This window comes from Acanthopagrus latus, chromosome 16 (assembly GCF_904848185.1).
Source record: "Acanthopagrus latus isolate v.2019 chromosome 16, fAcaLat1.1, whole genome shotgun sequence".
In the NCBI taxonomy this organism is placed as follows: domain Eukaryota; kingdom Metazoa; phylum Chordata; class Actinopteri; order Spariformes; family Sparidae; genus Acanthopagrus; species Acanthopagrus latus.
This window is the reverse complement of record NC_051054.1, coordinates 18,628,881-18,700,969: the sequence shown is the minus strand read 5'-3', so window position 1 is coordinate 18,700,969 and position 72,089 is coordinate 18,628,881. Positions and strand designations below refer to the sequence as shown.

The following is a 72,089-nucleotide window of genomic DNA, read 5'->3' as shown; positions in this document are numbered from 1 at the left end:
CTCAAACCAACGAGTGTGACTCCCTGTCTGAAGCTGATCGATTCCTTCGCAACAGGAACATCTTTGAAATCACAAGTATTCAGTTTGATGTTTCAGAACAGCTGCATGCTTCACTGGATGACACAGTGACTCTGATTGGGACTGTTTTCAGCAGTAGGCGAAGACGCTGCTCTGATTCTTGTGTCAGCAGGATGGTTAAGTGTCATCATTAATGTTAAATCATTAATACATATGCAGTAGTATCAGTAGTATCAGTTGTATTATGTGTATTCGTATCAGTAGCACTGTGTGCAGAAGTTACAGTGGTAAAACTCGTGTTGTGTGAGTGTTACCACTCTGGAAGCATCTCTGTCCATCTGGCTCCAGTTTGAATCCGTCAGCGCAGCCACACTGAACTCCAGCTCCACCCGGCAGGTCTCTGCAGTACTGCATACAGCCACCATTTCTATAGCGACACTCCAAAACCACTGCACACAATACACACAACATTACTACAACAGAACCCGACTGCTGTAACCATGGTTGCCGGCACAACAGGTGCTGTTTACTTGAGTCACAGGTGTCGCCGTGGTACTGAGGAGGACAGAGACACAGGAAGTTTCCTCGGTCCATCATGCACATGCCTCCGTTCAGACAGGGGTTGGTCCGACAAGGGTTCAGATCTACCACACAAAAGAGAGACACCTGAACACATCATGACCAGGTAGAATGATGTTATCCAGCAGGTTAAACTTCAATTAAAAGAAATTAAAGTCAACTCTTAATCATTCCAAATTCTGAAATAAGTTGAATTCAGATTATTTAGATGAATCCAACAATGTGATCATGACCCTGTCAGAGTGAAGAAGGAAAGCTCCAGAGCAGCTGCTGGATCAGTTGTTGAGATTATTTTGTTCATATCAGGTTGGAAAAATTTATGAGCTGGTTGAGATGAATCTTAACATTCAGACATCATCAGTCTGAACATCTGGGATCATTTGTTCCATAATGTTGATGATGAAAATACTCACTCGTGTATTTGAACCAGAACTCCAACTGTGGGGCAAAAACACTCAAAGTTAGACCCGCACATGTTCCACCTGAGTGACCACCACACTGTCCTGCCCTCGGCCCTGATCCTCAAGTTGGACCACATTGTTCTCCTCTGGGACCCTGACCCATAGTTTGGACATCCTTCTCACCGTCTTCTCTTTGGTATGGAAGATCTCGGCAGCTTCCTCCCGTGAGCAGGTCTCCTCGTAACACTCCCTCTCCAGGTCTCCAGGTAAGATCTCCTCCAGCAGGGAGTTGGCTCGGCGACTCCTTGAGGGCGAGCGGAGGATCTGACCTGCTGATGGCCGATCCAGGAACACTGGGGAGGGGGGGGACAAAATAGGAGAAACACTTCACACAAGCAGGAGAGCTGCGAGCAAATATCATGATAACAAGTGAGGTGAGATCACCTGTCTACCAGTCCCACCTGTACACTGGAGGAGTGCAGAGCAGCTGAGAAGAGTGCAGAGAGTCAGAGCTGTGGAAAACATGCTGTCTGTGTGTCTGTCTGCCTCTGTGTGGGTCTGTTTGTCTCGTCTGTCTCTCCGTCTCTGTCTGTGGAGATAAACAGCAAACACGTTGTTCTGTTAGATGTTTCGTGTTTATGTTTCTCTCTGAACATGTCGATGTTTTAATGTTGTGTATTATCAGAATCCTGCTGCATTCTGGGAACTCTGGTACATCTCCAGAATGTATTTCGTCTTGCGATTGTCTTTTAATTGTCTTCATACTTTGGTTGACAAGTTGTCATGTGAATTCAGGTTTCGATTTACTTTCAATCTTCTGGTTTCCACGCAGCTGTTAACTCGGCTACAGATCTCATCGAACAAACACCACCACAATCCTTCAGTCCTGTTGATCACTGTTACATGATCCTGAATTGAGCTGTGAGCCTGAGGTTGAGAACCTCGGTGAATGTAAGCTGAAGAATTAGAACCTGTTTCGCTGTGAGTGGACGGTCTTACCTGTTGTCTTCTGTTGTGTGCTGCTGTCTCCCTTGAGGACAGTCGCTTTTGTCCGTCAGGGCCTAAAATGGAGGACAGAGCTGATCGATTAATCTTTAGCCACAATTCAAATATTTACACACAAGACGTCACATCAGGAGCAGAGATGACACAACAAGAGACAAGTCCTCATTCTTTCTAACTGAGAGTTCTGGCTTCCAAAGGAAGGCACCCAGGAGGCATCCGAATCTGATGCCAGAAACAAAATGCCATCAGGGGACGGCTTTTGCGGTCGGTTTCCATCTGTCAATAACCACTGTTAAGATCTAAACCTAACCCAGCGACTCAAGGATCTCAGAAATTGTTCGCACAGGATAGGCATCTCCCTCACTTTGTTCATTCACACGACGGAAATCCACAGAAAACGGGGGGGAGCCACTATCTTTCCTAGGTACCAATACAATAGGGGAAACCCATGGTGAACAGTAAGGAATGATACCCTGTTGTAGCAATCTGTAGGGTGCTGGGTTACCACAACATCATGGTTTCATTTGATTTTGTGTCTCCACACTGCTGTGCAGCCAAAAGTACTGTTGTAGACCTGGGGATTGTTTAATAACAGTTGATGCAGTTTTTCGGCCTCCTTTCCCATTAAGCCACTTTCTTTAGCAGCTGTATGTAGCAGACCACCCAAGTCCTCACCCTTTGGTAAACAGGCTAGATCACAAAAATTGTCACCAGAGTGGCACAAGAGCGGTAACATGGGTGGCAAGGAAGTATACAAAATAACACTGTCTCAAAGTGACTCCTCTCTTCCATGCACTCTGGTTTGAGTCTTTTCTTCAAGATCAACATAATCCTCAGGAAAGCACCCTGAAAGTTTTCCGATGTGTGGATTCTCTCTCTTACTGTCTCCCACCTATCATGTGCAGAACCATGCAACACAGTTCTAATGGTTGCCAGAATCTCACCATGGGAAAGTGGATTCAGAGAGAGGAAGTCCCTACATTTTTGCAAAATCACCAACAAATCAATATCATCCTGAGGCCCGCCATGACAAGGGAAAACCATTCTTAATGGGAAGTTTGCCTTCAGTCACTCTATGTAGTTCATCCTGGCCAAGCTGTATAGAAGCTTGGATTTTAAAGGGATCCCAAATAAACACAGTTTCCTCAATACAAATGATAGATTCAGCCAAGAAAACCCAGTAGGTCCTAAACAGACCACTGTTGTTGGCTGGTCAATGAGGTTGTCAATGGGTCAGGGTTAGGTTGGGCTAAAATGCAGCACTCCAGGGAGCACTACACTTAGGGCCTGAGCAAGGAAACCTACAAGGTCCCAAATTATCACGTTTTTCACTGCCTGAACATACCTTAAAACTCAAACATTTTTGACTTATAACTGCCATATACTTTAATGCACATTCAGAACTCTTATATCTTTGCTAAATTCCCTCAATTATGCCGACTCTCTAGATATAGGCCATGCCCATTTCTGCCTACTTTTTTTTTGCAAATTGGCAAAATATATCTAAAACATACTTTTTCAAACTCCTCCCAGGCAATTTCACCAATTTGCATAAAACACACAGCATCTGTGGACCCGTCTGAAAGAAAGTTATCAAAATTATTTTGATATTTCAACAAATACTCAGGTTATTAAATGACTCTATAGCACCCCTTGCATGTTAAAAATCCAAGCCCTGCCTCCTACATGTACATACATGAATGACATTCAGTATGCATATGTATCCTGACCAGACTCACAAAAAACACAGGGGTACCAAACTGTCACTCCAACAGGAAGTCGGCCATTTTGATTCAAATTTCCCATTTCACCACCATTTTGATCCATTTCCATGCCTTCCTCAACAGAAGGTGTTGCGTGAAAAAGCCCCGAAGAGACTGCGAGGGCCCGTTCATCACCGCTTGCGGCTTTAAATTTTATTATTTTACATGTACCCTCGATATAACAAAAAAGAAAAAACACCAACAAAGCGATTTCAAAGTAAAACGATTTCAAAATCATTGCATTTTGAGTTTATTGGTGGCTAAGGCAGCATCCCAACACCTCAGCAAACAAGCCAACTTTAAATAAGAATAATTAAGAGCACTGCAGCTGGTCCCCCTCCCCCACACTTGTGTTTACCTGAACTTAACATTGATGAAGCCTATTTGGACGGCTGCCATTATTTGCATACATTGCGTACATCTTACAGCACAAATCCACAATCTCCACTACTCTGGGCCTTTTTTTTTTAATTTCCTCACCTGTTAGTTATGCCATTGGATGCTCTAACTATTCGGCATTTTGGCAATATGAAACTGGTTCAAAACAAAATGTATCACCTGTTTCCTATACTGACGAGCAGCGGGAAACAATCTTTTGCCCTCCGAGGGGGCGTTCCCCTGTGAGCGTTACGTCACGTGAAACCTATGACCAACAGGCAGTGGGACAAACGCATTTTGTATGTATGATATGAAATAAGTTTTAAATCTATGAAAACATGTTGACAGCCCTTGTTTGATTAAGTCAGTCCAGCTGGTGTCAGGTCAGTGGGTTTACCAAAGGAGAGACAGAGACATACTTGTTAACTCAGTTTTGAAGACCAGTGTCTATGCAGCATTGCTTAAAACACATATTGTAATAAAGTTACAAAAACAAATTTACTGACTGTTACAATGAGTAGCATAAAAATGCATTGTTAAGGAAATACTGGTGCCTTTTCATCTTTGAACTTTTGTACTAGAAAGGAGAAATCATCATGTAAGTCATTTCTGTAGCAGTCCAACTGTTTGAAACTTGTTATATTTCATTGATTGGGGCTGATGATAAAAAAAATCCCTCAAGACCGGTTGACGGGAATTCAGATCACCTGTGCATAGGGTGGAGAGACTGACTCTTGATTGAGGAGTGGAAACATCTGGGGGCATTTCCCTCCCAGCCAATCATGTGATGACACCCTTTTTGTGAAGGCTTAAAAGAAGTGGGGAACAGAGCACAGGTGGCTTTCACCCTCATTCTGAATCTGCCCCTGACCTACTGAGAGCCTCAATCCCCTTAGATTGCCAGACAAAAACACTGGTCTGCTTAGGCCCTTATTTGGTTTTCTTGGCTGCCCCCATCATTTGTATTGAGGAAACTTTAGTCATTTGGAACCTCTTAAAATCCAAGCCCCTATACAGCTTTAGTTTTCTATTTTGTTTCCCTTGGGCTTGTAGGGGGCATATGTTTGCTATACCCTCAAGAGGCATTTGTTAATTGGGCGTTCCCCTAGATCCTCAAAGAAATGAAACTACTGCCAAAGGAGGTTAATGCCCAAACTACTGCCTCAGTCACAAAAGCAGAAAAGGTGGTTTATTGTCAGCAGAGTTGCCCAAAATGTGTATCTGTCACTATCTGTTCCCCACAAAAAACAGCAGCACTAGCTGCATACCCACGCGTCTGAATGTATGTCATTGAGTAGTTAGAGTAATGATGGAATTCTCTTTCCAAAAAGTAATGTGTTTTTTTTTTATGTTAAAATGACCCAGAATGTTAAGATCAGATGAACAGTCATCAGTGGTTTGGAAGTGGATGTCTGGCAGTGGTTCCAGGGAGGGGAGATGGCTAGAAATGAAGTGGTTAATGGCAGAGAGGTCATGCTGCTTTTCCTGTGAAAGGGAGGCTGAATAGTTAAAGGATCACACGTGACAGCCATTTCCTCCTCCTCCTTTCCACACAACCTCAACAGCCTCATTTAAAAAATACCCCCACAGTTGATTTTTATACCCCCCCCCCCCCCCCCTTTTTTTTCTTTCATGCCGTGAAGCTGATTTAAGAAAACCAGCAACAAGCCTCCCCAGAGGCAGTTTGAGTCATTTACACATTCTGAAAATGTAGTTTTCTAAGCTTTTCCAATGATGTCACATGGAAATCTGACAATATTTGAAGAAGTCTCAAAACCCTTTAGGGAGAAAACAGCCCTAGAACATTTGCAATTCTAACCTCCTGGCTAGACAACACAACACAATCATTTTTGTATCTCATTAGATAAGCCCTACCCCCTACATTCACTCAGTGGTATCTGTTAGCCTGCGGGGCAGAAAGTATTGCAGTAGTTTGAACAATGGTTATCAAAAGCAGTTGTCATGTAATGTGTTTTCTTTAAGCACTTTAGTGGACTATGAGAATTAGAAGGTACTTTATTGAAATGTAAATGCTTTTATTACAAAAAGCCCCTAAATATCATTAACACACAGGATAAGATGTTACAGTCTCTTGTGCCATAATCCAAGGTATAAACCACATCTACAGCCACATCTGTTTAACACTCTGTAAAGCGTGAATGCGACATGCGTATCGTTTTGGTCCTCTATAAGTGAAATTTAAATTGAAATCTAGAAGTGCAGTTTAGATCAGTCTGTGGCTGATCAGCACATTGTGAAGAGGGTGTGAAGGAGAATCCCATTATTTGGTGACGTCACATCTGCATACTCTTCTGTGCTGTGACCTGCCTGTTGATGATCAGTCCAGGTGGGGCCAGGACACAAAGACTGTCAACAGGTGGCAGAACCGCTGAATTTCACAGTTGCTGGAATTCAACAGGTTCTGCATCACAGTGAGTTCTTGCAAGTACCACACCTGGTCTCTTGGCATCAAAGCTGTGACAGAATAAGCACAACAGGTCATTTTTAAACATGGCTAACCATTTTCTCAAAACACTCATGTCCATGAAATTTTTATGTACACAACATGAAAGTTTAAATATAAATACCTGAAGTGCTGATAACTCGATCTATGGGAGCTTTCGTACTTGGGACTCAAATGCTTCTGCCAGTCGAAGGTCTTGACTAACACTCTGCCATCTGCATTTTCAACAAGCTGTGGGATATTGAGGTGACTCTCAGGAGAGCCGTTTTCCACTACCGAATGACAAAAGAACAGAAGAGAAAGATCTTAAGTTAAACGTTTCATTGACATGAAACAGAACAACACTGAAGTCATTCATGTAAAAAGCTGACTTTTTTTTTTTTTTTTTTTTTTTCAATTCTTATGAAGACTTGACAGCCGTAGCAGGGCTACAGGTACTATGGCTGGAAGGCTCAGCACTACAAAAATAACGCCATGTGTCTAAATAATGGCATGCTTGATTGTGTTATGTATTGTGCAAAAAATGCTAACCTTGAGACATCACCCAGCTTCTCCACATTATTTCTAGTCTGCTTCATGCAGTAATGCTTCTCCACTGTTGCACTGGGTCAGATAATCGGCCACCAGTGACTTTTCAGCTTCTGTGAAGCTCTTAGTTGCCATCTCAAATATTCTCTGCCATCTGGCTGTTCACTGGCAGGAGGTTGTACCTTGTGTGCAGCCGGTTCAGGTCATCGGAGGCATTGTGGATCTGCCTCCCTGAGGTGGAAAGGAAGAATCTATCTTCTCCCTCCATCTCATCCTCCACATCCCTCCTGGTGGGTCTCAGGAGCTGTGGCTGCACCAGTCTGTAGTACACTAAACCACTGTTGGCAGGGGAGAAATGGGAACTGAGGTTAATTTCTGCTGTGACAGAAATTATGTTGACAGGAAATGTGAACTTCAGTAAATCCTATGCAATGGTTATCGGGTTTTAATGTTTGACATTTTGTGCAACTCTGAAGTCCTTAAACACATACGTGTCATTGACGAATATTTTACAATAGCTGAATGTATAGCAAGAGACCCGCCTGTGTATAGAATAGATTGTGGGGATGAGGTCGTGAAAGGTACATTCTGAGCCAGAGCTGCAGCTAGTAATTACTGAAACACAAGACTTTTAAAACAGAAAAAACATGGTCCTTGTTAACTGGTTGGGGGGGTGGCCTGATTCCTGAAAGATATTGTCAATGTGTGATAAAAGCTGTGTTCAAATGGTGACAAGCACACATTCTGAATAGGGGCTCACATATATCAGAGCTATGGAGAAGGGCTTTTACATCACCCTCCCAAGTAATTCATTGCATATCCAAACAACAAGAGATGGCAATATCGGACGAAGTTGGTCATTAGTTAATAGCCCTGATACATGCTGATTTATTTAAGGAAAAACTATTGCTAAATGGGGTTTCTCTGAAACTTGTACGGTCAAGACGAATTTTGTCTGCCAGAGTATTTGTACAAAAGGTATCTGTTGCCCCCACTATGCGACTGGCTCACAGCAGAGCTCTACAGCATACTGATGCTAAATATGTTAGACAGTCGCTTTAAAAACTTTCTCCATCCCTGCTGGAACTAGAGTGTGCACATGGATGGAACTGTTTGACACCACTAATCAAAACCCTATTCTGGAGAAAATATCTAGCCGCCTTGGCATGAAGTGTAAAGACATCTTGCCCCAATAAAGTGTTTCACATCGGATACCGTGGGGGTGACCCCCGTAGAATCCCTCACAGCATTGCGAAGCTTATAAATACTTGCAAGACCCCCTGGATTAGTGGGGTCATAAGTCTTTTGCATTGTACTATCCATGTTAGAGATGCAACAAGAATGACACGCATGTGTTTCTTACAAAGACTTTATTTGCGCACACACACGAAATCGTGGATGATAAAGGAGAACTAAACTGTTGTATCCCACCTCAATGATCTTCCCCCTTCCAATAGTCACTAATAACTCTCAGTTGTACTGTTTATGTAATCGTCACTGATCTTTGTCATACATCCTTGTGATTTGATCTGTGATCCTCACTACAGATTTCAGTCCATATAGTATGGCCTCAGCAGCTCCTTGGATCCTTGCCTCATCCACAGATTCTCTTTGCTGTTAAGAATCTTTGAATGGCAGGAATAAATGGATCAGTCCACAGTCTCTCTGTAAGCTGCTCAAACTTGGTCTCGGAGAAATAGTCCGGGATACCCCACACAGTCATGTTGCTTCTGACTTGGGTGATCTGGCAACCGTAACAGATCTCCTCCCAATACTTGTAGACAACGCAGTTCAGGAGGTGGAGGAGGATTTTCACCCCGTCTATAAAGGCATAAGACATCGCTTTGCCCCTCTGTCAAATCTTGTGAGTCAAACACCCAGAGATGATGGCGGGGTCCGATCCATCAGTGCAGGAGCGCCAGGAGATGAAGGCGGCTGCAACATTGGATCTGTCCGAAGCAACATCGTTTAAGTATCAGATGTAGGAGTTGTTGGCTCAGGAGGCGTTTGCTGAGGGGATGGTAAAGGCGACCAAGAAGGTGGCCAAACCAGTATCGGGTTATAAGGAGATGGCGTGAGTGATGGTAAAAGGGATGGAGATGCAGGGCTGTATTCTAAAAATAGAATGAATGAATATCACGTTTAGGTGTAGATCAGAAATTAACCAAATGTAGCTGCGAATAAGGTTACAAGAAGTTATTCATAATATGCCTACCATTTGTTATTAGCAGTCTGTGTCTGATTTTCAGGCGACATATCGTCAAACACAAGGCGTTTTCTAATACAGTTATTGATTTTGTCTCATTTGCCTCAACTTCTCTAAACATCCTTTGCAGAGTCCGCCAGTCGCACCACTGGATAAATGTGTTTGAACCACAAATCATCATGTTCAAGATTTAGCGGGTACGGCTGATTTTTCAATTCTTCGACCTCTGTGAAGACAGAGGTTGATTGCGGCCAAACACTGATAAAAACGATCACCCACAACCCGGTAAAGCTCTGGGCCTGTAGCACTGACCAACTGCAACACACAGACCGTCTCCGGATACCCGGGCTGGTCAAGGTCTGAGCAGACGACAGAACAAAGCAGTTTCCAGTCTTTCAGACGTACTCCCATCCTGCGCTACGTCAACTCCAGAACCAGAGTCCGAGAGACGGTCAACACTCATCTTGACTCCTCCTTGACATCCTGATATTTCACGGTAGAGACATACTAATTTAGACCCACATACTCTAGATCCAATCCCATCCCTGGGATAGTGCTAGCATTGGTGGTCAAACCAGACACTTTACGCTTCCTTCCTAAGCCGGACACCCGCAACGGCAGCGCCAGGGTATTGACAGTGTGACACACCAACACCGCAGACCTCCAAATCGATACATCCGCTGTTTGCAATGACTGCGAAGGGGGTTCCTTGTTGCTCTGAAGAAATCCGAGGGTGAAATGACCACGAATGACCAGGACTTGTATACAGTTTTTAGTCAGGGGGGGAGGGAATAAGGCTAGAGGTGTGATCACCCGCCCAGAAGGCGTGGGGCACACACCCACAAGGTATGGATACACCCACCTAGGAGGTGTGGTCACACCCACATGCATGCACATTATTTTCACACACTTTATCATTCAAGTCATCAGTCAAATCACCCAGATATTCACCTAAGGGAGGTATCCACTCCCCCAGCTGCAAAGTGACAACACTGTCAGCATCACAATACAGCACACGCCGATCCAGCTTATCCAACGTGCATGAGCAGTGGTGATGGCTCCGATGAAGATGGTTACATCTTTCGTTCTGGCTGCTTTAATGTCACCATGACACAACTGCACCATGGCCACATCAGGTGTTTTGACATGTCCTGGATAGCCAATGTGTCTGTTTGTTAGGGAAATGCCACACCTCGTCAGTGCGCACAACTCTGTATCCTTTTTCAACCTTTTTTTTTTTTTTTGTTTGGTTTTTGAAGCTCAAATGAGACCCACACACGGACAACTTGCCTGTCTTTGTCAGACGATAGATACCTCCACATTCGAGTCTTGAAGGTTCTGTTAAAACGCTCCACCACGCTAGCCTTAATTTCGTTTGATGAAAAATGCTGGATTTCATACTGAGCCAATAGCTGTTTATTAAACTCTGTGCCAGCGTCTGTTTGCAGTTTTGCGGGTATACATCCTTCACTCAGAATGTCATTAAAGCTTTTGTAACACAAACACCTGATTTGTCCTTAAGGCATCTGACCCATGCATATTTAGAGAACACATCAATACACATTAGCAGAAATTTTACGCCATTGTTTTCAGCAGAATAGTCAGTCATATCCACTAGATCAATTTGGAACTGTAGACACCCCTAACCAAAACCCTATTCCGGGGGAAAATGTCTAGCCGCTTTGGCATGAAGTGTATAGATATCTTGCCCCAGTAAAGTGTTTCACATTGGATACCGTGGGGGTGACCCCCGTAGAATCCCTCACAGCATTGCAAAGCTTATAAATACTTGCAAGACCCCCTGGATTAGCAGGGTCATGATAAATCTTTTGCATTGTACTATCCATGTTAGAGATGAGACAAGAATGACACGCATGTGTTTCTTACAAAGACTTTATTTCGGCCAAGAGACGCATACAAACACACACCCATTGAAGAAATCGTTTGATGGGGGGGGGGAGTAAAATACAATTATACAAGTCATTTAACACCAAGTAGTTGTATACCACCTCAATGATCTTCCCCCTTCCAATAGTCGCTAATAACTCTGTATTTATGTAGTTGCTGCCGATCTTTGTGTCATAAGTAGTGAAAATATATACACGCACATGCGTGGGTGTGTGCCCACGCCTCCTGGGTGGGTGTATCTTTCACAATTTATATAAGTTAAAACCACAGATCGGTGACCTTTAAATACAGTTTGGGAGATAAAGTGAGAATTTCAAAACTTCGGACTGCTCAGAAAAGGTTACGAACAAACATTTACAGATGAATATTTCACAATAGTCGAATGTCTAGCAAGAGATCCGCCTGTGTACAGACTATTAGGGGGCAACAGACACCTTTTTTACAAATACGCTGGCAGACATAATCTTAACATGAAACTGTATTTGCACCAGTCATGAGAGAATTCATCTTTTGACCGTATAAATTTGAGAAACACCATTGTAAGAGGACAATACACAAGAGTTATCAGCTGATACAAGCCACAGGTCGACATCTAAAAGACAGATCACTGGCCATATTGCGTCGAGATTTCGGTGCTGGTTATACATTATTTTGTTTCAACCTGGAGCCCGACGAGTGGAGTGCTGGGAATGTATCACTAAAACAGGCAATGTGAGACTGGAGGCCCGATTCAGAGTTCCGCTGCCTCGTACAGTTAATTTGATTTGTTATTCGGTCTTCGATTCAGTTATCGAGATATCAAACAGACAAGTACTGATGGATTACTATTAAGATTATGATGTATAAGATCGAATTAACTAGTCTTGTTAGGAAAAGAATTATTAACGGCACAGATTTCTTGGGGGTTTTAGCCTGTGATCAACTCCCTAAGCATGATGTTTATAAATACTCTGATTGTAAACACCCATCCCTCTAACATGCCTGGTGAACACTGGCTGGCAATTTATATCACACAACACAGACAGGGGTATTTCTTTGACAGTTTTGGTAATCCACCTGACAAATTTCCCAAGGAGATAAACAACTTTCTGCTGAAAAACTGCGCAATTGTGTCTTATTCTAGAAAACAGGTTCAGAATAACCTGACTAACATGTGGCCCACATTGTGTCTTTTTTCTCTGTCATGTGCAAAAAGGGGTACCGTATTCACAATTGTTAAACATGTATGGAGCCAATCTTGTATGTAACGATGCAATGGTGTGTCGATTTGTCAACAAGATACGTCCCGACATGTGTCATGGTTATAATTTTTACATGTGTGCAGTATGGAAAACAAATGTGTATCTCAATGATAAACGGTGTGTAAAACCTGTCACATCAAATAAATATAGAACTCAATTTCATTTTAAATGGTTGTCATTTCTTTATTCACACTGCAAAATCATTTTATAAAACTGAAAAAAAATAAGAAACAAGTCCTTTGACAAAACAGTTGATATAAAAAAATAAGAAAAGATCTAGAAATTTACAAGTGTCTAGTCATTGAAACATTGTGAGCCAAATAAGGATTTCATAATACAAATTACATTGTCCATTAAAAATAACCAATAAAAAAAATAGGAAAAACAAAATAGAATTCACAATACAAATTACAGCATATGTAATGACAAAAATGCAGATCAGAAAATAGGAAAATTAGAAATTTAACCAGGAGTTATTCCAACTGTCTGACTCAAACCCAGGTGTCCTAAGAGGTGTGCTGACTCTGTGTTGGCTTCCAAGTCTTTTTCTCTTTTGAGTAGAGCTGTGACTCAAGACTCATCATCAAACGTGTCAACGACCGCTTTATACTCAGTAATAGCCCTACGCACCATAGTGTTAGGGATAGCAGATAAAGGAATATTTAGACGTGCCATAGTTTTTAAAAGACGGTCCAGCCTGTAGGTCTTGAAACGTCTGAAACGTTATGTGTTGCAGTGACACTTTCAATCAGATCATATAAATGCGAACCTCGGACAGGACGGCTGTTGACAACAATCTCACCCTGATCTGTCCACGAAATCACGTTTTTTTGCCCGGGCTACAGCTTCAAGAATATGTTCAGCGTTTTTCCTACTTCTTTTAGGCATGTGTTTTAACACCTCTTCTGCGATTAAATCTTTATCACCCTCATCTGTCTGGCAGATTTAGGACATCAATCATTGTTTTATCCAATTCATTTTGCGCCGTTTGTCTTATGGGCCTGTTCTGCTCGTACTGTTGCGGCTGTTTTAAGGCATCCAGCTGATGCTGTGGTACCAGGGACATTTTCTGTGTATGCTCCATAACTTCTGTTAAAGAGCGGTTATAAAGGTATAGCTGCTCCTAGTAGAGGCAATAAAAAAACTTCCAGACTGATACTCTTTTTCTTTTTTTAAAAGTGACTTTTTTGTCAGCTACTAATCTGATGATGGCTCTCCTCCTTTTTAGCAGTTTGTATTGTTTATCAGTCAAAGGGATGTTGCCACTTAACACGTTGAGCTATTTCACACAGTGCATTGATAAAGTCTGGGCTGGCTTTCCCCACTATAACCCTTCGTACACTCGGTGTTTTATATAACTCCAACAGACCCAGATTCCTCTGCATACATAATGACATGGTTAGCCCTTCTGTTTCTTAGAACAGCTTTACTGTCTGACTGTGTGTGTGTGTGTGTGTGTGTGTGTGTGTGTGTGTGTGTGTGTGTGTGTGTGTGTGTGTGTGTGTGTGTGTGTGTGTGTGTGTAATCTGAGTCTTAAATAATCAGGCGTCTTGGCTTTATAATCAATAAGAAGATAGCCGTAAGTGGTGCTGGTGGCGTCATTAAAAGCCTACCGGGAAACATTTGTCTGCCTATTAACGTGATCTGGTATTTATCTCTAGGATTTTTAAACAAGACAAGGTAACTGGTGTTCAAACTAATAGTCCGACTAGCTTTACCTTGAATAAACAAGTTTTGGACTAGATATATACACAACTCAGATTCCTATGATGAACATATTTGGTAAAAACATTTTGGACTTCTAAATTATTACTAGCATCATTCATTAAATCGTCTATTATAAGCAGGTTTTTCTCAGGGGGTAACACATCACACAGATTCAGGAGACCATTCACAAAATTAATGTCTCTTATCTGCAGCAGCTGATTATATAAAGGTTGCCAACAGGAGTATATGTACACAATGTTGTCAATATTGTGCGATATGACCAATGCTTTTTCAACAATGTTTTTGACAAAAAAAGTCTTCCCACAATTTGAAGGCCCACTCACCACCAGACTAAATGGATGTTGTAGTCTTTCATCAAATTCTTGGTCTGGTCTAATAGCCATAAGGCAGGGTGGTATAATCACTCAACACCCTGCGCTTGTTGTAAACGACCTGAACTTTTTTCGTGACTGTCATTCTTGAGGTGGAAGTGCTTTTTGTCTCTTTTGATGGTCTCAGAAACAGTCACCACGTGTGCGTCTGTATTCTGATTGGCGACAAAAGCCTGAACCAGACCCACAAAAGACTTGTGGGTGGCCGCCTCTGTTTTTTGAGTTCAGCGTCCCTTACATTTAACCATTGTTTTGCCACGAGCGGTGTGATAGGCATAACATTTCGGACCCCCTGACACAAATTCTGTGATATAATCTTCTTCTGGGAGGTTACACACATTGCCATCATTCAACTCGTCAGTCAAATCACCCAGGTATTCACCTAAGGGGGGGGGTATCCAATCCCCTGGCTGCGACGTAAAAACACTGTCCGTGTCACAATACAACACCCTCTGATCTAGCTTATCCAACACATCATAAAGCATGAGACGGGCATGGGCAGTGGTAAAAGCACCAAAGAGATTTACGTCTTTCGTTCTGGCTGCTTTAATGTCAGCATGACACCACTGTACCATAGCCACATCGTCTGATATGAAACAAAACTGTCGCACATCATATTGGTCACCAAACATAAGCTGAGTGAATCTCTGCGATTCTGTTATCAACTCACATGATGGTAGGTTATTCCGCATGCTAAATCTGCCCCACAGTGAATTCAGAAGAAGTTTGTCGCAACTTCTCACCGCCTTGTTGACGCAGATTTTGTCTGGGTCTAGCCGGATGCCCTCCTCTTTGAAATACTCCTCAATGTATTTCTTTTTCCTCAGACGTGCCCTGGATAGCCGGACGCCTCCTGCTTACATTTGAGAAAGGTCTTGACATAATCCTTGAACAAGGTGTCTGTTTTGTCTGGGAAATGCCATACCTCATCAATGTTTACGACCTTGTAACCTTTTTCAACCGCCTTTTGAAGCTCAAACGAGACCCACATCACCTCAACTTCATGGCCATATCTAACCTCCAATTCGTTAACTTTCAACATGAACTGTCCGTAGAGCACGCTGTAAGTCTCTCTGGTCACAGGATTTAAACCAGCTCGAGCATAGCACCTGACACACACCCATGGTAAAAACACCCTGCGAATTCATAACACTTTTTTTTTTTTGTATCAGGTTGATGCCCATCCACAAAATACGGACCCATCTGATGTTCCCCTTGGTTAATGGCATGTTTTTATCTCGATCTTTCGAGTGTGGCTCAGATATTCAAGCCACTGTATCGACACGTCTGAAAACGCCTTGTGCTGACCAACGTATGCACCGTCATACGTGAGAGCGAGTGTGTCTTTCTTCAGGAACAAGGTTTTAAACACACCCATACAACTTGATGCCAACGTAGTAAACACAAAGGGGTCAAGTTCTGTGCATTTCCGAAAAGTATCCTGGTAGATGCTACATCCCCTGAGCAACACATCCACGTCATTGACACAATACCGCTGAATCTCTACCTCGAAGTCAAAGGTTTCTCCACAGACAGTATCATACCAAGCCATGAATGTGGTTTTTTCGGTGTCACTCATACCATCATAACCGTAGTAGTATGGTGCCGGATAGAGGCCCACATACTTCTCGTTTCCCGCTGTGTTGAACTTGTGAGGGAAATAACCTTTCATTTTGTCCTCTAAGCCTAATGCTGCTGGTATTTTTGACAGGATGTACAAACAGCGCTGGGTAGATTCTTTCAGCTTTCTGCCCATGCGTCTGTCATACATCAAAATGACCCTGCTACCTCATTGTCAGCTCTGGGGTTATTCCCTGTTTAATCATATATTATAATAAGATATAATTGTCAAACCCTGATGCGTTGTGTGCGATGAATGTGAATTCACTATATTTGTTTTCGGTAGCGATCCACAAATTTCACACAATTGAGCCCAGGGAAACGGTACATGTTTTTACTGTCAAGGTCTTTTACGCAACAAAAGTTTGCTTCGTGTCGGCCATTGTGATACCGGGTCTCAAAATCAAATACTAGGTATGTCGTTTTTTTCTTTTTTAAAGGCTGAATGTAGCACTGATGTGGTGCCTTGACATCCATTATTTCTTCACCACAGTGGCGACATCTAAGAGGACGACATTTGTGTGTTTTACCTCCCTTCAGGTAAACGCTACCACACGACTCACAGTACTTAAGTCTATCACATGGTGTTTGCCCGTGTGTCTCTACCATTTTGTGCTGTCTCAGACAAAAATCAGATCTGCATATACGTTTGCAATCACCACATTTTAGTTTTGGTTGGTTGTGCGTGACAGATGTCTGTAAAACAGACATTGCACCTGAGTTTGCAGCTATGACTCAAAACTGCCTCATATGTTTCGTAACAATAATTACACACATGTGCTGAGCCAAAGAATCCTGCCGGGTTTTCTATTAAATAATAGTGATTATCCTGTAAGTATAACCAGACAGTATGTTTGCTGATCTCATCATGTGTCTTATAACACACCAGACGTTTGCGACCGGCTGTGTGGTGGAATATGATTTTTGCTTTTATCTCCCTTTCAAACGCCGCTACTTTATCAAAGGACACGCTGGTTGTAGGATCGCCCATAATTTTCAGATGAATGTTTTCTGCATATATGTTTGCTCATTAAATTGTTCATGCCCTGTTCTTTTTCTCCCTTTTTTTTCTGTTTCTCATCTTCTGCTTTTTGTTTTCTTAAAATGCGCAAGACAGAGACTGAAGCACAAATTACCGGCATTGTCAGGATTGTAAAGAAAACGTGTTCTCTGACAAGATCTTGTCATACGGTATTTTATTAATGCTTTTACGTCTTCCTCCGCTTCTGTTTTGCACCACCGTGAGAATAAACTAATTCGTCATCAGACATGGACGTGTCATTACTCTGCAAAACTTGCGAAATCTCTTCCAGAAACAAATCTGCATTGTATTGATTGATAGAGTTTAAAATAGCTTGCACATCATTGGCGAGGGACGGCCCTCTCAACACCGCGTTTAAAATACTGCCGGGATGCGCCCTATCTAATGCGCGGTCAATCACACCAGACAACCTTTCTCTGATTCTCATCGGGACCAGCTCGGTGTTACTGAGACTAATGTCTCTGAAATCGAGACGCTGGCACCGCTCGAACGCATTACAGTTAGGTTTGTCGCGGACTTGTATTGACGGTCTCCCCTCATCAGAATCACCATCATCAGAAACGGACATTGAGCCACGCGCAGGCATTGTTTTCTGTCCTACTTCCCTATCACCACTACCGCTGCCTATCTGGTTTATAGAACCAGACTCACTAACACTGCGTGGCTCTACAGGACCCTGCATCGTAGTTGTGTCAGGCTGAGCAGCAACATGTGTTGAATCAGCTGTGTTAGCGGTATCAAACCCTGCGCTACAGGAACAAAAATCTACATCATTGTCATCTATTACGATAACATCAGTAGTGGCATCAATATTAACTGGTGTAGTATCCACAACACCAACCATACTATCATTATTGGATATCTCTATAACAAAACCTCCACCGTCAACACAAACATTGTCAGAAACACATTCACCAGCCTCGGTCACATCAGCACTAGTACTAGCACAAGCATTTTCATTAGTCATGGTCACATCAGCACGAGCAGATGCAGCAACACCTTCATCATTATGGTTTGTATGAGCACACCCATCACCAACATAGGCAAAACCAGCATCATTAGCAACAGTACGAGCAGTACGTCCTCGGGTTAGAGCAATGTGTGTCACACGCCTTGTCAAGGCTTCGACTCGCCTGGCCCTAACTCTGGCCCATCTAGACAATGTGTCGACATTGCCACCATGAGGCAAGCCTTTTTTTTTTTTTGTGCAAACCGGATATACCTGCCCTGAACACCCTCTGTAGTAATAGGTACAGCTCTCTCATCAGAGTTCCAATCAACATCACCGCTGTTTAAAACGGTCCATACGGCATCTACAAGTTCGAATTTTTTTAAGAGGAGGCATGTCGATTAATAATCTGATAAGGAGAGACACAGTAGAAAACCTAATTCAGAAGCCTCTGCACCAGTGTTTCGAGCAAAATTGTAATAGGTGTTACAAGCCGCCTGCTCCCCCAACAGTTGCCTCACAGCTGCAAGTTCCTCTTTATACTTCGCTGTAGAGCTACTTAGTAGTTGTACAATTTCGATTAACTTTTCATTTTGTTTTTAAGATTGTTTTCACTTGCAGATTTTTCCAAAGCTATGTATCACTGCTTTAATTCTGTAAATTCACTGTTTACCACTACAGCCAATCGGTCAACTGTTATCCACAGGGTGTGGAATTAAGTGGTGTCTGTGTCTTCGCGTCTTGTTGTACAGTTAGACCAAGACTGCTGATGTCTAGCTCTACTCCATAACGACTACGTAATTCGGGCAGATCAAAGCCCTCTGGGGAAGTGAAATGCAGTGATGAGGGATCCTGATTGGTATTTCGATCATCAAACACGCCTGATAAAACCAGAGAATCATCTAACCCTAAACAAACCGGAGGCGTATTGGCCACACCAACCACATCACTGTTAGGACCCGCCGATGTTGACAGTTGTATAACACTGGTTGTGTCCTGACTTTCTATTTGAACAGTCAGAGCTGGTAATACATCTGTTATGTGATTAGAAGGTGTACTGGACCGAGGAGTTGCATGGGCAATAGTACTGTCAGACACAGCGTTTTCTACAACACCTGTTTGAGAAGTTGTGATCACAAATCCGGGGGCTAGCTGGACCTCATCACAGGGTGTTGCGGCAAGCTGCACAAGCGTCTGCACTGCCTCATCCACTTCTCTATGCAGAGCCACAAGCTCTGTCCCGGCCTCTTCAGAATGTGATGTAGTGTTCACTGACCTGCGATGATAAGTTAGAAAATGTAAAAAATGAATAAAACAAATCAGCAGCAATAATTATATTGTAATGACGATACTGACAATAATAACACACACTGTCTACTAATGTAGACTGTTAGAAAATAGTTATTACACACCCTGTATGCTTGTCAGGCTGGTCTTATTCCCGCGGCGTTTTCGGCGCAATAATGACTTTGTTCCAAAGGCTTTCACACAAGCTGTCAGGTCGGGATAAAAGGGAAAACTATGGAAAGGGGAGGGTGGACCCAAACGCAGTAAATACGGGAGGCAAAGGTAAGGAGAACAAAAGGCGAGCTTTAATATAGCAAAAGCCGAATGCAAGCAAAAGCCAAGGCAGACAAAACGGGACAAAAAGCAAAGTAACAACTGAAACAACCAGACAAAGTAGCAACTTAACAGCAAGACAAAGTACAAAGAAAAAAATCAAAGTTCAACTTAAACATGAAAATCTTGAAACCAAAACATACCAAACCGGGGCAGGAGCATGGACAAGAACATGGACAAGAGCATTCAGAAACAGAAAACAATGACCAGACAAAGAGTGAGGGGAAACACAGAGACTAAATACACAGACACTAATGACATGATGAGGAACAGGTGAGGAGAGAGAGGAGGAAGGAAGCCAGGTGAGATAATGAGGGGGAGGAGCACAGAGGCACAGACCAGGAGGGAACAAGACAACAGACAGAGGGAGCCAGAGGGGAGAACACGAGACAAGGAAAAACCAAAACACAGAACACAAGACATAGAAAAAAGGACATGAATCAAAACCAAAAACCAGATACAAGGACAAAAACAGGAGTCATGACACAAGCTGGGGTCCTGGAAATCTACAAACAGAAAAACAGAGTTATCAGAACTGTAAACCACCGACCTGTTACTTTTTATTCAAGTATAAACCAAAATAAGGCCTCACCGTCAAGGTCTTCTTGGTCCTCCGCACTAGTTCTGTTTCCAAAAAGCTATCCGATCATGTTTTTGCACAGCCCTGAGTATTTCACCAGGAGGTTGTGTTTCTCCCTGGAAAACTATATACAAAAAGGATGAAGAACGTAGTTTAAAAAACACATGCTAGATTTAATAATAACATGAGTGGAAAAAGACACCATGAGTAACCATCGAACAGCTGCCGATCACTCGTGACTTGTAGAGATTCCCCACCACCAACAGTCAGAGCTTCAGAAAAAGAAAATGAGTTTTAATACAATACATATTCCCAATTGTACAATTTGGGGGAAAAAAAGAAATACATACAAGAAAAGAAACCTGTGATAAACACATACCTTGGTCGTTAGCAGTTGCGTTTTCACCATCAGCCAATACAGCAACCACCGTGTGACCTACAGTATGCATATATTATCCTACGATTAACAGAATTACAACAGATTAAGAACTCACCATTTGGAGATTCCATTGCTACTTTGGTCGAAAATGTTCTTTTCCAGATGAACTGAAATATAGAAACAGGTAGAAACAGCGAGTGAAACAAAACTTTAAGACAAAGCCAATACAAACCTAGTAGCCTTAACGTAGCACAGCGAGACACCAGTAGAACAGGAGAAAAAGATGGCTATTCTCCACAGCTAGCTATATACAGACTCAGATAACCCCACCCCTCCTAAGCAGGACCCCCACCGACCCCCAGGTGTTAACAAAAGGGTGGGTCATTAGACAAGTTAATTTTATATAAAACTTAAACATTTTTTAGCTTAACAATTCAGCCATGGTAATACGTATGAAAACAGAATCAATTAAAACATCCGTGTGTATATATGTAAAAAGTGCTTCACATAGATACCAAACACTGCTAGGATCTATTAATGTACATTTAATAAACCTTAAATCCTCACGTAGGGCTGCATCTAGCATGGCAGAAATGGTGACCATTTTAAGCCTGTGAGACACTGGGTAAAATCATGACACAATCATTTGTTAACTACCTTGTGAATATATCATTTACTGTTTAAAAACAATTACTACAACTACTTATCATACATACAAACACAGAACTCTTGAACTAGCCCCAAACGTTGGACTAACGGGCTACATGTCCAAATAAATCCGCCCCTGATTCATCTATGGCTGGTTAATCTAATGAAGGTCTTTAATGATAGACATCCACACGGTTAAGGAATCGAGACAAGACTGAAAATAGGAATGATTATACATACCTACACGCCTTCTTACTTCAACTTAAATCAGTAGGGATGTGTTTCCTATGTCAGCCATTACAGAGGAACAGCAAAATCAGACGATAATATTGATACAGAGTCATGTAACCCAAAACCTCTGTATATAAAACACAGATTAACCACACCAAGCACAACAGAATATGTCTACAAAAGATATGAAATCATGCTTACTTGGCGGGTCATGTAGCTCAGGAAAGTTTCTTTTTTTTTTTTTTTTTTCCCCCTTCACCCCTCACAATGCAAATAGGATACTCTCAGTGTGGCCTGATACATATGCGCCGCTCAGAGACTCATCGGCTCCTGACAAGGCCCCAGTCAGAGGCCGGCGTGGACAGTGAACGATCTACCTTTTTGGAGCTTTCTATGAACTGTCTGTCTTTGAACCTCACAGACACTGTTTTTCCTGTCTGACACAAGGGCGACAATCGACACACACGAAAGGTTTTCCTGTCTGACATCAAAGTGTCAAACACCTAAGAAACACTAACCACAATACCCCCAATCACACCCATATGACATACAGTTCACATGAGAGGGGGTGGTGAGAGGAGCCCCCGGAACACACACAAAGGGCCATAAAATATATCAGAGGGTAATAAATCAGGTCATAAATCATGTCAAACGGTGCACGCGCACACATTTTCACACGTTTTTACACACGCACGCGCAAAGGGACATAGCTATTACTACTGTCATACATCCTCGTGATTTGATCTGTGATCCTCACTACAGATTTCAGTTCATATAGTATGGCCTCAGCAGCTCCTTGGATCCTTGCCTCATCCACAGATTCTCTTTGCTGTTAAGAATCTTTGAATGGCAGGAATAAATGGATCGGTCCACAGTCTCTGTAAGCTGCTCAAACTTGGTCTCGGAGAAATAGTCCGGGATACCCCACACACAGTCGTGTTGCTTCTGACTTGGGTGATTTGGCAACCGTAAGAGATCTCCTCCCAATACTTGTAGACAACGCTGTTCAGGGGCTGTCTGAAGGCGTTTTCTAATACACTCAGATATTGATGATTCTGTCTCGTTTAATTGCCTCATCAATTTCTCTAAACATCCTTTGCAGAGTCCGCCAGTCGCACCGCTGGATAAAGAATGTTCGAGATTTAGCGGGTACGGCTGATTTTTCAACTCTTCGCGACCTCTGGCTGCAATCAACCTCTCTGTCTTCACAAACACTGTTTTTTTTTCATCAGTTACACGATTTTGTTTCAATCACCCACAACCCGGTAAAGCTCTGGGCCTGTAGCACTGACCAACTGCGACACACAGTCTCCGGATACCCGGGCTGGTCAAGGTCTGAGCAGATGACAGAACGAAATAGTTTCCAGTCTTTCACAGACGTACTCCCATCCTGCGCTACGTCAACTCCAGAACCAGAGTCAGAGATGCATACATCCTTGTGATTTGATCTGTGATCCTCACTACAGATTTCAGTTCATATAGTATGGCCTCAGCCGCTCCTTGGATCCTTGCCTCATCCACATAGATTCTCTTTGCTGTTAAGAATCTTTGAAGGGCAGGAATAAATGGATCAGTCCACAGTCTCTCTGTAAGCTGCTCAAACTTGGTCTCGGAGAAATAGTCCGGGATACCCCACACACAGTCATGTTGCTTCTGACTTGGGTGATCTGGCAACCGTAACAGATCTCCTCCCAATACTTGTAGACAACGCTGTTCAGGAGGTGGAGGAGGATGGTTTTCACCCCGTCTATAAAGGCATAAGACATCGCTTTGCCCCTCTGGCTGTCTGTCAAATCTTGAGTCATAAAGACCCGGAGATGATGGCGGGGTCTGATCCATCAGTGCAGGAGCGCCAGGAGATGAAGGCGGCTGCAACATTGGATCCGTCCGAGGCAACATCGTATAAGTATCAGATGTAGGAGTTGTTGGCTCAGGAGGCGTTTGCTGAGGGGATGGTAAAGGCGACCAAGAAGGTGGCCAAACCAGTGTCGGGTTATAAGGAGATGGCGTGAGTGATGGTAAAAGGGATGGAGATGCAGGGCTGTATTCTAAAAATAATACATAAATCACGTTTAGGTGTAGATCAGAATTTGACAACCAAATGTAGCTGCGAATAAGGTTACAAGAAGTTATTCATAATATGCCTACCATTTGTTATTAGCAGTCTGTGTCTGATTTTCAGCCTACACAATGCAGGCAGGAGCCCACTTTGGATACCAGGCAGCATATCGTCAAAAACAAGGCGTTTTCTAATGCTCTCATAGCTATTGATGATTCTGTCTCATTTGATTGCCTCATCAACTTCTCTAAACATCCTTTGCAGAGTCCGCCAGTCGCACCGCTGGATAAATGTTTTTGAACCAGAAGTCATGTTCAAGATTTAGCGGATACGGCTGATTTTTCAATTCTTCGACCTCTGGCCGCAATCAACCTCTCCCTGTCTTCACAAACACTGAAACAAAATCGTCTAACTGATGAAAAAAAGATCACCCACAACCCGGTAAAGCTCTGGGCCTGTAGCACTGACCAACTGCGACACACAAATCTCCGGATCAAGGTCTGAACAGACGACAGAACGAAACAGTTTCCAGTCGTTCAGACATAATCCCACCCTGCGCTACGTCAACTGCAGAACCAGAGTCCGAGAGACAGTCAGCACTCATCTTGACTCTTCCATCCTGATATTTCACAGTACAGACATACCCATTTAGACCCGCATACTCTAGATCCAACCATAACATTCTTGACAATATGTCTTCCCACAATTTTCCCTCACCACCTGAACTAAATGTTGTAGTCCATCAAACCCTTCATCCGGTCTTATAGCCATAAGGCAGGGTAGTATAATCTTTCAACACCCTGCGCTTGTCATAAACAACCTAAACCTTCATAGCTGTCATTCTTGAGATGGAACCTCTTTTTGTCTCTTTTGATGGTTTCAGAAACAATCACATATGCATCTGTATTCTGATTGCTGAGTTGTTGCCAGAGGCTTGTCAGCGGCCACCGCCGTATTTTTGCCATTTAGTGTCACACCCTTGCATTTGACCGTTGTTTTGCTGTGAGATGGGCGCAACACTTCGGACCCCTCAGCACAAATTTGGTGATATAATCTTCATCAGGGAGTACTCACACTTTATCATTCAAATCACCCAGGTATTCACCTAGGGGAGGTATCCACTCGCCCGGCTGTGAAGTAAAGACAACACTGTCAGTATCACAATACATCCTGTTAGATACTACATCAATGACGCAGCACCGTTGAATCTCTCTCTCAAAGTCGAAGGTTTCTCTGCAGAGTTATGTTATGCCAAGCCATGAATGTTGTTTCATTGTCACTCATACTATCATAACCATAGTACGGTTCTGGATAGGGGCTCACATACTTCACATTCCACAAGGTGTTAAACTTATGAGGGGAAATAACCCATCATGTCCTCAAAGCCTAATGCTGCTGGTATTTTTGACAAACTCATAGGTAGAAGGCTGAAAGAATCCATCCAGCGCTGTTTGTATGCCTCGTCATACATTAATGAGCCTCTCAGCTCATGGGTTATTCCTTTGTTTGACCATGTATTCTAACAGGATATAAATTGTCAAACCCTGACGCATTGTGCACAATGAGTATATTCATTATATTTGGGTTTTCGATGGCGCTCCACAAATGGATTCCACACAATTTGGGCCGGGGAAACGGAACATGTTTTCACCATCAAGGTCTTTTACACAGCAAAAAATTTGCTTAATGCCTGCCATTGTAATAGATAAATACAAAGTATTTGATTTTGAGACTATTGGCTTTTGACATCCATTATAGCTTCACTTCAGTTGTGTGTTTTACCTCCACTTCCCGCAGTCACCACATATCGCAGTTTTGGTCGGGTGGCTGTGACAAGTGTGTGAGTTTGCAGTTGTGACTCAAGACTGCTTCATGTGTTTCATAATAAACACAATATGCTGGGCCAAAGAATCCTGACGGCTTTTCTATCAAATGATTATCCCAAATGTATGTTAATCTCATGTGTTTTGTAACACACCAGATGTTTGTGGCCAGCTGTGTGATGGATTGTTATGATTTGTGTCTCTCTCAAATGCGGTGACTTTATCAAAGGAGACACAGCATGTGAGATCACCCATAATTTTCAGATGAGTGTTTTCTGCAGATGTTCATCCAATGTTTGTTTCTCTAAGAAAAAAAAACACACACAAGACAGAGACTGAAGCACAAATTGTCTCCAATATTGTTAAGATTGTACAGAAATTGTGTTTTCTGACAATCTTATGGTATATCAATATTTTTACGCTTTCCACTGCTGTAACAATAAATCAATTCGTCAGACATGGACGTGTCATTACTCTGCAAAGCTTGTGAAATTTCTTCCAGAAACAAATCTGCATTGTATTGAGTGTCAGAGTTTAAAATAGCCTGCACATCATTGGCAAGGGACGGGCCTCTCAACACCACATTTAATATACTACTGGGATGTTCCCCATCGAATGCACGGTCAATCACACCAGACAGCCTCTCTGAAATTGAAATGCTGACGCAGCTCAAACGCATTAAAATTATGCATGTCGCGGACTTGTACCGGGGGGTCTCACTTGGAGGAAACGGACCCCAACTCGCGCTCAACCCCAGCGTTCTGGTCTAACCCCCTATCTTCGGTACCACCTCCATCCCTAACAGTATTAACATTAAGGTTATTGTCGATTATCTCAATGGCATCCCACAGCTGCATCAGCCCCCATGGTAACAAAATCACCTTTCTGAGATGTTTGGAAGTCTCAATAAGTTTGAATCTCCCATGATAAGTGGTCTGTGGTTTAAGCAACCAGTTTTTGTACTTGTCTGTTATGAGGATGGTGTGTGAATAAGGGTACATGTCAGGGATCCTGATGGTTTGTTAATTGTAGGTTGAGCAGGACTCTGATGTACATTCAGGCAAGCGGGCGAAGACGCCTCATCTTGGAGGTCATCCAAGAGTTCCAGTAGGATACGATCATCCAATCAATATCCATTCTTTGTCTTTTGTTTTCAGGTGAAAAGGTCTGTTCAGACGGATTGGGTTTTTGAGGCAGTTGTGGTGTTGATTTACAATCGGTTTGTTTTACAACCCTTCCCAAATTCACACTCCACTCTTTGTCAAAGAAAGACATTTCAAATTCACTGTTTTTTGCTGGGGGCTGCCAATTTGCAGTTTCCACACACCATACAGGAAGATTTCACACAAACTTATGTGGCAGGTTAGAGCCCCTATATACAAGTTTGTGGTCTTTGTATTGCCTTATGGTAAGAAAGTTCTTCACTGTAAAGTACTGTGTGCCATGTATAGTTTATATATCATAGAACTTTGTCAGTAAAACAGAAGGCAAACATCTTTAAATGCACAAGACGTGCAGGAAGAAAGCTCCTAATGTTCTGCCAGGCTGTGGCTTCTTCAGAGGAGTAAAGGGAAAGTGTTGGCAGGCAGGCTTATGTAAGAGAGGGTGTGGTCTCTGGCAGCTGCTGGCAATCAGTCTCATCAGAGCGGTCATAGCATAAAAGCTCTCAGTCTCCGTTGCTCTGATGGGTATTCAACAAAGGACTAGCAAAGGGGGTTCAGCAGCACTGGCAGGTTAGGTTTATTGTAGGACCTTTAAAGAGTCTTGGACCTCTCGGCTGAAGAAAGGGGCACAGGCACGCAGCCTATGAATAGTTTAAACCCCCTGCATGTGTTGACGATGACAGAAAGCCCTCAAAGCAAACTTGTTTCCTCTTGATCAAGGGTCCCCAAGCAAAATTGTCTGTCTTGAATCAAGACAAAAGAGGTTCTTCTTTGATCAAGATTTTTAGGAAAATTGCTTTTTTTAAACTTTTTTTTTTCTTTTTTTTTTTTCTTTTTTACAACAGGGTTTTCAATAAAGTTGTTTCCTGATTTTAGGAAAGAGGCACTATGTGTCGAGAATGGAATCTTAGCAGCTGGGATTTAACAATCCCCCTGAAAGTATGCCACGGATTGTAGCTAGCTCTATGCAACAAAGCATGAGTGTCTGACACCATTGCTGTCCTTTTGATTTTTAATAATAAAGACCCGAGTGTCTTTACCTTGATGGACTTGTGTATTTAGGACATGAATAATTCCTTGAACTCCACCTCTGAATGAGGCCATACCCCAAAGATGTCATCAAAATATCTCATGTGAAGTAACAACAGTTTAGAACATTTTGAAAATGCAGTGTGTTCCCAGCTTGATATACATGTGGTTGCATATGCTAGGTCAAATTTCTCTCCCGTCGCCGTCCAATGGATTTGGAGATGAGCCTTATCATTAAACTCAAAATTTTTTCTGAGTAGACTTAGTTCCAGTTGTAGGAGGGCCTCATTTTGTTTTGGATGTTTGAAAATCTGCCTCACTGCACTTAGGCCCAATTTAGTGTTGATATTCATTCATATAGAGTGAGTCTATATCCACAGAGAAGAACACTGATCCAGAAGGCATCCTCAAAGTCTTTGTGAACAAATTCATACGTATCTCTTACGTAGCTCGAATGTTGTTGTGACAGAGGGTTCAAACAGTGGTCTATATATTCTGCTTCTGTATATGACTCGCTCCCACAATCTGATACAATTAGCTTACCCGAAGGAATACGTTATGGGACTGTCCAGGTCACTGGTTCCTTTATGGATTTAAGCCAGAATATAGAATCTACACAGACATGGTGAATCCGGTCCAAACAAATAGAATTTTGGGTTGGCTGTGATATATTTCTTTTCATAAAATTTGGTCATGATTTTGCAGATTCTTATCTGGGTTTTTTGTTGCAGTGAGTGGGAGAGAGGTTCATAATGTTTGGCATTAAGTTGTCTATGTGCCTCAAGCAGATATTGAGCTCTCAGATCACAATTTTGGAATCCTTGTCAGCTGGCTTTCTGACTATATCTTGGCTGTGCTTTAGGGCATTCAGTGCTCTTCTCTGTGGAATCAACATGTGGACCTTGTTGTCTTTGCCACCCCTAATTCTCTCCAAACCTCGGCTGTCCCATATGATCCGGTAAAAGGATCCAGGGAGTCTGTGGCACAGTCGAAATGACAGTTTTAGTGTGCTATGGTAGCAGTGCAGGTCTCTTTGCAACTCATCCTTATCCACCCTCTGTGAGGTTGGAACAAAAAAGCATTTCTTCAAGAGCTCTCTCAGCCTCCAGCCAACTGCAGGGGTTCAGTTTTGCCAGGATCTGTGTGCCAGGAAAACTATCAATCTGAACCGATGAGTAATCATGTGGTGGAATTCTAGCCAGGCTGGAGTCCCCAATAAACAACACGGGCTCCCTCACCTCCAAAGCCCACGAGGGGTGTTAAGACAGTGTGTTGGTCTCTGCAACGCAGGTAGAGAGACTCCCTCCCATCGGGAAGGGGTGGTGGAGTCCGTGCTGGTGGGGGACTCCACTTAGCCCACATTCATCAGTTCAGTGATCCACACAATATATCCAACGTCCGAAGGGGAGTCAGGACAGGGACGACGACACAGCGACGGGCGGCGGAGAGAAAGTGTATCCACAGACTGAAAACTATAGACCCAAATGGACTAAATGGAAAAATATTAGAATAACAAATCCACTTTTTAAACCTGTATTTTTAAGAATCTTCACTGCCGTTCATGGTGTCTCCCTTATAGGTTTTATTCCTCTGCAGTACGGTGAAACCCTTTTTACCGTTTAGACTTTTATACATTTTATATGTTCCCCTCGTGAAATTTTAACAATTTGAATTAAATATTTACTTTGTTTACTAATCTGATGTGTGTTTTACTAATCCTATGCCAAGTGTGATTTGACCCATTTATGCCGTGATTGATTTTTTGTTTTTTGTTTGTTTTTTTAAATCAAGAGTAGGAGCGTCGAAAGTATGTATGTCTTGTTGCTCTCCAGGCCCAAGTACTGGAGGTTGTGTGGGCCACGGAGTTTAAAATGTGCATATAAAACATTTGTGCCATTTCCACTTCATTTTATAGATGTGGTGTTTAATACACAGGTTGATTTCGTTACCAGTCTCCCCGACATAAGATGTGACACGTCTTACATCTGAAAGCATATACTGCATTTTTTGTCCTTGGTTTCAAGGCCTGCCACAAATGTATTCCCATTCACGAGAAGATGTTAAAAATGTAGGAGATGGATAAAACCAATGTCCGATTCTCGAAGCGCCTCCCCAGTTCTATGTGTTTCGTGTTAAAACCCGTGTGGATTAAGGTGTTAAGGACTCCCCCACATGATCTGTAAAGATGTAGATTCTGTGGAAATGGATCAGCAGGGACTTGATCAGACCCTTGTACGTATGTTTGGGAGGAAAACAACTGAATTTGTGCAAGGGTGCGTGGCGGTCAGTCTTCAAAAAATTGTTGCAACTGTTTCCAGGTGGTGGGTTCCTGTTCCTGTACACACTTGAGTCCTGCAGATAAAATGACGTGTTTTGTGTTATGTTTGGGTGTAAGTTTGTTTTAAAGTTGTGGCTATGTGATGGAATGTAGCACCGGGATAACTGTCAGTCTGTATGTGTGGGTTAGTGAAGTGTGGAATGCGTGCGAGGTTTGAGTCGCCTATGATAAGGGTCTCCTTCTGTACCTCCAGCGACCATTCCTGTAAATTTCTGAACTTTCTAACATTTTTATTACTTGATCAAGTCACCCCTGCAAACCCAGTTGATGGACGATGTGGTGGACAATAGAGACTGGACCCCCAAACACCCTGAGTACCGACCCAGATAATGTCCCACTGACACCAGGGTCTTTATTGTGGCATCCCATCCAGCCCAGCAGCACTGCCAGGGACTCCAGCTCAGCCTGTTGCTGTACATAATATTTATTCCTGTAAATAGTTTTAAAGACAGTTGAGAATAAAAGAGAAATTCAGTCCCTTGTTGTCCCTGACTGTCAGACTTGGGACAAAAGAGAGGACTCAGATGCAGTTTGGGCAGAAGTAGAATCAAGCTTTTTATTTTTCTGATTCGCGACTCTTCAGAGGAGGTGATAAATGAAAAGCTATGAAACTCTGAGGACAGACAAGACGAACAAACACAGAACACTTAGAAACATAAGGCGCTCCCGAAGGAGGAAAACCTACACTATTCTAAATATCTGAGATATGAAATTTACAAAAGAAAAGTCACTCCGAAGAGGATGGCACAAGGCTATGAAAAATTCTCTATTCTATCAAATAACAAATTACAACATAAAGTGCTCCTGAGGGAGGAAAAGAAACAGCTACAAAACGGTCTAAACTGAAACACAAATTCTGACCAGAAAATTTACAAACTCAAAATCACTCTCTCAAGAGTTCAAAAAACAGAAAAATAAAACAAGACAATACGTGAATTCAAGGGCTGTGAGTCAAGGCTTGGGTACATGACGAGACGACGAAATACTTAGGCGACGCAGACTTTATACACATGAGGGAGGGGAACACAGGTGCAAACAATCAGGGATTAGGGATGACGTCAGACCAGGAACACGGGAGGAAGGGCACGTGATCTGAAACGAGAGGAGAGTTACTTTCAAAATAAAACAAGAATTCACAAGACAGACAAGACAACCTCACCGCGATGTGACACTGACTAGTAGCACTTGATGCCGTTTGCTGTCTAACTCCCTGCTGTGACTTGCTGGAAACTTCTTTTCAGTGTTTTGAAAATATGTTCACACACATTCAGTTAAATATTACATCACTGCGAATAATGGTCATTTCTTTGTGTAGTGCATATCACACATGGCCCTGTATGAAATTTTTGAAAATCTTTATTTAACCCTGGAATAACAAATGTCATATCTTTGCTAATATTGTATAATCAAGTTCATGTGAATCTTAAGTGTTGAGTCAAGATTATCTTGTCAGTGAGAACGTGCATTGGTTAGGGGCTGAAGGAAAAACTAAAATGGAAACAAATTCCAATCTATTTGCAATCCGATATGGATTACACTGGCCCAGTGTGATGGAGGAAAGGAAGGATAGTGACTGTTCTTCCCTCGTATGGAGTATCAGTTTATGCAATATAAGGTACATTAGACTGGTAGATGCAGGGGCCGCCAAATGACTGTTCACCTGGAGCCCCCAAATGGCTAAGTTAGCCACTGGGTACTGCCACAAACTGTCGTGGAGCTCACTGATGCCCTGATCCAGTTCTGGGAGGAAGTTGGATGATGGCAGGAAATTATGATTTACTCTTCAGAATTCATCAATCCGTCTCACGAGACAGTACATACCACCTCATTTTGATTTGAGTCTGAACTGACATTCTCCATACTTTTTTATGGATTATCTCAGGGTGTTACCGCTGTCACCTATTTGTTTTTTTTGTTTTTTTGGAATCAGAAAATTACCACATTTAGACAAGAGAGTGGATCTGAGGAGCTAATGAGCAGACGAGTTGCTCTGTCGTTTTCAGTCCTGAATGACGGGCACCTTGGTAGCAAATTGTCAATCACAAGGAGGCCCTGCCATAAAGCACACCCTGCTTCTGCATCAAAGAAGACTTGAAACTATAGATGCAGACCACAAACTTATTAGGAATGAGTAACAAAATCAGTAATATCATATTTTTGCTTGCTAAATTCATACAATAACCAGTGTGAGAAGTGTAAAATCTTTGCTAAGCTAACTGCCTGTTGGCTCAGGCTACATACCTAACAAACATGAATGTGTCATCAATCTTCACATTTTGCTCTCAGTAAGAAAGTGATGAACCATAATTCACAAAGCTACAGTTATAAACTCTGTAACAATGTCACACATTTCCATCGCTCTACTGCTTTTTCCAGATACCTGATGAAAACCTTTTATTTATATTACATATGAAAATACAAATAAACATTTACACCAAATGGAAGGTTAAAGATACCCCCTTGTATTATTTCACCATGGCTACTTATTGAAATATGTACAGCATACAAGACAGCTCTATAGCATTTTACATCTGTGGAAACTTGAATAAAGTTACTCACCATGTAGTAGGTTTGAAAGCATTTGTCCCATGCACTAACATTTTACCACCTTCCACTATGTGCAGAGTGGGGATGAAGTTATCACAATCCTGATGAAAAGGTTAATAAAATGAAAACTTTATACTGTAAAGTTCTGGCCATCATTAAACATGATGGTCAAAACCCTTGCACTTGACTTAGGGCTTTGTCTCATTAACTAACCATCCATTTTGCCTGAAGGAAAAGAGATTTAGTGATGACCAAAAAGCTTGTGTTTTTTGTTTGTTTGTTTGTTTTTTTTTACTGTATGTAGAAATATTTAAGTAACAGTTATGATGGACCAAAATGTAATAATTCTTGCAGCTGTTTTATGTTGAGTATTAGGCACAATCTACAGTCTACAGTGACATCTACAGACTCATTTGCCACATTGGATGCCTTACCTTGGAAGGAAACAGTCCAGCGATGTTTGTTTGTTTGATCAAAGGCCTCCTCTCATGATGAGGAGGAAAGAAAAGAGCACCACATGAGGGCTCATCATGTGCTGTACACATTTGCAAAACACACCAATTTATACCAGTTTGTTGGTTGAGTGAAAGTGGATCAGTTATATTGCTCACAGCAAACAGCAATGATAGTTCCGCTCAGTGTCATGTGTCACATTTCATAAAAATGGACCTGTGAAATGAAGGAGTTTGCATATTTCTTGTTTTACGCGATTTTACTCTACATTACTCCTGCACACCCAATGAGCAATGTGAGAGCCTTTTCTCATTTTGAACATTTTCAATTTTACAGCTGTGTATCTTTGGTCCAGTTAACTGTTGCCATCTGGATATCAAGAGGCCTTATTTTGGGTTAACGTTCCATATGTTTCACTTAAATAAGAACAAATGTTGTTGAAAATTCTTAGTTATACAATGTGTTACATTCTAGCCTCTCATCTGGAATATGTGTTATACTTTTTTTTTTTTTCAGTTTTTATCAATTTGAAATGTTCTCTCATTCTTGTACAACTGATTTTGTGGGTAGCCTTCCGAGGTTGACATACAATCATAAATTATAAATCATAAATAAATTATATCATGAATTAATAAACATGTGTAAAAACAAAAGAAACAAACAAAAAAAAAATTACTCTTGTGCAAAGGGACCGCAGATGTACGACCATGAATATTTTAAACAAGAACATGTTCATTTTCAATGGAAATGGCACTTTCCTTAGTGGGACTTGTTTTCACCTAAGTATCAACTATCAGTGTAGTATTTTAAAGCAAAATCATATCTAAGTTTATTTTGAGTTTATATTTGAGCAAGACTATAATATTTCAGAGATAGTATCAAAAGTCTACTTTATTCTCAAAATCATTCAGAATGAACTGCCCTACTGACACATCTTAAAAGCATGTTATGCCTCTTTAACATGCATGTATTTAACATGTATTTGACTTAGGCCAAATTTATAGGATTTTGCACGGTAGCTGTTTTGATCTTATATTTTTATTTATCTATTTATTTTGAAACGCTTGAGGTCAAGTTCACAATAGTGCTGCTTGAATCAAACATCAGATGTTTCCCACCCAAGTGCGAATCAAGTTTATGTCCACTAAGCCACGCCCTCTGTACATGTGAAGCGCGTGGCCCCGCCGCCGTCTGCAGCCTCCGATATTTATTTATGGGCGTTGATTTCCGGCATTGAGCGTCTGAATTTTCAGGTTCTACAGAGTGTGTTCTGCATGTGTGTGGCTCTGTGTGTGTGTGTGTGTGAGCGTGTGAAAGAGTTTGTAGTGTGGTTTCGAATCGCTCCCAGCTTGGATACTGTCACCGCCTTGCACCGCAGGCAGGCACCGTGTTCCTACATGCAAGTTACTGTCGTGGCTCCGCAATCGTTGGCCAGCAATGACCGAAAGCCCCGCGACCGAGCCAGCCAACGGGGACGTTTGTCAGCGTGTGAAGAACGGACTGAGGCTGGAGAAAAACGGCGTGCTGACGAGCCTTCACCGCTGCCACGAGCAGCAGCAGCCCAAGCACCACGGCCAGCCCGAGGAAGAGGAGGTGAGGCCCCGGGATGGGACGGGGGAGGAGAGGCTGGGGGGGGGGGAGAAGCATCCAGTCTGTGGACCCGGAAACACCTGGACGATGTTTTCATTGCTGTCATGTTGATTATCTTCAGTGTTACTAGAATACCGCACGATAACGGTTTGGGTGTGTTGTCCGAGTGCTGCTGCTGAACGTCTCAGTGTGTTGTGCTCGAGCTGTTACTCTCCCGAACACTACTGTGCAGAGTAAACGCCAAACTCCCTAAGAAGTATTCAAATTCAAAGAGTCTTCTCGCAGTCTTGATACTACATACCTCATCGACACACAATTCAAGCGGTTTTTCTGAATTACTACGCCACGTTCTTTAATTCGGAACCATCATATTTGCACCAAGCAGCATATCTATGAATTAAATGAAATGTCAACTGTCGCTGTCCTCCAGTTCCACGCCAGTCGATTTATATTGCGAAGATAAAAAGAGAGGCGGGTATGACAGCTCTGAAAGTTTACATTGCACTGGTTTCTAATGCTGCTCAGTGTGTAACATGTAGGCCGAATTTAAGAATTTTAGCTGTAACACCAGATTGTGCAGTTGATTTAACAAACAAAATAGGGATTATACAACTCCCAACAACTTCTAAAATACTTTAAATCGCGCCGTTTATGTTGACGCGCATTATTCTGGATTATCGTCAGCAGATTGCGTCCTCATCTCATCAGTTAAGTGCGTCCTCTTTGAGGTGCCCCAGTGGTTGACTCATTTCTGTCTCAAACTGAATGATAGAAAGATAACTAAAGTGGCAAATGTATGGCTTTAAAAGTTTGGAAAAAAAATCTTCCTGAAGCTATTAAGGGAGACACCGAGCCAGTGCACCTGTTCAGTTAAAGCTGTCCCTTGAGACTACTGAATTTGGGACACTTGAGATTCATGAATATGTTTGTGTACATGGGTATTTTTATTAATGATTTGAGTCTGAGCTTTCTTTTACTGCCTTTCTAAACAAGGGGAAATCACTGTTTTCGTTTTTTTTTTTTTTTTTTTAAAAACATCTGACTCATGGGTTTGTGTTTGCTATTTAGTAGATTAAGCATTGGTCGTAGTAAGATGCATTTGGCATCTTACTCAGTAAGTTAACCGTGTACAGAGGGAAGATCTTTGAACTCATTTTCAACAAAAAGATGCCACACTGTCGACTGGTTTTTGTAATCAGTGGACTGGAGTGGGTTGGCTAATAAAAACTGAGCACAGTTCATGCAGATGTTGGAGCTGCTGCTCGGCAAGGTATTTGAGAGGGAGGCATGACCAGTCACATGCAGTGCCTAATAGTCACGAGCACACGAACAAGCATGATGGGAGGGAGGAATTGCATAACATTTTGTGAAGTTTAGTAGTGGGTGTCCGTACATGATGGCGAAAGCAGAAGCATGACGTTGAATCTTATTCATGAGAGATCGTACACATGTTAATTTATTATTGGGTTGTAGGTCCCTCCGAGTGCAGAGTGCAGTACAGATTTACATCAGCAGAACCAGCTCTGTCCTTATTTTGCAGTCAAATATTCCCTCCCTGGCCTATTTCACACACTGTTTTCTTTCCTGTATAGTTAGTATACAGCTGAAGCAGAGTTTTATACAGTGTTGACTTTCTAATCCTTTACCCACTTACAATTTGGCTGCACATAAGTCACCTAAAAGTGAGTTAGAGAAAGCTCAACAAACAAGATTAAAAGACAAACTGTGTTTGTTACCATTAGGACCAAAGGAGAAGTAGTCACAGGGGGTCGGACTGTACACCTGTGTAAAGTACTCCAAATGCAAAACTTGACTGCAGTTGAGGTGAAAAATGTGTTTGCATAACAGGATGAGTTACAACTTTTTATACATGGAGATAGTAAAGTAAATGGACTTGTAATTCTGTGCCTCCATTATGAATATCACCACATCCTTGCTTGTGAACAATTGAGCCTTTTTAGGTGTTAAGCATTCCACAACTTTCCCAGTATTTTGTTGCCTCTGTTCCAACTTGCACGCAAAGTTGTTGCTGCCATAAAATTCAGAAAAAAGCATATGTTTAGAAAAAGCAATGAAGTTCAAGTATGAGTATGTCAGCAATGGATAGCAGCTATGATGCTCAGATGAGGGCTTGAAAATTGTTTCTATGTTTCCTTTTTTTATGTGATGGATGGTGATATGTTGTGGCTTCTATCTTGTGACAAATGTACATAATATTGTAAGTCCTTTTGGACTAAAATGTCTGCTAAATGCCCTAAATGTAACTGTAAATGGATTAGCAAAATATCGCATTTGGCTTTTTAAGACTAATATTGTAACTGACAGCCAACCAACTAATCATTTACTTACATTATTGACACAACTACCCAGCAGTGTATATAGAAAGTAGAACAATTAGCCCAACTTTTACCATCTGCTCCATTGGTGATGCTTACTCGTGAATGCATCCATAAGGTGCTTTAAGTCAAATCACAGTATGAAGTATATAAAGTATATACTTATACTTTTATACTTATACTAAAGTTAACCTCGAATGTCATACTTAATTTACACTATACATTGTAACTTAATTAAAAAATTGAAAACAGGACTTTGACTTGGTTTATGTGGTATTGATACTTAAATGTGCTATAGACATCTAGTGACTGCAACATTTGCAGGGGAAAAAAAAATCATGATACTGTATTTGTATCAGCTAATTAGCTATCATGCCTACTGTAGCCATAAGGTCATGTACAAGAAGGGGAAAAAACACAAATCAAGTTGGAGCCTTTTAGCAGCTTGTATTACATAACTAACACACACTAGCATGCACACGTGGCCAGCTGACCATCAAAACATAGACCAGAGAAGCCTTCGAATACAACACACAGGTAGTGAGACTCGATTTTTTAGTCAGGATGCCATTATTCCACTATGTCTTTATATGGCAAACAGTAGTTTGTATGTTCAAAATCTCATATATATAAAACCTTTTTTGGTAAAAATAGTTAGATACCTACATGTCAGAATATACAATGTAAGATAATGCTCCAATTAAAAGAGTGAGGGTTTTTTGCGTTATCAATAAATTAACCATTGACATTTACATTTTAATATATTTCAGTGAAATAGTTTATGATGAACTTTACATAAAAATTCCATCTGCTCTCTGTCAGCTTGGCAAATTCTTACCAGAACATTTAAGGTTTGAACATTTCATATCCAGAGTTTCCATGTCTCAACATTTTAAACATAATATTGTAACAGCCAAAATATGAGGAAGTAGTATTCAAATGCACTGTTATTTTTGAGAAAATTTATTGGTTAGCGGGACTCACCAGAATGAACCAACTGAACAGATTTCCACCAAACATGGATGGAAGATGGGTCTCGGCCCAGACTACACCTCATCAATCTTTGGTTTTGGATAAAGGGAATCTCTTAAACATTGCAAGACAAGACATGTTTTAAAATTGTTTATATCTCAGGTGTAGTAAGGTGGCTATGAGTGACTACAGTTTGCTGGGCATGGCATTACACAAGGCACAATTAAGTAGTGTTTATGCAACATTAAAAAGGAGTTTTAGGTTAAATTTCAACATAAATCCTTAATAATTATCAGGGATTTTATTTTATTTATTTGATTTGATTTGATTTAATTTAATTTAATGATCCAGATTTACTAGGGATGTCCTGATTTACCCCCGATCCCGATTTGAGTCCTTTAATAGTTAGTAAATGCCGATGCCGAGTCCTGATCGGACACTTTAGCCTTCACTAATATTTTCCTGGACAATATAGCTGCATTAAGAAAAAGTACCTGCATCCATTCTTTGATAGGTTCTTTTTTGTTGTTGAAACAAAGTATATACTTTCATATGGCACTGTCTTATTCTGCATCTGCTATTGGCTCACCACCTGCCTTGTGTTTGCAGGTGAGTCTGTGATGCTGCACTGTGACAGCAGACCCTCAGGTACAGCCAGCTGAAGGGTGTGTGTGAGAGGCAGCCCACACTTGGTACCTCCATATCGTCTATTGCTTTTTTCATATTCTTTACGTTGCCACATGAAATGACATGGAGGCGTTGCTTGTCTGTTTCACACGTGTTCAGCATCTCCATCAATAGCATGTTTTACATGCTCTGCTGTATGAGACCCATGAAACTAGTGCGCATACCGGCACATTGTAACTCGAAAGTGGAGAAAATATAATCTAATGTCGAGATGATGGGGCATAACGGGGATTCAAGAACTCCAAATGACGAAGAAAACCCTGATCCTCTACCACGGAGATGAGCTGGTTATCCAGAGAGATTAATTCAGTGACCTTCTCTGTAATATATTTGCCCATGTCGCTGTCATGAGGACAGGTTTTTTTTTTGTTTTGTTTTTTTTTTATATGCCGTATTGCAGATTTTACATGTTGCTGCTGGACTGCTTTCCCTTTCTAAAGTTATTTCCACACTACAGATATTTTATCCACAGGTTTGCCAGAGTAACATTATGCACACTTCTGAGTTCTGCCACAAATTGTGCTCTGATGTAGTTAAAAATAAATAATAATGATAATAGGTTTTTACTAAATTGGTCACATAAAAAGGTACTAAAATGTTTAACTCTGATTGGAAATTAACTTTAACTACAACCAAATTTACCATAACAGTTGTAATGGATGAAGGATTTTGGCGTTCGCACACGATCTAATTAACTAGTACTATATGCATGTGAGTGTGTGTTGGTGTGTGAGTGTCTGGCAGAACAAGGAAACAGTGGTGTTCACTGATATCACATGTGGGTGTGATATGCTCAAGGAATGTGTGACTGTGTTTGTGTATGTGTGTGATGTGATACTAGGTTAGAGAAGATGGTTAGTTGCATGCAGAGACGCTGAGACTTTGTGAAGCATAACCTGACCTGATATCACAATAACACTCAGTACAACAGTGGACACACACAAATTGACACTTATTCATTATACCAACCACAATTTAAAGTCCTGTGCTTAACCGTGCTATGCTATCCTATCTAAGCCCAGTTCAGTGTTACCAGTCTTTGAAGAAAAGGTGCTGGTGGTTGCAGGAGAAAGTTGGGATTCCAATGCTGAATACTGTTCTTGCTGTGCAAGGACTGATGTAAGTCAGCAGAGGAGGAAACAGTTTGCTCCTTTCCTTTGCAAGGATAGCAGCTCAGTGCTAACTTGCTTGGTGTTCCTCAGATTGTGAAGTTAGGTAGCAAGCATTATGTCGCAGCTGCTTGATTGCTAATTGATCTGGAATTCTGGCAGGACCTCGTGTCACTGCAGTGAGGGGAAGTTCTTTGGGCCTGTTGCAGCTCCGCAGCTGTTAGGCCAAGAAGCAGAGATCTTGAGGGCAGGCAGCCCTGTGGGAGGGAGATGGAGAGGAGCCCTTGAAGATAAGAAGGTTGAAGGAGTTTAGGGTGTTGAGTGACAGAGGAAGAACAAGGAAGGCACTGGGGTTTTGGCTATCTGGTCAGAGGGGCTCTGTCAGCCTGACCAATAGCTCAAAGCTGAATTTTGCACCTAGGTGTGAAGAATGGTGAATTTTGGAATCCACAATGAATGACTTAATCTGTGGGTCCCAACAAGTTGGACAGACCCAAACGATAATCTAGATCTAGCAGATTTAAATGTTTTGTTTGATATTGGATTGGATTTGATCAAATTAAAGCTGACTGTTGGGCCTTGGTGGGGTGCCATTCTAACTTAAATGATGTTTCAGCAGAGTATATTTTCTTGTTTGCCATTTTGCACAGGTCCATTCCGCATCATATCATGACAGCCAGTACAACTGTCCTTTCATCGAGTCCTTTGAGGAGACGCCCATGCTTGTGGCAGTGCTCACCTACATGGGCTATGGCATCCTCACTATCTTCGGTTACTTCCGCGACTTCCTCCGGCACTGGAAGATAGAGAGGTGCCACATCGCCCGGGAGAAGGAGGAGCAGAGGGTAAGGGAAGCCACAGACACACAACATAATGGGATTTCACAACATCACATGGGTTTGTCCAGTCACCTCAGGAGGAGAGACTTATGTAAACAACAAAATGAAAGCAGGAATGAGTATAGATAGATGTATGTTTAACTATTTCAATTTATAACCTGTGACAAAGTAGTGTCTTTTTTACCCTGCACCACTGGAGGCAGCTTCTCTTGACAGATGGCAGTTGAGCACCAAGTTATGATTTGCAGCAGCATACTTGCCTATACAACAGTGTAATGCTGGAATGTTACAATTGTTTTTAGTGGCACAGTGACAATGACAGGAGCAAAAGTCGCTGTCAAGTTAAAGAAAGCCAGATGTCTTTCAGGTGTCAGTGGAACACCTAATGGAACTCTAATCACTCGTTGCAAGGCAACTGGACGTTTGCCTTGTGCATGTAGGAACAAGAATGTTAACAAATGGAAAAACAGACTTGATAAGTTTGTTGGTTTATTAACCAGACTGAACCAAAGTGACATTTGCAACCTACAAAGCCTTCAAACGGCAGAAGCTGTGGGTTCTCATATTTCTGACATTTCCAGCAATGTTGCTTCAAGCTTGGTGTTGGGACAGAAAGCATACCTTTGACAAACAAACCTCGGATTGTTTGATGGAATCTTGTCAACTGTAATGAGATCCCAAACAGGAAATAGATTTTTGAGAAAGGTGTCTGTGTACGTGCAGTTCAGAGAATCATTGAGGCTAATGGAACTTCTCACATATTCATTGCTTTTCTTCACAGGAATCCATTTTTGTCAACACATGGCTAATGGTGGAGTTATCAGCACGTTTGGAACATGTCCTTGGCCACTGACATTGTTCTCAGCCTCTTATGTAACTCATGATAGTGGGCCCATTGTTTTTAAGTATGTGGTGTTGTTGAGGAAAGGAAGCTTGTGGGACAGACAAGGGGAAGTCATTAAATCACCCTGAGGATATCCCATGGATGTTTCCTTCAAGAAGCAGGGAAAATGAACGCCCTCAGTTATTAAATATTAAATATGTTTCTAGAGATTGAATTCCTCCCAGGAAAACCCTCCAACAATGAGAATGGCATGTAGTACTTTGAAATAGTTTTTATATGTAATGATAATGCAATCCTCTCTATTCTTTCTCAGGACTTTGTGCCCCTCTACCAGGATTTTGAGAACTTTTACACCAGAAACCTCTACATGCGTATAAGAGACAACTGGAACAGGCCCATATGCAGCGTCCCTGGTGCCAAAGTGGACCTAATGGAGCGAACGTCCCATGACTACAACTGGACTTTTGAGTGAGAAAGACGTTTACAGTAATTCAAGAATGTAAACACCGTAATCTGTGGCCTTGATAGGACAATAGAAAATGGAAGTGTGCTCTATGGTTAATGCCCTGAGTTGAGGATTAGTATTAACTGTGCTGACCCTCTCATGGCCTAGTGCACAAATAACAAGAAAAGTGACACTGATCACTTTAGAAGAAAGGCAGGGTAACATTATTAGTCCATCTGAGAGTGGTGGATTCTTGCAAATCAAAGTGGAGCCACAGACAGTGGATTTGTACACCACTGACCTGTATCTTATTCTACTCTACAAATGTAACAACAAAAACAATGTAAATGTAAAAAAATAAAATAGACTACAGCTAGACTACAACTTGATCAAACAAATTAAAACTGAACTTTGTTTTGGAATAAACTTAAACTAAATTGAAGGTGAAAAATGTAAAAGTTACAAAAATAACAATGAGCAACTTCTCTCAAGAGTGATGTCTTGAAGAGAGTAAAATGTGAAGTATTAAAAAAAGAGCCAGTTAAGTAAAAATGAAGTGAAGAGCTTAAAGTGAAGCATTTCAAGAAACATTTGAAAGTGCAGAAGTGTTGCTCAGAGAGATGTCCCTCTGCTTTGTCCACTTTGACAATAGCATGCCTGGAGGCAGGGCTGCCTGTTTTCTCTTTTTTAGAGAGGATAACAAGTCTGAAAACTCACAAACTAAAACTAAACTAACATTTTCATTAAATTGTGTTTCACCTCTCCAGAATGTCACCATGGCTTAATGTGGACTGTCTTCAAGTATAAATCATATGGATCATTAAGTCATTACCAACTGAAAAATAGTAATACTGGGTTAAAACATAAACACACTTGTTGAGACAGTAGAAATAATTACTACACACATTTTTTTTTTTAGATGGCCTAATACTTACTTATTATAACAGGGAATACTTTAAACATTGCCTGGTAACATGCAAAGATGAGTTGGAAATATTTTCAAGCTTGTCCAAATCTTACCAGGGCTCACCACTGGAGAGCACTGTGGCTCCATGGAATACAAGACATGTTCACACATTTAATTTGTCTCAAACGCACACACATACCCAGAGTGCCTGAGTGTTAATTAAATATGAGAGAACATGAATGATGGCAGTTTTTGGTCTCACTTACAGATACAAAAGACATGTAATTACCACATATAATTTTCTACTTGATTAGAAACGGTTTATTCTGCTACACTCATATGTACAACATTGTATGTAACTGTGATACAGACTGTGCTGTGAAACACAGTGGAGCTGGTCAGTGTCGGTGCAGTGAGGTTTGTAGAGACAGACATACTGCAAACCTGGAGAGCAGAAAGCAAAATTGGAGAGCATGGAGTGCTAGTGAAAGAACGGGGCGACCCTAGTATCAAATGACATGGCAGGCGCCCCTCAAGATGAGAAAGATTTAAAAAAAAAAAAAAGTTGGACTTGCACGACATCCATTTGAATCTCGTCTTTCATCAAGTCATTATATCAAATTAAAAAATAAGTTTGCAACAACATTATCTTGCTCTTATTGATTGTTCCTCTGTCTGATTATCCTCTCCTGTCTCCCTTCCAGGTACACAGGTCGGGTTGTGCAGGATGTGATTAACTTGGGCTCGTATAATTACCTTGGCTTCGCCGAGAACACTGGCCCATGTGCTGACTCCGCAGCCGAGATCACCATGAAGTATGGCGTCGGAGTTGCAAGCACTCGGCAGGAGATCGGTACAAAAACCCGTCACGCTCCACTACCTCTGCTATCGCTGTAACCTAACTGCAGGACTGCAAAGGGATGAATTCACCACAGCAGACAAATCACAGGCCAGATTGTCCAGCGGTGTAGTGGAAGAAACACAATACATTCTGTTTGCATAGACACAGCTATGTTTAATTTCTTGGCTTTATTTAAGGATCCCAAGGGTTGTTTAACATTGTGAATTTGAATTAAAAAATAAAGGCCATGACAGTTTTTGAAAATATACATAAATAGTTGCGGGTCATTGAAAATGCTTAAATTAATATAGTTTGTGCAAGAATAGGAAGTTCTTTTAAAATTTTATTTCCACTTAAAGTGAGCACGCTATGTTCCGCTGTCTGTCCCCGTGTCCTGTAGTTTCATCATTGTTTCACAGGTCACCAGCCTTGAGAAATTGTGATGATAATGTGTCCATGAACGATTAAAGGTGCACTATGTAGTTGAGGGAAGACATTCTAATCAGAAGAGAAGATCCTCGTTGACAAACTCTTAATTTTTTACATTCAAATTTTTTTACTTTATTTTATAGTGTATATTTGGCGGACCCTTCTAGCCTCAGACAGTGTTCTGGGGATCTTGGCTTCCCCTGAAAATGTGTTCATTCAGTTATTGAAAAAATGTAATAGTTCTGAGTTTGTATTATTACCCAATTAATATTATAAATATTAAAATTCTGAGTTTGGATTTATTTTCTAAAAACTACATATTCCCACTTTAAAGTTGTGTGATCCAGGTTACACCAACTAAGCAATAAAGCTAATATTAAGCAAACCTTGAAGGCTGCTAGTTCCCCTTGATCCGTGTCCCAAACCCTGCTGTATTTGGTCCTTGAATTTCAGGGAATTGGGTCTGGAAAGTCATTGAAAATGACGTGAATTAGTTTATTAGATTATTTTTTACGGAAGCCTGTTTATTTCTCCTGCACAGCAGATATTGGTTGTATTAACGAGCATGTGCTAAAAAGTTAAGCTGCCTCAGTGTTACATTTGATGCCTTTAAAGCCGCTCAGTGTACTTAGCCTGGAGTAAACCCTTTAATCAACAGCTGGACATTTTGGGATATATTCTTGTTTGCTTTGGATGAGAAAATCAATACCACCAACATACGCTCTCTGTGTTGAATGTCGCTGCAGCCTGCAGTTTGCTCAGCTAGCAAAAATCTGCAGCAACAACAACCTGACAGCACTGTCAGAGTCCAGCTCCACTCCCACGTCACTGGCCTTGTGGATCAGTCTGTTCAGTCTTGTGGCATCTGTTACAGACTCACAACACACATAGCATGCAGACATGAGTGGCTTGCAAGAAAGCACAGTTCTCAGAATGTTGAAATATTCCTTTAACCTTTTGCTCAGGGAACAGAAGCCCGGTTTTTCAAGTAAAGTCTAAATGGGCAGAGTAAACCAGTAAATCAATAGTAAAGCAATGTTAATTTAAAATGTTGGGGGATATACTGTGCAGTGTATTTTTTTTTTTTTTTTTTTTTTTTTACTTTTACCAACTAATGTATGTAAGCATAGATCTTTGAGGTTCTGATTGGTGTGATCTTCTGTGGATCTGCATCTCAGGTAATCTTGACAGGCATGAGGAGCTGGAGAAACTGGTGGCTAGGTTCCTGGGCGTGGAGTCAGCCATGGTATTTGGGATGGGGTTCGCCACAAACTCCATGAACATACCAGCACTGACTGGCAAGGTAAGAACACGGGTGATGAATTTCTCCTGTTTAAGTTTTGATTTGCACTTTCCTAACCATTTCTTATCTGCAGTCTTTCTCTTGCTGATAGTGTTTTAGTCAGATTTCTTTTATGTGGTCACAGTACTTTCCCTCTCTCTGTTTTCCTCTGTCTCTGTCACTTTATCCGTTTTATGTGATCATTAAGTTTGCATTAATTAAATCAGTTTTCTGTGCAAACAAAACTGCCCTTTCCTTAACATCACACTGTCATAGGGCACCAGTAGCGCCAAATACAGAGACACAAAACCATCTTTAGACCTCATATCGTCAGGGAGCACTTTCTCTTGGCAATGGCTGCAGTTGGCTGGACTGCATGTCAGACCAGATGGTTTTGTCACTTCATTGCTGATATTGTTTTACAGGTGGCTACTTCACCGCATCACTGTGGAAAATGTAGGACTGCTGCTTTGTAGTCACCCGATATCCCAGTACAAAACAATGCAATCAAAACGGCATTCACACTGTCATTTTCTCAGATTCCTCAGACCCACCATTCATAAAAATGTATCAACTAACAATTGTTTTTGAAAAGGCCTTCATGTGTAATCTGTTTTCTCAGATAAACAAATAGGACTAACTTTAGTTTGTATGACATGACTTGTGCCTGCAGGGTTGTCTGATTCTAAGTGATGAACTCAACCATGCCTCTCTGGTTCTGGGAGCAAGACTCTCTGGGTCCACCATCAGAGTCTTCAAACACAACAGTGAGTCAGTCTGTGTTCACAAATAGGTCCTCCTGTTAGTATGCATGCATTTACTGGTCAACTTGTGTGTCTGTTTGTCCCCCTCTTTAAATGCTTTTTGCCTTCATCTTCATTCATTGCTTCTTTTTTCTAGAACTCTCTGTAGCCTTTATTATGTAGCACCCTGCAATTGGTTTACATGGGATTATTGCATTTATTTCAGTTGTTGAATGTTCTATAAATGTATTGCTGCTGTTAATATTTGTATTGTTAATGTGGCAAAGGATACCAAAATGTCCTATGTTTTTTGAAAGGTTTTTGAACACTTTCTTTTATTTGGGTTCTCATCTATTTGGACAGGTGTCAGTCATTTTCTCTGTTGGGAATTAACCTGTCGGATTGTTAGAGGGGCAGGACAAGAGAAAGTCAAGGGAGTAAAATTTCCAAATAACCTAATGAAACAGTACCATTAGTTACCGTTATCAACCGGGAGTTTAAGTGAGTGTTGGTTTATTTAGTGACCGAGCCTGACCGAGGGCTCGTTACTGGCGCAAGCTGAAGACAACAATGAGACTGTTGCTAGCAGCTGCTAATCAGAAGACACCATGGACGACGAGGTTGGACACTGGACATTACCACGTGCTGCTGCCGGACAGAGGAGTCGGTGCAGGACCAAGCCTCGGGACGGGTCTCGCTTTTCTGTGGTTCGGGTGTGAGTATCCTGACCTGCGGGTTCAACGTGGATTTACATATCAGCTCCAGCATGCGCGCCTGCACTGTTACCAACTGAAACACTACAAAAACCCCGGGGTATTATTATTTTTGAAGGTTTCTAATGTGTGTGCATATTTCTTGGTTATGAGGTGATTCAAAACAAAGGAAAAATATGAGCCACAAGGTTCAGACATTAGAGCTGTTCATTATTGCTAAATTATTGTTTAAAGGTGTTTTTTAAATGCTGATGTTTGTATTGAATAAGAGCTATAGTTAGTTCAAAGTAAACTGCATTGGAAAATTAATGCTCAATAACCATACAGCTGCAATTAATAAACTAACTAGGCCTCTTCGCAATTTAGCCAGAGTCATTTTCAAGGTGTGTTAATTATTGTAAAACATCTCAAATTATACATTTTAGTAGCTCTCACCAAGTCTCGTATATAAAAGGGGTATTCATAAAAATTCTAAAACAGTTGAGTGAGAGGGCTACAATGACGTTTATAATTATATACGCTACTGTACATGCAATAGATCTGTACATACTTTATCACTTAGAATAATAGTGATTTTTTTCACTTAAATTACAATAAGAGTCATAAATTAAGGCATGCAGCATATGGAAAGTTGAGTATTTTAAAAAGGCTTACCCGCCAAGATCGTTCTGGTTCTTTTTAGAAGTCAAACAAAACGTTAACATTTTTCAATTTAAAAAAAATAAGCTAACCTGTGTGTGTGTGTGTGTGTGTGTGTGTGTTTTTTTTTCCTTACTCTTTTGAAGTAGTAAGCCTTTTAAATAAAAAATATTTTGACATCACAATAGGAAAAGCACAGGGGTAAATAATAACATGATAATGCCTGAATTGCTGATGTTCGGCATGCTGGCTCACTTTTGCAGCTAACTGGGCACTTTTGAGCACAATGGAACGATAGCTTTTGTTAATGTTGTTAAAAATGTCTGAGAAACACACAAATCAAAATGTTACATTAAAAAGATACACTGCCATTCACACCTAATTTACACCTGGTATTAAAAATGGGATCTATATTTTTGAAACGTTTTCTGGATAATAAACCAAAATATATATATCAGAAATCAATACTAAATCTAATGGTGCCTTTGTGTCTACATCTGGTATTTGTAATGCGTTCTCGTTATCTCCACTGAGATGGGATCTCTGTCCTCTAGACCAGACTTCCTTTTTTAATTGTTGAGGTACATTTTTTTTTTTAACCTTGTTAAACACTGTCTGTAACTAATTCTTAATAATTTGTCCTCTCTTGTAAATTCAGCAAATGTAATACCTTTTATACACTGATCAGCCAAAAGATTAGAACCTTTGACAGGTGATGTAACACTGATCATCTCATCGTGATGTGATCTTGTGCGGGGAAGCTTTGGGTCCTGGCATCTAGGTGGATGCCTCTTGACAGGCACCAATAACATCGTTGTAGATCAAGTACACCCCCTCATGGCAACAGCACTCCTGGCTTGACAGGTCAGAGCTGTTTTGGGTGCACAGGGGGATCCCGAACAATATTAATTAGGCCATTTTGACGGCTTTTAAAGTTATTCTGTGTTTCATTCATTTTCACAAAAAAATTTGCTTTCATTGTTCACACAGTTCTGGTGGTGCTTTCATTCACACAAAATAGATGTTCAACATGTATGAAGACATGCCTCTTGGTGGCTGATGCATTTGAGTAACAATCTACGTTTTATGTGAGCTATCTTTTGCTATTTACTTAAATAACTTCTAAATAACTTACTTTAATAACTTTTAGTACCAGCTGTAAATGTGGTCTCAGTGTACTGTGTCTTATTTCTGTAGCCCAAACTTTATTATATATAAGAGAATTATCTGGGGTTGTATGTAAATCACAGAGAGAAGCTAGCTGCTAATGGTGACTTACCCAGCACAACAAGTAGAGCCTTGTTGTTTATCTTTTGTTTATCTTTGCTGTGGCTCCTATCATAGCTCTTGTGTTTTTAAAACATGAAATACATGAATTATAATGTGTGTAGTTAGTCGTAAAAGGAGAAAAAAAAATATATTGGCTAAGAATTGTTTAACAGCCATTGGGGTAACTAGCTGCAATGTGGCTCTGCAGCTATACCCTAAAGTGACTGGTCATAATTTTGTAATTCATTAAAGAAACATTGTATTACGACTAATGTGCTAACAATGGCAACTGTATTGATTATGCTGGAGATCAATTGTTATGTTTTTAATTTGTGTGCTTATCAACATTTTAGGGTTGTATTGAAACAGCGTTTCCTTTTCCAGTAACAAATTCCCAGCTTAATTTCCATGTAGTTTGTTGCCACCACTGTTGAAACCAAAAGTTTCATTTTGAATGTTAACTCTCTCGTCATCTTTCCTGTCAGACATGCAGAGCCTTGAGAAACTACTGAGAGATGCCATAGTTCACGGGCAGCCCAGGACGCACAGACCATGGAAGAAGATTCTTATAGTGGTTGAGGGCATTTACAGGTAGCATAACTGTTTTCTTTCAAGTTAGATATTTAAATAAAACCATTTTAGGATGCAGTGCGGCATTTAGAAGTTTTGTTATTGTTTATATATCTTAATTCATCTAATTGGTTGCTATATTGGCAAAATGTTTGTGCAGAACATAATGAGTGTTATCAGTGCAGAGAGTGAATACAAGGGCATAATTTGGAGATAGCCTTGCTGAAAGTGTCATTGGCCAAAAGCAGTGGAACAATAGGAGTTGTCAATTTGAAAATCCCAAAGATTTCCTTCCAGATTTCAACATGAGCACTGTCCGAATGTCACACTTAGCTTAACCATATTTTGCTCAGTAAAGAACTAAAAGCCAAAATCTGATGAAACTAATGCTATGCAAAACGACAAGCAGTATTTTCATCAGCTCAAGTTCTTTACTGAGCAAAAAAAAAAAAAAAAACAGGCCTCCAGAAGCAGTACTTATCTTCTATTGATGGCTCTTTTGGTTCAATTAGGTTCAGCAGCATCAGCACTCCGGGGGCTGGAGTCCTGGTTGACAGATCTGATTCAGTGCCTGGTTAGCTTTTACTGGTTGAACACACAGTGGGCAGCTTTGATGTGCCTCTTTATTCTGCCAGACTGGTTGCTGCAAGAAGCTGCACTGCACTGCTATGAGATGTTTGCTTGACACTTGCTTGAACTTCTTCTGCTTTACTTTTCCTCCCTGCAGCATGGAGGGCAGTATAGTGCGCCTGCCAGAAGTGATCGACCTTAAGAAGCGCTACCGGGCCTACCTTTACCTAGATGAGGCTCACAGCATAGGGGCCCTGGGGTCGAGGGGGAGAGGTGTGGTCGATTACTTTGGGCTAGACCCCTGTGACGTTGATGTCTTGATGGGCACGTTTACCAAGAGCTTCGGCGCAGCAGGGGGATACATTGCAGGGAAATGGGTGAGGAGGGAGCACTGTAGGTTTTGCCATTTTGTTTTTATTTTTTGTATGCTTAGACAGTAGCCACATTTCTATAACATTTCAAGCACATTTTAAGCAAACTTCAGAAATTTCAAATTAGAAGACTTTTTATTTTTCCGTTTCCATAAAATTTCTTATGGATATTCTTCAAAACGCACATAAAAATGCTTAATGGAAGCAGCTTGTGTAACTAAAACGACACCTGTCATCTCAACAGTGTCCACAGAAATCTTGGCAAGATATAAACATTATAAAATCCTGAAAAGATTGGTACACATCAAGGCTGCTGAGGAATCTAAATAAAGTGTAAGCAGATATGTAACAGTTATTTGCATATGAAACACAATATTGGTTTGGCAGCAGTCTAATCCAATCAGCAGCATATACACTATATACATGTATTCAAAGAAAAATAAGCCAGGCAATGTACATATAAAAAAATACTATATAAAAAACACTCATCATTATTTGCATACATTTACTGTAAATATAAATGGCAATTTACATTTGGTAATTATAAACAACTATGAATGTTATTCAATGTAAATGCACCTGTTCTCACAAGTAAATCAAGCCTCAGTTACAAAGAGTCGAGAGTCACGGTCATTGTGACTGTAGTGTAATTAAAGCTCTTCATCCATATTTATCTCCTGTGTATCTGCTGGCTTTAGGAGCTTATCGAGTACCTGCGCTCCCATTCCCACAGTGCGGTCTATGCCACCTCCATGTCTCCTCCTGTGGTGGAGCAAATCATCACTTCTATGAAGTGCATTATGGGAGAAGATGGCACAACAATCGGTGAGTGGTACAATAATGATAAAGCCAGGGCGGGGGGTGCTGCTAGTGAGTAAATAATGATGTACACAATGCAGGTTTTGAAATGCTGCCAAATCTGGTTGCGAGGAAGGAAATGATTTAACACATTTGTCAGACAACAAGAAAACACACAAGCAGTTTGGAGGAACACTCGATGTAAACAAATATTTGTTATAAGAAAAGTCCACAGGGCAGCGTTAAACTTGATACTTAATACAAAAAGATCTGCACTGTAATTTTTTAATATGTGACGATGCAGGAGGTAGACTCTCATACTACACAAGTGTTAATTGTTTGACTTTGAGACTTCTTTTTCAACATTGAATTGAACAAGTGTTAACTTGTACATTGATCATAATGAAGGAAAGTGGGTACAAATAAATCAATACAGCATCTCTTTGTGTGTTGCCTCCTAAAATCTTAGACTTGACAAACAAAATTAGACGCATGCTGAAGTCCTCTTTTCCAAACCACCAAGAAAAACCTTAATATCCTTAGAAAGATAGTACCATTTAATGAGATCACATGTTGATGGTTCTCAGTCATCCGGGTCCAGGTTGTAGCTACTGGTAGGATCTCATCTCAGAGTCACATAGGTGTTAGTATCACTAAGCAGATCAGTGACTTTGGTGTGGTAGTCTGCTGTGTTCAGCACTACAGTGCGTCACCCTTTGTCTGCTGGCAAGATAGTGATGTTCCAATCTCTTTTGAGTGATGCCATGTCCTTCCTTGCCTCAGTAATGAGATCAATACTTACCATTCGACTCTCATCACCCACTGGAGCACAAGGAGGGATTCCTCTTTCAAACACATCTGTGTCAAACTGGAATGGCCGTCTTTTAACAGAGGAGGTGGTCTGAGACATTACTCATTACTCACCTAGCTACAATGCAGTACTGAGTTCCTGCTGCAGACAGCTTAACAACCATTCATACCTGGGCTCAGCTAGCCCTGGCAACCCACATGAAGGCTGGTTGGACCAACTTGCAAGTGGTCCTAACGACTCTGAAACTCAGAGCTCACACATGTCCGTAACAGCCCTCTAAGGACACTCCCACACACAGTGTAAAAGCCTGAAAACTTCCCTCCGGTTAGTACGAACTGAAGGAAGCCTCTTGGCTGAGAGGAGAAACGTATTCATGAAACTGAAACAAGTCTAGTTGCCTATGATACAACACTTAGAATTGCATCACATGTTTCAAAGTAACCCACCAGCTCAAACAGAGCCATTGCAGTGTTCATGTTTATAGAAGGGTGTTCAGATGAATGAAGCAGCCGATGCCAAAAAGTCTCTTAACGAACCTCATCTCATGCTGTAATTGTATTAGCTGCCTCCAGGTGTCAGTGCACACAAGTGAAATATAATACAGATTGAAAAGCACCATCACTTTCTCTGAGACCAGTTTCTCCTCAAAGACAGCTGAAGCTGCACCAGTTAAAGATAATGGGGAAAAAAGTCAATCCTCTATTTCTATTGGTGAAAGGTTGGAGAGGAGAGCAGTGTTTTAACTCAGATATTTCATATAGGGTTTATTTTAATTCAGCGCTTTTTTTGTCATAGATTGTAGCACCTCAAATATTAACAAACTCATTACTAATAACATGAGAATGATAATCTCATGACTGCAAAAGATATTTTTCATATCATGTATTAATTGTGTAGTACAAACGTGATGTGATAGAAGTGTGGTTTACTTTTATTGTTTTTGTTTTATTGTCCAAAGGCTGTGACCGTGTGCGAAAGCTGGCAGAAAATACAGTGTATTTCCGCAGGAGGCTTCGAGAAATGGGCTTCATCATCTATGGAAACGAGGACTCACCTGTTGTACCCATGATGCTCTACATGCCCGCCAAGATAGGGTGAGCCTTAAGCTTTACTTCCCTGTTGGTAGTAGACTTCAAGCACTCTTAACTCTTAAATCTTAAACTTTTTAAATCGCTACAATGTGATGAATATTATTGGATACAAGATTTTATTTTGTGATGCTGTTACTAGTCATGTTTCCATCAACACAGTATTTGCACATTTTGAAGCATTGCATTAGAAAAGGTAGGAAATGGCAAAAACTTGTGCTTATGGGAGATGGAGGCACCTTTTTTTTTGAATAAGTAAACAGCTTTTTCTGCTCTGAGAGAAGAAGAAGCTTTCTCCACTGTCAGCAGCTTCTTAATCTTCTAAAATATCCTCTTCATTTTTCCCTCATAGGTGGCCAAGGCAGCTGTTTTGTTTTTTGTTTTTTTGAAAAATGTTTCCTGTTGGTGACCTCTGCTTCAACTGCTCTGTTTATTAGTGAAATGAGTAATGTAGCGTATACTGCCAACATCAAAGTTATGCTTTGTGTAGCCTAGTTTATTTGCTCCAAACAAATTGATTGAAATGCACCTAATTTGTCTTTTTTTTCCCTTATTTCTTTTTTTAAAGGTTCACATCAAACTGAAAATAAGATGGTACCATTGCTAGTATCAGGCATGAGTTATTCATCTGAAACTTAAAATATTAGTAATATAACATAACATATATTTTAATAGATGCGTATGTCTGTATATAGCCTAAGTCTTATCCACTAACTAGTCTTTTTTTTCAGGGCTTCCAATCACATCTGAGTCTTCCTCAGTGGATTTTTTTCAATTTGTTTATATATGTTAAATATCTAAGTCAACTTCCCATATTCATCCATTCAGAGGAGGGTAACTCTTTTATTGAACTCTACATTGAGTTGACATGTCATTTTGCCCAATTAAGCCCATTATGTGTCCTTGGGTCATTTTTCTTGTCTCCTCATGTCTGTCCCACCAGTGCATTTGGTAGAGAGATGTTGAAGAGGAACATCGGGGTGGTGGTGGTGGGATTCCCCGCTACACCCATCATCGAGTCCCGGGCACGCTTCTGCATCTCAGCCGCCCACACTAAAGAAATGCTCGACAGGGTAACTGACTTCTTTCTCTAGTGATTGACATACTCAAAGACCCATCATAAACAAGATTTGTCATCTAAAATGGATTTTTTTACTTGTGTTCTATTTGAGTAAACCATGAGATCTCAATTTGAGAACATTATTAACACATGAAAAGAGTTTAGTGATGAGCAGATACTCAAAACATCTTTTTAATGTATTTTAACGGAAAAAAAGAAAACATGCTTCAGAACAAGCTACTGCTCAAACAGTGATCAAGAAGGTATTGCACTTCTTTTTGCATCATGGCACGTTTTGTCAGATGAACCCGATAAGCACGCTGTTTAAGGGGTTTGTTCAAAATTAGGAGAAAGAAACTCATGGGGAACCCTGGTAGTTTATCTGGCGGGATGAGTTCCTCATCAATGGAGGCTTTAGTCATCAGCAGAGGCCCAGGTTCACTTCCAGCCAGTGGCCCTTTGCTGCATGTCAACCCCAATCCTGCTCTCCCCATTTTCTATCATGCTGTTAGCTGTTCTGTCTCAGTAAGGGCTAAAAGTAAAAAATATAATTTACAAATTCTACATTATGAGGTTAAACATTTTAATTATGTAATGCAAAAGAAGTTACAATTATGACTTAAAAAGTCTGAATTATGACAAATGTTGACTTTTTGTCTCATGATGTCTGTTTTATCTCATTACTATGACTGACCGTGGCAAAAATGTTTTCATCAAGCTGAGGCTTCATCCCCTTTTTTTCTTTAACCAGTGGAAATGGACCTCCATAAATTATCTATCAGTGAGACAATTTGTGGTTTTCTTTTGACAGTAAACAAAAATGGTTTTACCATATTTACACAGATCAGCCACAACATTAAAACCACAGACAGGTGAAGTGAATAACATTGATAATCTTGTTACATGGATGGTTCTGCTGGGGAGCAGGTTCCCAGCATTCATGTTTAAACCACCTGACACCACCCACCAAAACACAGATCATGTACATTGTCATTAGGTGGTATACTTGGACTGCAACAATGTCTGGTTACGCTGTGCATGTCAGTTGCTAGGACCCTACCTTTCTCAGCACAATTTTGCATTGCAACAAGATGATCAATGTTTTTTCTTAAAATGTGAGTGGTTTTAATGTTGTGGCTGATAGGTGCATAAAAACCTGTTAAATCATGACCACAAAAAATTACTCTTGTAACTGCCACAAACTCTTACTGGTAAGAGTAATGATAACCTGTGATCTTGTTCAGCTCTGAGAACTTGTATTCAGCAAAACCTACTTTTTTTCTGTTTTTAAAATACTTTTGGGCTGCAAGTATTGCTATGTTGACTAGTCATGTGTAGCCATACCTCACTGGTCTCTACACAGGATAAATGTCTGTCCGAAGCAGTAATTGCTCAGTAAAAAACACTCTTGGTTATTAAAATATTCAGTCCTGAGCCTTACTGAAGTGCGCTCAAATGTCTTTTTGCTAAATATTGTTCCAGGTGGGTATGACTTAGTACAAGACTTGCGCATAAATCAAGTCGCTCAACCTGTGCAAACACTGTTTGGCATTAACTTTATGGGTGGTAGTGGCCGGCATGTGATAGTGTGGCATATGAGGGTAAAGTCTAGTAATAAACAAGTCAGACAAAGGTTTATGAATAACTCTGTTGGACCTGTATGATTTATGATGTTTTTCCTATGGCTGTGGCAGGGGAGCAGTAAGGATGTAAGCGATTAGACATTAGCCAAGAGCAGACCGAAATCAAGCTGGATTAGCATGGCTCGTATCCTGACCCTGTTCTTCCCTATTCTCCAATGCTGATGAATGTATTTCTGCAATATGCAATATGTATTTCAGTGATAGAAGAGGGGCCATTTTAGGAAAAACAAAAATGCCACAAAATTTAGAGGTAGCTTTCGACTGCTGCATCTTCATGCCTTTTTGTTGTCATAGCAGCATAGCAATAGCCTATTCATGCTAGTTTAGCCTTGGACCCACAAACCCAAAGTGGCTTGATTGGCTGAGAGACTACCAAGAGATGACTACAAGTCAGAGCAAGGGAAATGCTTTGGACAGTAATATCAGGTTCACAGTCTGCCTAACTTGGACTGCACAGTACATAGTATACAAGACAGAAGCTTCAACATTGAGATGTACAGAAAACCACACAGATCAGTATTTGCTGTTCGACTGTCATCCTGCACTGGATCACAACCTGGTGGTCATCAGAATCTTAAACCATTGGACTGTAAAAGAAAGAGGAGTAAAGGAATCCATCCATGTCAAACTGGAATGGCCGTCTTTGAACAGAGGAGGTGGTCTAAGACATTACTTATCACCCACCTTCAATGCAGTACTGAGTTATCTCCGCAGACAGCTTAACAACCATTCACATCTGGGCTCACCTAACTCTAGCAACCCACATGGAGGCTGGTTGGACCAACAACCCACAAGTAGCCCTAACGCCTCTCTGAAACTCAGAGCTCAGAGGGTGTATTGGCAGGCTCATCTTTCTGGTAAAGGCTGGTAGTATTAGAGACTGATATTTGTCATACTTGAAATAAGGGGCACTTCCTGTCTCCATGTTAGTGTAAAGACCTCTGAGTTATTTACATCTAAGCCAAGAGATCAAGATGACATTAAAACAGCTTACGGTGAAGAAAATATGTTATTGGAAGGTGTGAACTTTTGTGACCCCAAATGTCTGCATCTGGCGATGTCTTTGAGTCACTTCAGACACGCTGAATCCGCAGCAGAGGCCACTAAACAGATGAGTCTGTCACTCCCAGTTTTAGAAGTTCAGTTAGTGATTACACTTAGAAACTGCAATAAAGAATCAGCTGCATCACTGCAGGTTAATTTGCCGTGTATTCACAGTGTATTATCTGTGTAGAGAGTTCAGACCTCCACTCTAACATCCTCCTTACTCATTGTGTCGCTCTGACTGAGCGCAGACTGCTTGGCAATGATTGCTGTTAGCAATGCATCAAACAGCCACCCACTATTCTCAAAGAGGGCTCTTCTTCTACTATACTGAGCTCACTGCAGACCTGCCTGCTCTGCGTCTTCCAGACGGAAACACCAGCCTTTAGCTTATTTTAACATGCATTTAAATCATTTTATGCAGCACATATGCCATCTCCTGTCTGATAGGGGTGTCTTCATGAAGTTCTGTTTTATCAGGGGCTGTCATCCACTTCCTCTTCATCCTGACCTTCAAAAAAAATAAAATAAAGTGCAGACAGGGAGTGGGAGTATTGTAGTGTTTTATCTGTCATGATATTAAAATCTCGCTTTGTTAGCTTTCCTCTCTATCTCCCTCTCGTACTATGAGCTGTCATGTTGATTTTTGGTGTTTCTTTATCTGCTGGTGAGCTTTTTCCCCTCTTATTCAAACACAAACATACACACATAGCCTAAATGATTTTGTAATTGTCATTCTGAAGACCTTTTATTTGTTTCAGTAACCATATTAATATCCTAACCCCTTAAGCACTTTCTAAATTCTGCTAATCTGCACTGACTACACAGACCACAAAGACTTTATTTAGGGCATTCTGTGGCCAGAGCGCTCTGATAAAAGGGGATGTTTCTTTTACATCCGTTAAACCAACATAGTTAGTTGTATCCATAGCTTTACTCTGAATGGGCAGGGCTTTCACTATAAGTGGGTGGTGCTAATCAGATGTTAATTAGACCCTAAAATCGATTTGGTCAGATTTGGTGTGATCAGCAATTTCTCTTTTTATCATTTATGAGAAAATTAGTCTTAAAAAATAAACTTACAGAACAACCTTTGAATCAAGCTTCAGATTAAAGTTTTTGATCTCATTATGAATAAACTTCGGTCAGCGAGCTAATAAAGATTTTCACAAGAATATTGACATATTTTACTTGAATGATCCTTATTGAAGGCTATTGTATGCTTAACACTACTCATGAAATGGGTGAAATGGGTCACATGCTGAAAGTAACAAGCCTACAGGTAATTACCAAACTCTGCAGTTCCTTTGGGCTCCATGGAGCTTTTAGCATTTTAGCGTATGTTTTGGTTATGCAGTCTACACATGTACACTTACATCTCAAATTTGCATTTCATGAAAAAGTTTTTTTGTCACTCATTTCAGAAAGTGAAAACCATATATTATATAGATTCATTACACAGAGTGAAATATTTCAAGCCTTTATGTTACTGTGCTTGATTGGCCAGCAAACATGCCTGACCTGAACCCCATAGATAATCTATGGGACATTGTCAAGAGGAAGATGAGACACCAGAACCAACAATGCAGATGACCTGAAGGCTGCTATCAAAGCAACCTGGGCTTCCATTACACCTGAGCAGTGCCACAGGCTGATCGCCTCCATGCCACACTGCATTGCTGCAGTAATTCATGCAAAAGGAGGCCCAACCAAGTATTTAGTGCATAGAAATGAACACACTTTTCAGAAGCCTGACATCTCTGTTTAAAATATCCTTTTTTTTAATTGATCTTATGTAAGACACTGAATTTTAGGTTTTTATTATCGGTAAGCCATAATCATCAATTGCAAGAAATAAAGGGTAGAATTATTTCACTCTGTGTTATGAATCTATAAAATGTATGGTTTTCACTTTCTGAAATGAGTGACAAAAAATACTGGACTTTTTCATAATATTTACATTTTTTGAGATGCACCTGTACTGTTTTGGTTTGGTCTCACTGCTCTTATTAACCATGTTTTAGATGAAACGGACCACTAAAAGAAGCTTGAATTAAAACCAACTGTATGCTACCTGCTTGAGTCGAAACAGCAGACAGACAAAGCGACTCACTGTAAGCAAAACTGAGAGTGAGTGAATAATGGATTCACATTTTTTTTTTTTAAGTCACCAGAAATATAACTCCAAATGAAAAGTAATGGTGCTCCTACAGCTTTTTATCACACTTACCATAACAACTTTGAAGTGATGAACTTTTAAGGTTAAATGTAATGCATTTTGGGTGAAAAGTTTCAGCCAGGAAACTTTCTGCTGTTTAGCTGACATATCTGTATGAACCCATTGCCTCCAGTACCCTAACAAAATGTCTTACTGGTGACTTCATATCGCACCCAAGTAAGGAGAGTGAAAAATTGGACAGACAGGGTCCATCTGCAGCTTAGAAGTTGGTGGTGTTTTCTGTTTTGGCAAAATTTGTGATTTAATCTTACAAGACAGGTGCGTTTTCCCATGAAACATCTTGCTTGATCTTGATGTAACTTTAAATTTTCTCCAGTCACATATTGCCCTTCACGGTGACAGGTTTCTTTTTATTGTATAAATGTCCCCACAGGCGCTGAGTGTCATCAGTGAGGTAGGAGACCTTCTTCAACTCAAGTACTCCAGACGCAGGATGCAGCCATCTTTATCACTGCCCTGTGACGATATTGTGTATGAGGACATTGATGACTGATGGACCAATCCTCTCGGCGCGTGAACCTGAACAGCCCCCGAAATCAAAAGACAGACCAGGTCCAAGATGGATCAAAAGTCTTTCACGAGGACCAAGATGTGCCCAGGTGCCCTTTGTCACTAGCTTGCGATAATGTAACCCTCTGAGAAAAAGAAACACTCAAAACCACCATCTAATTCTACTTTGCCTTACATGGAGAACTTTTGGTAAACACACTGGAAAAAAAGCACCTGAGCTTCTTCCTGTTTACTTTTCTTACTTGTGTGTTTATTATTTTGTGTCTTAAGTTTTTTTTCATGTGTGTATGTCTGCCATGCTTGTATAATTCATTATGTTCAGCCTTGTGGTTTCTATATGTGAACTGGACAAGCTTTCCAATGTCTCTGATATTGTGAGCATTCTTTTTCATAATACGGATTAAGATAACTTTAACAGGGTAAAATGGATTACGTTTAAACACAAGCCAAAAGAACTAGACTTGTTCATTTATCCAGTTTGATCAGATCAGTGATTATTGCCATGGGCCAAAATAAGAAAGCACTGGATGTTGCATTGTTTGCACAAGACTATGCAAGAGATCTGCCACAGTAAAATTGATCTAAAGGATTATGTATCCAAAGATCCAAATCAGGTGTTTCTGCCATTAGACAAATTACTTTTCTCTCACACTTGAAAATTATAGCCCTAACATCCACCTGGCATTCTTTGAGTCTATTTTGCTGCAGTTTGCACTCTACAAGGTGGCGTTTAGTTGCATTAGAGATGGTTGTGTATGTTACAACAGGCAGAATATTCCCATTCTTGCTTATGATTCCAAGGGAGGCTGTACTGCTCCTTGAACCTGGCTGGACTTCACATATTTAAGACAGCCAAATTTATGATCACATTACATTGTTTTCTTTCAGTTTCATCCTTGGTTGTTCTAGACTGGCTAAAACTACAGAAGACCAGAATTACTCATGGAACTTCCATCAACAGTGTCGTTGATGTAGCTTGATTTGCATCTTTTTGTGGAGAAAATGAATTATCCATTTAGATTATGTTGTATCTTAATTGACATTGCAACTATCTTTAGCGCTTTACTTTTTCCATTGTAACTTAATCATTTAAATATCCTCTCCACATATGTTTAAGGAATACATTACAGTAGGATATGATATTCATAAGTAGGCTTTCTTTAGTGTATAATCACCTGAATCTAAGAATCACTGTTTTTATTACCTTAGAATGGGCCTTTTATACCTACACTAGGAGGGGGCCTGCCATGTTGCACTGCAGTGTTTCTACAGTAGCTCAGAATGGACAAACCAAACTAGCCTTTTGCGTGGTTTGTGAGAAGAGGGCTATTCACTTAATTGCAATTCACAAACTCACCCCTAGATGCCGTTAAATCTTACATACTGGTTCCAGATTTAATCCCACAGATCTAAACGTGGTACAGTTTAAAACAAAAAAAAGAACACAATACAACAATGGGTATAACCGTTAAAGTTGTATTTTACTGACTAATAAAAATACCAGTTTTCTTAAATGATAGCTTAAGAAAGCAACTTTGTCATTGAGAAGAAATTGAAAGAAATGTCTTGAAACTTGAGGAGAATTGAATCTGTAATTGTCTGTTACACATGGATTTCTTCCTCCCACAGCTATGTTACATGTCAAGTTACAATACATGTTATTGTATGTTTTTGCTTGACCAGCTTAGTGCGTATTTGTACAGTTTAGTGTATCACAAGCAACCTCAAAGATCGTTAACATGACCCTCAGATGCCAGTGCCGTTGAGGGTAAATTTATGACTGTCAGATTACTCTTACTTTTATACTCCCAGTCCAATGTCTGCCAGTGTAAAGTCATATCATTTATGGGTATCAATGCTTCTGTTAAAAGAATAAAGGGTCAGTTTAGTCACAAGATTAAAATCAGGACAGGAGAAATCTAAACTATGTAGACGTGTGTAATCTGGATCTGATCAAGAACTGTTTGTACAATTTTTCATTCACACCCTTTCTCTGGGGTGCAGAGAAAGGGAGAGGTCTGTTAAGTGTCCGATAAGGTTGTATTAATGCCTTGTAAAACAAAGTGCTATCACACAAAAAAAAAATGATTAATGATCAATGACTGTTACTGGGGATGGGCTTGTGTGTTCGCTTGCATGGATTCCAGTTTAATATGGGTGTTTCTGCACTTTTACCTGGCTTTTTCTTCCACGTACACAGCTGTCTTTTGAACCCTCACTTCATTTTTATGTTGTGCAACTGAGCTTTGGAGCAACAGCTCCTGAATAAAGTCAACTGTAAAGTCCCTCATGCATACATTCACAATGGCATGTATGAACACTGACAAGTATTGTATAACCACTCCCTCCTCATACTAATGCATGTACAGTAAGAACTAGTCACTTAAGTTGCTCTGGACCACAGCCAGGAATTCTCAATGTATTATATTGTTCTGTGAGGTGTGACTCTTTTTAAAAGTTGTCATAAAAAACACTTAATTCCAGGGTAAGTTAACATACATGTGTAGGCTCTAGGGAGTTTCCTTTTTTTATGATAATGTCCGTTAATGTGAAAGGGACGTGTTATTTTGATTTCTTACTATAGAAAACATTCCAATACCTGATTCTTGGAGTCACAAATGATTGTCACTGAGCTACGAGACAAATTGTGAGATTTTAGATACGGAATGTATTTTTATGTATTTATACGTTTGTGAGCAGGACAGTCATCAAATGATACTAAAAGCAGGAATTCTGGGCATATTTAATATCAAATATAAATATGTGTCATTCCATGCCAACTCACGTAGGTTCTCCCAGTTCATGTCATGGATTTCCAAGAAAAAAAATAATTGAACCATGTGAAGTCCTATGGCCTAGGTTATACTATGGTTATACTACTATACCATGTACTATATGAATACTAAGAAAGCCTAGGTTGCATTTTGGTGAGAGTTTCACTTTAAGTAGAGCAGTTTAAAACACTAGTACAACAGCAACTTAAATAATTCTGCAAATAAGTAATTCCCTTAAATGTCCCATATGAAGAAAACACGTTTTCTCTGGTCTCTATATATATCAGCTGGTCCTACCTGAGCCTCCCAACTCTCACAATGAGGAAAGCAAACGATTCCTGCATGGTCTCTGCAGCCCACCCACTGGTAAAGCAGCGCTCCTACAGGCTGCTCAGATTCAGCTCCTGTTGTTACGTAACGAGAAGAGACAGTGGTTGTGTTTCATTTTTAACAACAACGTGCCGGCTGCGGTTCGTCTAACTTAGTTTGTGTGTGCTAACCACTTCACATCAGACTGCCTCAATAACGAGGGTCAGTACAAAGCTGACTTTGCCTCGACACTGACCCGTGTAGAAGGATCAGTCCCAACTATACGGGACCCAGCAACTGCACCTGAGCCACAGGTAAGTGTTGCCACGGTTTGATAGTAAATTTACAGTTGCCTACGAGTATGGTGAAGTCAGCTGGAAATTGGCTAACTAGTTAGCTCCGCTTCTGTCAGCTATGCAATGGAGTTTGAAGTGAGCGAACAGTGTCCAAGAGTTTGGAGACTGTGTTGGAGACAAACACTCATCTTAACACACAGAGATCAGTTCGTAAACTAACTTTGTTTCAGCGGACAACCATTATTGTCTTCCCTTTTCTTTCTGCCCACGATTCAGACTAAGTACCAAACAATCTCCCACCTGAAGTACTCCTATCATTTAAGGGAAAATGCCTGTATATGTGTTGTTAATGAACCAGAAACATTAGAGGAACAAGCCCCTCTCCACCACAGCCAAGTGCTTCCATCATCTCAGGCACCACCCCTGTTATCTTCCCCAAGATGCTCCTGTTTTTCCAGGCTGGCCAGCCCCTGATATGGAGCCCCAGCTATATTACAGTCATTTCCTTGCCTTATCAGACCACCTTTATTACAAATTGAGCTTCTACTTCTCAGCAGCATCCTGTACACTGCAGGCAACACAATTTAGCTAGTTAATGTTACAGCTCATCAGAGGTCACCATTAATGTTACATCCCTCACTGCCATGAGAAGACATACATTTCTTTCTGTGTGGTGACATGGTATGCAGGTGTAGTTTGTATGAATAAAATAGTTCCAACTGCTAACGACAATGGCAGTGGATTTTCTTGAACAATGAGTTTCGGAGAGACAATGCTGTTACAATTTGGAAATGTCATGTTTTGGAGCTTTGAGCACCACAAGCCACCTTCCATCTGGGTCTATCATAGTCGAGAGGAGGCAGACTTTTCCATGACCCTCTGTAGCCTACAGCAAATCAGTTGTATCACTGGGGGGAAGCCAGCTAGATTTAGCTTTCTGTCTTATTAAGCTAGTGTTTGTTCCATGAATCTGTTTTAAATGCTGTCTGGCTTCTTCATCTTCTCAGTTCACTCCTTTTTAAAACAGCAATCTTGTAACATGGGTCTGAATATAAATTTGATGGCTATACACCTTTTTTAAATATGATCTCTAACAGAATCTAGTTTGGGAAATTATAGCTTCATAAAGAAAATGCTGGCTTCAAAAGGCTGTGTTCGCCTCATTTACCTTATCAATTTAAGTCTTGTTAACCAAGAATCAAAGTCCGAGCATAACCATTCAAAGCCACTGCCCATCTGAATGTTTACATAATTACTTTTTTTCTTCCAGCAGTATTTAAACCTCAAGTCTGAGTCTTCTCCTCCTCTCACTCTCACTCCAGTCCTGCAGCTCTTCCTCCCTCGACTCGCCCCTCGTTTTTGATAACTCATCTTTGCTGCAGAAATGGCAACAGCTGGAAAAGTAGGTACATTATTCAGTATGGGAATAATCTTATGAAGAACAGTGATGTTTTTAATGAGTGTATTTTAGGCATTGTGTAGTCTGAATAAAAATAACTTCAGATTAATATACTTTATTTGAATATTGTGAGATCCTTCAGTGATAGTTATGTTTTAAAACCGGATTACATTTTATGGGTCTGTATATGTTTAGTGTTAATGAGCGTAAGATATCAAGCTGACATCTGACGTGTTTCAGTGCTTTCAATGTAATTCCCTTTGCACATGCATATTTATTTCCCTAGAATCAACTTAAACCTAAAGATCATTGTTGCTGCAATGAAATGTATTGAAATGGAATGATCTCTCTCTTTTTCTGTCCCCTCTGCGTCAGTGAAATATTACATATCCTGTGTGGACTTGGCACACAGTTTGAAACTTTCCAGACAGCCTTGCACAGCTTTGTTGATATTGGCAAAGATGAGGGAGTAGTGGTCCAGGAGATAATGATGGAAGCCCAATAATTCATTGTCATTTCCCAGAGTGATACAAAAAAATACCAAAGCTTTTAAACCACCTGGTTTATCATGGTTGACAACAACTGATTTATTCAGTGGTTTACATAGTGATACTTAATGTGCCAACTCAACATTTAATTATACTGCTCTAATGAAATGTAAGTTTGTTAAGGAACTTTAAACTGTTTAATGTGAGTTTTTGCTTTTTTCGGAATAAACGGAAGTCACTGCACATGGTTTATATGTAATTATCATAAATATGCAGTGAAACCCATTTGTTTAATGTTTGCTATATTTGGTTACATATAAGTCAATCGGATGCCAGCAGTTGAGTGCTTTTGATTTACATGTGCTACTTTAGTGGATTCTTGGCTTGACGCCGCTCCTGAAAGCCATATTAACTTGCACTATCAAGTAATGTGAGATTTCATGTCATGTCGCTTCCCTCCAGGTCATCAAGTGCAAGGCAGCGGTGGCCTGGGAGCCCAACAAGCCTCTGGTGATTGAGGAGATTGAGGTAGCCCCGCCCCAGGCCAACGAGCTCCGCATTAAGGTGTGAGATGTACATGCATGGAGATGTCTTACTGTACATGAGACTAGGTAGTATTAAAAGTTTCAGGAAAATGTTGTAGGACTTTGGTGAAAAGGTCTAGGTTGAACCATCTATTGCTAATGCAGCCTTAAAGGTTGAGAATGGGCTTCTGGAGAAAGACAGTGCATTGTTGAGTCTAATTTCCAATACAAAAGCTTTGTGTTATAAGGTGTGAAATTCTGACCCATAGCGTTGATTCTTAACAATTTAGGAATGACAACACAATCATTTATCTTCTCCAGAATTACCTTGCCTACCTTGTAAAGAAAGCACACTGCCCAAGTATTCAAAATATTGAAGCATCAGCGTTTCCATTTTTGTCTTCGGTGTAGATTGTGGCAACTGGGGTTTGCCACACGGACCTGTATCATCTGTTCGAGGGGATGCATAAAGATGGCTTCCCAGCAGTCCTCGGCCATGAGGGAGCTGGCATCGTAGAGAGCGTCGGGCCTGGAGTCACTGAATTTCATCCAGGTAAGTTAAAGATTACAACCTCAACAGTTTGTCTGGCAATGTTTTCCCTTATAGATGTAGTAATGTGTAGAGATGGTATATCATTGTAGATAAGTATATTGGTGCCATTCAGCCAGCAAACATGTTGCCCATTTGATATATTGTTTTCATAACTTGTTATTTGTGTTTGACATCATTTGGCAACTTTGTGTCTGAATTTCAGGAGACAAGGTGATTCCTTTGTTCATTTCCCAGTGTAGAGAATGCCGCTTCTGTACTAGTCCCAAGACCAACCAGTGTGTGAAAGGATGGTGAGATCATCTACTTCTTCTCATCTCTGAATTTCATTCATCCATCGTATGCGCTGTGTCTCTACTGTCAGAGTGCCTGGTATGTCAGTGGTGGTGCCTGATGGTGACACAGAACAGCCTGTTTGGATAGCTGTTTCTTCATTTCATGGCATATCACTCATGTTAATGATATTGCAATATATTGTCTCAGGCTGTATCTTCACTTTAACAAATTCTCTGTTCAGGGCTGCTGAAAATCCTAGTGCCATGGCATGTGTAGATTCCAGGTTCACCTGTAAGGGCAAGAAGGTGCTGCAGTTTATGGGAACCAGTACCTTCTCTGAGTACACCGTGATGAACCAGATATCTGTGGCTAAGATCGACCCTGCAGCCCCTCTGGACAAAGTCTGTCTCCTCGGGTGTGGAGTCTGCACAGGATATGGAGCAGCAGTCAATACTGCTAAGGTGTGTTTGTCTGACTGTGATGAATTCCTCCCGCACCACCTTGTAAAAGGTCATACATCCGAAACAAAACATACTAACTGCCTCTGGCACAACTTTCATTAATGGACAGTGCACTATAGGTCCACTTTGAAATAAAGTTGATTTTTGTCTCTCAATCCTAACTCATGAATACAGGCGCCCTTGGATGGCAACCGACCCAAACTACCGAAGCATCAGAAATTGACAACATTTTGACAGAATTTGTTTTACTGTAGGTGGAACCTGGCTCCACATGTGCTGTGTTTGGCCTGGGAGCAGTGGGTTTGGCTGCAGTCATGGGCTGCAAAAATGCAGGAGCCAAGAGGATTATTGCTGTTGACATCAATCCGGACAAGTTTGAGAGGGCCAAAGTGTTTGGAGCAACTGAATTTGTGAATCCCAAGGATCACGATAAACCCATCAACCAAGTGCTAGCTGAGATGACTGATGGAGGAGTGGACTTCTCCTTGGAATGTGTGGGGAATGTGGAAGTCATGGTAAGGCATTTGACATTATATTTAAGAGTCATCCCAAAGACATGATATCTCACTATCAAAGCACCTATTTTCTCAGCAGCTTTATGGATTGAAACCCTGCAGTTGGATGACTTTGTCCTGTTTCTCCATTTAGCGCCGTGCCTTGGAGTCTTGTGTGAAAGGTTGGGGTGTCAGCGTGCTGGTGGGCTGGACAGACCTGCACGACTTTGCTGCCCGACCCATTCAGCTCATCGCTGGACGCACATGGAAGGGCTCCTTGTTTGGAGGTGAGACCCCTTGTCAGTCAAATGTCACTTGTCATTTTTGACTGGTTGTCAATTTTAAGAAGGTCTTGCATAACAAGAGCCGACCAGAGGAGAGAGTGAAGACATGGAGGCAGAGAGGTGTAATGCAGAATGATGCAAATAGCCACTTTTCATTGAGACTGTGATAGACAAGGAATGATGACCCTCATTCCTGAAGTTTTTCTTTTTTTTTGTTAGTTTCTGTCTGCACCTATTTGTTAACCTAAATCAGCTAAAACCAACTTTGCTTAGTTTACAATTGTTATGTGATAGTGAAAACTGTGACGAGCTCATCTGCGTTTATGGGATAAAGCCTGCATCCTTTCATGTTCACTGGCAAGTCATTTCTCGCATGGGCATATTCTGCTTATTAAAAAGGGTTAGCCATTGCTAACACACAGTAAGGCCCACATTCTTTTCTTGCTGGTTGGCATTATTTCATATCGATTACCCATTAGCACTCTCTGAACCACTTCGCAATTGTCTGATTACGATTTAGTATCTTAGTGCGATGACCAATGTTTTAGTGCTTCTGGTGTAGCCAGATGTAGCCAGATCTGTTAACCACATAATACATATCTGGGCCAAGACTTCTTCCCTCATCATTTACAACATTTCAGCTAATCGCTACAAAGAGATATATAATGAAAAATGCATATGAAAAAAAAAGCGTGAATAAAAAGCTAAATCAATAGCCAAGAGATTGTGATATTGCATTTTAGCCAATGCGTTCTCCTCTTTCCTCTCCACAGTGACTGTTCACCTGCATACAGCCAAGTTATATCTGTTATTGCTGCATTGGTGTTGTTCCTGGAACATTGTGATTAATGTTAAATAAAGGGCCATCTTTTAAATTCAAGGAACAGCAACAAAGTTGACATCTGGTGCAAGCCAATCGTTGCTGAGTGGATTAAGTATAGGACTCAGAGACAACATCCTGATTGGAACAAGCTTATTTTCTGTTTCTTTTATAGTTATTTTCTGTTATCTTATATGCTGCTGGTTAAAAAAGCACTTTTCACAGCGTAAACACGTGTTTGAAAGGGAAACTTTTCCCATGTGCTTATTTGTCTGGTCTTATCCCTCAAGTTGCCAGAACTAATGATGGTCTTGGGGCAGCATTAGTTATGATGTGCCAAGAACAACACCAACTTTGCGATATCAGTTTGTGCATGGAACCAAAGCCCACTCAAATGTGACTGGTGAATACTCAAACTATAAATTGACAGCAAACAGAAACCATATGCGAATTTCTGTTTCTCAAAATTAACCTAGATTATTGTACCATTTTGACCTGTGACAGTAATGAAAGCCTGTAGGCCAGACCTCTGCAAACATCCAGCAGTTACTATTAAGAGAGGACTCTATTTGCTGTTATTTCCTTATGAGGTGTTCTCTGTTACTTAGGATTTAAGAGCAAGGATGGTGTGCCCCAGATGGTGAAAGCCTACCTTGACAAGAAGGTGAAGCTGGATGAGTTCATCACTCATAACATGACCTTAGCCCAGGTCAATGAGGCCATTGAACTGATGAAATACGGCAGATGGTAAGTTTACACTCCTATACTTTACTAACTACATATAGTTATATAAGAATCAACAAATGCATGTCTTCTCAACTCTGTTGTTTGTGTTCCACAGCATCCGGACTGTCCTGAGTGTTGGGCTTTAATTATGCCGAAACCACTGAATGAACTGCAGTTATGCTGCACAGAAACTTAACACAGCAAATCTTTCACACAATGCAATGCAAATTATAAAAAGATCTATTAATTATGTAAGATTTATGTTAATGACTTTGAACATTATGTGCAGGATTATCTCCATGTTCACATAAGCAAATGGATGTGTGGCTTCCTTGCCGGTGCTCTGGTATTGTTGTGTTGTATGTCACAGCGTCAGTAACACTTTGTCTTGTTTTTACATTCTGTAATACATTATGTTTAGTGTGACAAAAGTGTTGTGTCAACCAGCTTTCCATCAGATTTACTCACAACAGCTAAGTTATATCTATGCTTGGCAGGCAGCATGGTAATTATTAATAAAGTCCAACTGAAATTAAATTGCATATGTGTTTTTTGTTTTGTTTTTGTTTTGGGGGGGAGTGATGTGCCTTATACTTTTGCATTAATATCTATCTATGGATTGATATTGTGTTTCAATACAGTCGATAAAGCCTTGCATAAAACAATAATGTAAGCGCTAATCCACTGAACTAACAGTCACACTGACACAGAGCTGCCAACCACTAAATTAATAACCTACAGCATGTTCACCTCAGCATATTCACAATCCAACACTATCACGTACTTTGCACTCTTGGGATAATGGATTCAGCACGGATCAGATGGCAGTGCTTTATTTCAGATTGTGGCCACAGGGATCAGTCACACTGACACCAAGAGTCCCAAAACAAACACTATACAAACGCCATTTTGTATTATTTGGTTAATGTAAGGCTTACAAGTTGTTAGGACTTGTAATCCTTACTTTGAATGATCATCATTTATCAGCAGCAGGTTTAGGTTAATTGGTTACCCTAGACTGTCCATAGGTGTGAGTAGGAGCATGAATGGTTGTTTGCCCCCATATGTCAGCCTTGTAATGAACTGAGAACTTATCCAGGGTGTCCCCTGCTGCTGCCCAATGTCAGCTCCAGCCTGCCTGTGACTCTGAAAAGGATAAGTGGTTTCAGACAATGAATGGATGGATCATTTAAAGAAAAAGAAGTTATTTTCATCATTTAATAAAAACATTTATTGATGCAAACCAAAGTTTCCTCTTGAGTCAGAATACAGTTACTTCACTCCTTCACTGTAATTTATATAAAAAATAAGAAAGTTCAGTCTACTTGGGTCCTTTAGCTGTGAAATGGAGGCTGGTAATATTGTGTTGGGTTACTGGACCTACAGTTTTAGAGGAGAAATTGTATGCTCATGTTCAAGTTCATCATTTTATTTTGGGTTTCCTACAAGAATAGGTTTACATGCTTTACTGCCCAAGAATACGTTCTCATACGTTCTATGCAGCACTGTATCCTCATACAGCAGAGGGTCCCCCCCTCTAAAATACCCAGTCCGTGGTCACTTCTTATCGGCCAAACTAGCCTCTAGGCATACATTATCCAAATGAGTGACATGGTAACATAGTGTGATGTCACAGAGTCACAGAATTAACGGCTAATTAAAGAAGCATTACAAAAAGAATTGGAATGCTAAAGGAAAGGGAAACAAAACAAAAAAGCAAGATCTGTTTCTTTTAAACCAGTGTTTTATACTTCACTCCATTATATATGTAAGTAGCAAATAGTTATTTGCTGCTATATTTACAATCAAAATATGCAGTGTGAATGGGATATTAATAAGAGCCTGTTAGCCTGTTCATAGTAGGTACACAAAGAGTTTGGAAAGTAGTGTCACTGTGTGATATCTTCTCTCTCTCAAGACAATAACCTTAAGTTTGCCTGGTTATCTTGCTTACTAAAAATAAAGTAGGGTAGCAATAATCATTAGTTTTGTAACAACAATCAACCACATGATTACTTGTTCATATAATCATTCACAGTGTTGAATCAAAACTAATTATAACTAAACTGTGCAGTTTTTCTCAGCTTCAGGGCTGGATTGAGTGTTTGGATCAGAAATGACAAGAGAGACAATGAATGACTAGGAGCTGGTTGGAGTAAATCTGCATGTAATAAAACAGTTGTAAGGAGACAAGCAGGTCATGTAAAAGTTAATGTTTACTGGTGGTCAAATACAGACTTGCGTCAAAAGCAGGCGGGCAGACCAAATCACACAAATCATGGTCTGTCTCCTGAAAAAGGTTCAGGCACAGAAGCTGAAGTCCAAGCGTCAGGCAGAGAAATAGCCTGTGGCCTATTTACTTCAGGGCTGGATGGAGTGTCATGGATGGATCATTTATTTGTCATTCTACAACAAAGGGTTACTCAAATTCAAGCTGCACTCCCTGCCTCCTGGACTGATTTTTATGTTGGAGTGGATGAGTCTCACAGCCCGAGTAAAAAAAAGTAGTAGTGTTGTTGTGTTGTGGTACTGCAGCAGTTAACTCTGTATTGCTTGCTAATTGTCCAGAGAATAAAACAGCTGTGGCTGTAGTCTGTTTAATATCCTGTGAGCTCTGCACAGGCTTCTCACTTTAGTAGTACTGCTGATGCTCATTTTAGATTAAAAAGTCAGGAAAATCTCCAGGTGTTGGCCATGGGGGATCTTGGATGAGGTTCCCATCAATAAAGTCATGAAGGCTAAAAAAACAGACAAACAAACAAAAAAAAAACACAAGATAAGTGGATCAGGTGAATTTCCATTATCAGCATGACTGTGAATCCTCTATATCTTCAAATGAATGACTTAATAAGACTAATCCAATATTGCTTTCCTGCCACAAGATGATCCTGTATATTTCACTTATTCCAAAATCCTGAGTCGGTCACCTTAGAGACTAAGCTAGCCTATTGTATCCCCCACAAAAAAGTTACGTTGGATGTGTGGAATCATGAAATCCAAGCTGTAGAATCACAGGGAGATGAGGTGCCCATTTCCTGGAGGAAGGTGTCTACCCACAAGGGTGTGAAGTTCAGTAAGGTTACAGACGCAGGGAGAAAGCTTCCCCGGAACCTACTGGTCCGGGTGCAGAGAGACCTGTAGCGCCTCCCAGAGGGGAGGGTGAACAGTCTGTGCCTGGGGTGAGAACAGTCCTTGACGATGCTACGCGCCTCTCGCAGACATCGCTTGCTGTTTTGAGGAGGCACATGACGTGTTCGGCAGTTTTCAC

General features: G+C 40.8%; 3 protein-coding genes and 1 long non-coding RNA gene across 4 annotated transcripts in view; 2 read left to right on the top strand and 2 right to left on the bottom strand.

Moving 5' to 3' along the window:
* Positions 1–4,882, bottom strand: part of LOC119004656 (coagulation factor VII) — a 7,488-nt gene extending 2,606 nt beyond the window's left edge. Inside the window, exons 1-7 of the mRNA XM_037071770.1 lie at positions 4,852–4,882; positions 1,998–2,059; positions 1,460–1,587; positions 1,182–1,351; positions 1,011–1,035; positions 549–662; positions 333–467 (exon numbers count right to left, since the gene is read on the bottom strand). Coding sequence (XP_036927665.1) covers positions 333–467; positions 549–662; positions 1,011–1,035; positions 1,182–1,351; positions 1,460–1,523 — 508 coding nt within the window. The 5' untranslated portion in view covers positions 1,524–1,587; positions 1,998–2,059; positions 4,852–4,882. The remainder of the gene's footprint in view (positions 1–332; positions 468–548; positions 663–1,010; positions 1,036–1,181; positions 1,352–1,459; positions 1,588–1,997; positions 2,060–4,851) is intronic.
* Positions 4,883–6,254: 1,372 nt separating this feature from the next.
* On the bottom strand, positions 6,255–20,038 carry LOC119004668. Its single transcript, XR_005070265.1, has 5 exons — positions 19,614–20,038; positions 19,317–19,477; positions 7,319–7,474; positions 6,733–6,880; positions 6,255–6,619 (listed from the first exon to the last, which is right to left on the bottom strand). It is a non-coding gene; the product is annotated as an uncharacterized LOC119004668 (long non-coding RNA).
* A 14,197-nt stretch (positions 20,039–34,235) lies between these two features.
* LOC119004812 (serine palmitoyltransferase 2-like) lies at positions 34,236–61,712 on the top strand. The gene is made up of 12 exons (XM_037072053.1): positions 34,236–34,664; positions 40,416–40,610; positions 41,762–41,916; positions 43,505–43,653; positions 45,249–45,373; positions 46,026–46,119; positions 49,202–49,307; positions 50,014–50,233; positions 50,926–51,052; positions 52,795–52,930; positions 53,868–53,997; positions 59,284–61,712. The coding sequence occupies exons 1-12, from the start codon at positions 34,509–34,511 to the stop codon at positions 59,401–59,403; spliced, it is 1,713 nt and encodes a 570-aa protein (XP_036927948.1). The 5' UTR covers positions 34,236–34,508; the 3' UTR covers positions 59,404–61,712.
* Positions 61,713–64,054: 2,342 nt separating this feature from the next.
* Positions 64,055–69,358, top strand: LOC119034250 (alcohol dehydrogenase 1). Its single transcript, XM_037125086.1, has 9 exons — positions 64,055–64,201; positions 65,149–65,250; positions 65,622–65,763; positions 65,966–66,053; positions 66,278–66,497; positions 66,752–67,012; positions 67,146–67,278; positions 68,704–68,842; positions 68,937–69,358. Exons 1-9 carry the CDS (start codon positions 64,184–64,186, stop codon positions 68,965–68,967), a joined length of 1,134 nt encoding a protein of 377 aa, XP_036980981.1. The 5' UTR covers positions 64,055–64,183; the 3' UTR covers positions 68,968–69,358.
* Positions 69,359–72,089: the final 2,731 nt, after the last annotated feature.

Coding starts and splice junctions, on each gene's coding strand:
- LOC119004812 (XM_037072053.1), top strand. CDS start 34,509: ATGACCGAAAGCCCCGCGACCGAGCCAGCCAACGGGGACGTTTGTCAG. Junction 46,120..49,201: donor CAGAGTCTTCAAACACAACA/GTGAGTCAGTCT, acceptor CTTTCCTGTCAG/ACATGCAGAGCCTTGAGAAA. Junction 52,931..53,867: donor TACATGCCCGCCAAGATAGG/GTGAGCCTTAAG, acceptor CTGTCCCACCAG/TGCATTTGGTAGAGAGATGT.
- LOC119034250 (XM_037125086.1), top strand. Junction 66,054..66,277: donor AACCAGTGTGTGAAAGGATG/GTGAGATCATCT, acceptor TTCTCTGTTCAG/GGCTGCTGAAAATCCTAGTG. Junction 67,013..67,145: donor TGGGGAATGTGGAAGTCATG/GTAAGGCATTTG, acceptor TTCTCCATTTAG/CGCCGTGCCTTGGAGTCTTG.